Raw genomic sequence first — 72,089 nt, forward strand, 5'->3', positions numbered from 1 at the left:
AGGAAGCTGAAGATGGAGAAACGTGGAAGAAAAGGTCTATTTCCAGGTTCAAACCTAAAATTAAAACCTCATTAGTAGCAGGACCTGCCAAAAGACTAATACTTAACACTAATAGATGGCTGGGGAAAAGTCAGGCGAGGCAAATTATGTATAAATACAGTCATGCATTTACAAGTTATTGCTTAATAAAAGATGATTCGAAATTTTTCGATGTTTGCCTTAGTTAAGTGCAGAGCTACACACAACGAATGATAAGGCATATTAGTAAAGGCATCACTGTGAAGACAAACAGAACTGCTATATATACATAGATATCTTTATTAAATTACTGCTGTACTTTACGAATTATGCTTTCAGAATCTGCAGTTTCCAGGTCTAATGCTGTCCTATCAAATTTAGGTCTAATGAGATATTCTACTTTATGGTTACCCTAGTCAGATTTTTTATTACAAAATCTTTCCTAAACAGAGATAGATTACAGAAAGAACATCAGGGATGAACAAAATGACTCTCCGTCAGACCTACTTATCTTTTTATCAATGTCTTGATGGCCATGAAATGAAAACGGCAAATATTTAATATCACTATCAACAAGAATTTATTCATTACAGTGTTACAATACAAGGGTCTTGCATATAAAAATCACCAACAATCATGCATTACTCACATTGCCCACCTTCAAATTAACAGTTTAAATGAAAACAAAGAAATCAAATGGGGGAGGGACGAAATTAATCAACTATTGGTGTGGACTTCAAAAGAAAAAAAAAAATAATTATAAACACTTATTTGGACTATAATAATATACACCTTTTGTCTGAAGTGACAATATGGTACAACACAGTGAGTACCAGCAACGAACAATCATGTCTTCTTGTTATTTATTATTTACCAAATTCAACTTAATTATACATAATGAGTTCAATAACTATCAACAAGACCACAAATATCTTTTTTTTTATATTTTCTTATATATTTATATATCTATATATAATATTTATTAATCAGTAGTCATAAATATTTATAATACTTCTTCCGAGGTAATGTGATGTACTCACAAGTACTCTTTTTAATTAACACTTTTGTTGAAATAAATGATCACAGTAAAAACTTTGTTATACGAAAGTGGGATATACAGAAAAATAAATCCCTACGATCTTTATTGCTCTGGCAACTTTCTTCCAAGAAACGATAATTTTTAAAAAAAGAAAGAAAATTGCATATTTACATCCAAAAGGAAGTTAACTTTCTATTTTCTTTTCTTTCTTAGAAATCAGCGTTGAGCTCTTTTGAGTTTCTTCCAGTGAAAGATTTATTTATATTATGCATATGCACATATATATATATAATATATACCTATATAAGAGTAGTGTGTGTGTGTGTATGTTCGTAATGTGAAATGTGTGTGTACTGAAAAATACCGGCTGGAACCATCTCTATTCGGAGTGAACTACTCAGATACCCGAATACCTGATTATCCGCAATCTTTCCACTTACTTTGAAAGATAACGCAAGTCGTCGATCAAACTATACATAAAGTGCAGAACCTAACTTTTTTCAAGTAGGCGCCACCAGACAATCCTAGGATCTTTTGCTAATTCTGTTTATCTCAAACTGCGCACCGCCGTGTGCCTACTAGCTGGCTGGGGCATGTAGTTATCTATAGTTTGTTGACAACGGTTTCCAAATCCAAGGTTGCAATACGGTGAGGCCATGAATTGGTTTATTGCGTTTGGAATTATGGTTATTACATACTGAAGTATAAAATAAAACTATATGTAATAAATATATGCTCAAGATTGATCCAGACATTGAGGTAAGTTTTACATACTAAAAAGGAAACACAGGATCAGGAAGTTGTAAGAACTTCAGCGCTGGTTCTTAATGATTCTCATTCCAGTACTTTCAACACTGTTCGGCGCTTTTAAAAGGCATTCAAATTATAGGAAATTTATAAACTTCACTACACACTGTTGTATATGAATTAACTTTACCACTAACAAAACAAAAAAAAAAAAAAAAAAAAAAAAAGATTCAAATAAGTCCCACTTCCCCTATTGGTATCACGTCAACAATTATCCACTGAACCGTGTTGAATCTGGTCAAATTACACAAGAGGGAAAAAGAAAAAGAATGCTACCTGAATTTAGTTTTGTATTGTGCTGAGAGTTTACGGCGTAAGCTAATCATGGAGAATACTACACCATCAACCAACAACAGCAGATTAAATACAGATAATTTAAAATATATTATCAGAAAAGTCTAAGAGCTTCCGTTCAATGACATGTGGTAATCACGAACTGTCGGGTATTCGGATATTCCTCTAATATACACGTTACATAAGATCTAACTACCCAGCCCTAGTGAGAAAAATACTTTTAACTTTAAAAAAAAATGCACGAACAAATGAAAAATCTCGCCATAAATTGATTCCTTGGTTGAAAAATAAGACCGTGAAGATTACAATATCCCACCTGATAATTTATTGTCAATAAATTAGTTAACTAACTTGAGTATAATTTATGTAGATTAAAAATAATTTTCTGACATTCCAATCGATCTATTTGTTAAGAAGAAAAAAAAACTTAGGTTTTTTACTTCGTTAAAAACAATCAGAAACCAGCAATATTTCTTTTTTTTTTCTATTTATTTTTCTTTTTTTAGTTCATTTTAGAAACGAATTTTGGATGACGATTCCAATACATAAAAACTTAGGTTTAAAGTTGTAGGAATGAAAACTTTTTGTTAGGGTTTGAAAACAGCTATAATTTGGTAACAAATTACTCTACTAAGGTGGTTTAAACGCCATATGAGCAATTTTCAAAGTTTTAACATGCTTTTGAGAAAGAAATTTTAAATCAGCTTTCGGAAAATTGAATGCCCAAAATATGAAAAAACTAATTCTGCAAATATGCCCTTAATCGAGTTAATCGTTTTGAAATTACATTCCAAGACACATCAACATCACTTCCCATTATTGTTTCGATCGGTTTCTTCGAGTTGGCTTATTAAAGCTCTTTTGTTCCATTTGAAATTATCCCCGTCGTTCAGTTCCTTCACAGCCTATTGTATGTGGTTCCGTAAAAAAAGTAACACGAAACATTACAAATGAAATCTCGTGTATTCATGTATATTCGACTACTATTGTTTTCAACTACATACTACTCTGTTACCCTAGTTCATAATTTTTGTGCATGCTTGAGATCAGATCTCTTTAATATAAAAAGAAAAATCCTTTGGTTTTCCCAAATTCTAATGATTCTCCATTTGATGAGCAGATATAAACCTCAAAACAATTAAATCTTATCATTATTACTTTGTACCAAAGAACCACTCTATAACGTGATTTACCAAGTTGTTTCTGCAAAGATTTATATTATGGCACAGTACTTGAGGGCACACCAATAAATGCAGTAAATGCATTTATGCTTTTCTTTGTTTTTCATTTTTTAGAAAGAAAAAAAAACGCACAGAATTTTATGCTTAGAAATAAAACCAATACATGTTCGACAGCAGGAACAAATACACTGTGCATAATCTTTTCTTTTCCAGAATTGTACTAAAACATGGCATAACGCCATGTAGTAATGTGAACATCAGCCGCTTGTATAGCCTACACTGTTTTCGATTATTCTCTTTCCCAAGAATCAAAATATATACTTATAAAGGATTCTCAAAGTTCTTTTTTGCACTGCGTGTTTAAGTTCATAATATATATTACTCTCTTTCTTCTATTATATACATATATTTAATATTTACATAAGTCTGATGCGAAATAATCTTTGGCAAATAAATACTAAACCACAAAAGCTGAACATTTTCCACATCATATACAGACTACTCCTATAAATATTTGCCTATACAATGACACATTGCTGAAAATGCTGGTACTATCATTTATTATTATCATTATTATTATTTAATACTTAAAAGTCCCTACCAGCACATTCAAAATTTACATACAACATTAACAAAGACAAAAGGCCCAAAGCTGCTAGTGCTGAGAGCAAACCTCCACTGATTCTCCATTGCAAGGGAACACATCGTGTGCAGCAGTGTTCACACGCTGCAAGACTAGAAAAGCACATCACACAGTATTATTATTATGTTTTTTTTCTGGAAGAGGATCCAGGCGCTGTTGTCGATGTCCTCGCATTCCAGAAGGAAAGGAAATAAATAAAATAAATACAAAGCATTATGAAAGATCAGGTATTTATCAACAATATATATAATCTTTATTTATGTCATGATGCTCAAAGTTAATTTGTTGGGCAATTTATAGCTCTAGTATATTACCTGTCGTATCTGTAATTATTTTCTTCTTTTCTTTAAAAATAATTTTAACTTAAAAAAAAATAGTAGTAGTAGTAGTACCGGTTACACATATTTTCCATTTTTCAACGTAACGATAAAAGGCAAGAACATCAGAATTTTTTATTTCAACCTTCGATATCAATTTTTATTAACGCTAGTAACTTGAAGACCTGTGATTTTAAAATACAGTAATTCGTTAAGAACTCGCATGTAATATACCTGCATTTTTGATAGTTCCTTGCCTTCTTGTTACTTTGAAAACTGTAACGCAGTGAAGTTGTAAAAAGTTTTCGCATTTTTTAAAAAAAAATGTATGTAAGTGTTCATTGCTCAACAAGATCAACATTTTTTACCATAGAAACAATATTGCATTTTGTGTTTCGTGTTATGTCAGTATGAGTATGTATCGGAAATGTTTTTGTTTACAAAAGGTCCCACTGTTTGCTGAGTGATGCTTCAGCAAATGAGCAAAACATATACATATCTTTTTATCTTTGACAAACTAACCTTTCATAATACTTGTTTTATGAACATGTGAACGTTACATTCATACCTAGGTCTATCTCTGAGGTGTGGAACAAGATAACACAACCACAGGCAATAGCAAGATTAATCGTACAGTTATGGCACAATTTCTCCCAAGTATACACATTTGGCCCCATTCACTGAGGCATCTCTGCTGCTTAAGTAATATATCCTATACCTGAAAATTGCATTTATGTGTCACTTTCCTATTGCTAAATATCCACTTATTACGAAAAAAAAATTTAATGCGATGTGTCAAGACTTCATGAATGGAAAAAAATTTAATAATTCGCTATTAAAATATGAATTTTGTTGGATCTTTGGTTTGATAATATTTGAGATCATGGGATGGTTTAGTTAACACTAAATAATCTATGGGTTGCATGCAACTACATCTATATTCACTTGTTGGTAAAGCGAAAAAGATAGTGGAATTAAATAACAACGTTGCACCAGGAACTTCGACCCATTGTGAACTCATCTCCTGCATTTCGTTGTCATTATATTTACTGTCTTATTAAGTTCCGATTACATTTGGCTTTGTTTTATTTCTTTGATAAGGAACTATCAAACTATAACTTTGAACCCTATTCAAAGTGCCTTGTATTTTCAATACCTTTTCAAACTTCAATTATACTTACAGCACATACGAAGTTACATTTTCTTCATTATAGATTGAAGATTTTGGTTTGAAAACAGCATTGCCCATTCGGAAACAATAGCTTTGTAAAGCTGGAGTCAAAACGAATTGACTCATATCAGACAGTGTGTGAATTTACAGGTTTATGGGCTATATAAACTTCAATATGAGTATACACACACACTGTCTATGATATATATGAGATCGTTATCTGATCAAACTGAAGGAACTGTTTGGTATTTAAAAAGAGTATCCATTAACTTTCAATAACGGAAGCATTACTATCATAAAGTCGGTAAGTACATGCGTGCGGCGAACCAGCTTGAGACTTTCTTTCTTGTTATCGCCTCGCTCAATTCCCCTCTACAATATCTGCAGGAGCTGCACAATTTAATTTTACACAATACTTTGCGGTCCGACCGTGTATCACGCCACAATAGCACGAAGCCATTAAGTGCAACGTTATGTACATAATTCTACAAAGTTAAAAGCGAAGTGCTAGTTATGCCTTTGGTTTACAAGGATGTTACAAAATCAGTCCTAGGCTGTGTATGTTGCACTGCAAGAAGAAAAAAAAAGGAATAGTAATTCGTTTGTATATGCCTAAAAAATTAGATATGTGATAAATCAGCCTGCTCTTTTTTATGTCTCAAGGAGTATTTGTCACATTTTTTCCCCTTAATTTAAAACACAAAAATATTTATTTTATTTTTAAGTACAGAGTAAAATTTCATCTACCGAAGTACTAGTCAGCGATAAAAATCGGTTAAACATCTATCTGTTATCATAGACGTTTTGTTATGTATATATATAATCTGCATTTTTTTTTCTCCTTATTTTAGTGTGCATAATTTAGGAAAAGAAGCCTACGCGTCGTAATCGTTCTAACAGTCAAGTCAACATAATTCAGTCTCCGTCAATATTCGCTCACCAATCAATAGGTTAACAACTTCTACCTTCCATAAAGACATTTTGCAAACCACAATGTCAAACCAAACAGAGTCAGGTGTCACTGGAAAAAAGAAAGTAAACATTTCTACACCTAGAGCATATTGGAATAAACCGAAACCTGGAATGCTCTATGTCTTTGCACGTCGCACCATGCCACACTTCATTGTTTGTGTGCACGTGGGTTGGATTGCAGCCACTCAGTTATTTAATATGCTGGAGCCTGAAAATCCGTTCCTACGGGACCTGCAAAAGAGAAACAAATCAACATTAATACAAGCAAAGATAATGTCTTCTTACTACAACGTTTTCACCTTCTAATCTCAAGTTTGGTGATTTACTTGGATTGTTTCAGTGTGCTTTGCCACTTTCTGCAGTAACTTTTTAAAACTGAAACTAGACGCATTGTTTGATTCCTCCTTCCCACGAAACTATTCTAGAAGACTTACAAGGGAAGTAGGTGAAGTGGTACGCTGGGATCTGCATGTGTTATATATCGTTGGAAAGGTCACATAGAGTACACCTCGCATGTGAAATATCTCGCTTGAGTGGGGCCTGTAGGGGGCGTGGCGACCATTTGAAGATCCGGATAAGGCACGCTCCGAAACACCAGAAAACTTGGATGAAATAGGAAGCTACGATGTAATTGTTTTGAGACGTGATATATATATATATATATATATATATATATATATATATATATATATATATATATATATATATATATATATATATATATATATATATATATATTGTAGGTTTAAAAGATAGCTGAATACGAATCTGACATCAAATGTTTAAAAAATTAAAAAAAAAAATACAAAATGGCGAACACAAATTAAAAAAAAAAAACACTATGGATCTGAAATTCGGTATATAGATATATTCAACATCGCTGTGTATGAATCTGGTACTAGAAGTGTAAAATTCAAAATGGCGGATAAAATGGAAAACTCTGCTATGGAACTGAAACATTGCAAAAGCAGTGAAAACGTGCGCGTTTTGGAATGAAAATATGAGCTATGTTTCGACAATTGTCTTTGTGGTATCACACTATGCTATTGACAATTGTAGCTCCTAGGTATGCACTGCTGTGCGTAACATGCGTGCAAAAGGACGAGCGAAAGAGTGTAGAATGACTAATGATAATGGTAGAAGTCAAAGAAACAGGTATAACACAGGCTTTTACGACAAAATACGTAAGAACAAGCAATGCAGGAATTTTTCTGCTTGCAGTTATGGTAAATGAGCTCGTTGAAAGAAAAATTAATGTTCTTGACACCTTGAGCTTTCCAACGACATATACCACATGCCGATCCTCGCGCATCTCTTCGGGAGTGGGAGAGGGAGTTGATAGTAAAATAATTATTGTCTATGATTGCAATCTTTTCATACAACAAAACTGTTGTGCGCGTTACAAAAAACTTCCCTTCATTCCGTGCCTAAATTCTGACATGATTGCATAGCAAAACACGCTCCCCGTTTATTGTAGAACATCACCTGTCCCTACTTGACCCATTATGTATAATACTATATGTATAATAACCACATATGTCCATTCTATACATATTTTTGATCTTTTTCCACGCAATATTGGATCCGTCATATTGAATTTTGCACTTTTAACATTGGATTCATACTCCATGACCACGAAAACCTCTACCAACCCGATTTCAGTTTCATAGCAGGTTTTGCATTTTATCCGCAATTTTGAATTTTACACTTTTAGTATTCGATTCACACACAGCGAATTCAAATATATGTATATACCTAATTATAGATCCATAACTTTTTGGTGGGTGTGTCCGCCATCAGCTACCTTTTCACGTCTCAAAACAATTACTTCATAGCTTCCTATTTTCTCCATGTTTTCTAGTGTTTCGGAGCGTGCCCTGTTTGGATTTTCAAATGGTCTTCACACCTGTGTATAAGGAACACCAGTAAGACCCCAGGACCGAAAGGAATTGCTTTGGTCTTCGCTGCCCATCTATCATGTGCTGCTGTGTTGACCGTAAAACTATTTTTTCTCCCGTACGTGTTCACATGTTTTGAGTTGTACAGCAATTATGTCTATCTATCTATCTATCTATTTATTCAAGGTGAGCGTCACGTTTCAATATTGAGACTATATGAGACATGAACCTACAATTTGAGGTGGAATCAGAACCAGCTAAATGCGTTCAAATTTGAATACTCCCTAACCAGAATTCGAATGCAGATGACTTGACTAGCGACGAGGTTACGCCATTTATGTTGCATAATAGTCAATCTGAGAGTTTTCTGCATAGCCACACTTCCTTGCTCTGAAAGCAAACTTAGATCTCTTAAGAAAAATATACTTTCTCCCGCAGTATACAACCACTGAGTTTGTAATGACAGATATAAGGAAGATCAGAGAGGAGTAACTGAGATCCGTCAATTATGTTGTCATAAACGAGCATAAATTAAGCCGTGATAAACAATACTGCACAAGCAGCAACCACTGTTTCATAGTACTTTCTTCCACCTCATTTTTTTCTTGTTTTCTTAAAAGAAAAAATATCCAGGAACTTTCACTTGATACAACGGTGTCTTACTTTGGAAGGAAAAAAGAAATTATTATTTTCAGACGGATGCATCTACTCTATACTGGAAATCATGTTTACTCTCTAGAGTAAATTACATTTAGCACCCAATCACAGAAACATGAAACTAAAATACAACATTAAACTTATTTATTTATTTAATCTTATTTACACGGCGAAGTTAAGGCTAATCATGTATTGTCTCCCACTTGACCACGCAAACATCAGAATTAATACAATAATAACAAGTAATTATAGAATAATAATTGAAAAAGCACACACTGAAATGGCACAGATTACACTCCAATCATACACACACACACACACATTACATATTTTATATATATATATATATATATATATATATATATATATATATATGTCTGTCACAAAAAAAAAAAAAAAACAGCACCACTTTGAAAAAACTGTTATATTGTTAATTCCAGCCCTATTTTATACACCTCGTTGGTCACACACTATTCAAATGATCTTTTAATAGTTCTCTAATGTTTATGTTGTGTTAATGCATATTTTTTTATCCTCACACTCTTTCTGCAAAGTTTATCGCTAAACGGTAGGTAAATTATTAAAAGTAAATGAAAAAAGAAAATTGTTTACACCACAATTTTTATGACACTTCAGTTTTTTGTTACACTGCCACGGGCATCTCTTAATGCTGCAAACCAACGGGATAAGATGTTCACAAGTGTTTCACTTAATGTAATATCCAGTTCGAGATGTCAGATTCAAACCAGTTCCCCCGTGATTTGTCTCCTGGACTGATATATCTTCCCATGCACTTTTTGTGACATAGTATATAATATGCCACAGATTCTATATAGGATTCATATCCGGAGAATTTGGTGGTTACCACAATCTTTGGAATGCTACACTCCGTGCTCTGTGACACGGCGCATTGTCTGTCGTCTTGGAAAATAAATCAACTCAATTAGGACCTGAGAAATAGTCAACACATGGTCATAGTAATTTTCGCCATTTCAAAATGTCAATGTATAAGGGGCGATCAACTGAAACCCGTTCGTTCCATGCATTATTGGTATAGTGTGTAGAAGGATATTGTTTGTTTAATAGTGTGTAATGGCTAATGTCTCTGTGTGTAGGAATGTTGTTGATACGTGCTTCCGTTTTGCAGGTATAACGAGTGAAAGATGGCGTTCAAGATCCCCAATCCGCCCAAACAGGACCAGCGTGCCGTCATCCAGTTTCTGAGTGCCGCAGGTTGTCAACCAGCTGAAGTGTTCCGGCGTATGGAAAGACGTGTATGGTGATGCATGGTGGACTGGATCAAATGTTTCGGAAGGGGCGTGAACAAACCATTGATTATCCCCGTCCCTTACTTTTCAATACCACATAAAACACGCGTGAAAAGGTGAATGCGGCTATAGCTGCGGATAGACGCATTAGTATTCAACCCATAGCTTGTGACTTTCACATCTTTGGGCCTCTAAAGGCATTGAAAAGTCAAGAGATTTCAGTCTGACGCTGAGGGTCAGGACATTGTGCGTGATTGGTTTGATAGCCAGCCGTCCAAATTTTACATGGACGATATTTGTCAGTTAGTGACACAGTGAGACAAGTGTCCAAACGCTCACAGTGACTTCTTCTAAACAATATTTTTACTGCACGCTAACCATAGACGCCTCTAGATAGTGTACAAGTTTCCGCTCGAAATAAAATTTATTTCATGAATTATGACCACTGAACGGGTCTCAGTTGATCGCCCCTTATAATATGCCGCATTAACTTGTTTATTCGAGATTTTATTTCATCCCACTCCATTTGAAGTAAAACATCCGTACAAAATGACACTTTCATCAAATTTCCTTCTTTGGAAACGTACTTTGGCTTCACATTTCCTCATTTTCTCATTCAAAATTTCATTTCATTGTCATTTCTAACAATCATAAACTTCTCCTCATTCAAGAAAATTATGTGCCACCATCGTTCATCACTCCTTGCACTGTCTACTCACGAACTCTCTTCTAGCGTTTACATGTTTATCAGTTAAAAATGGGTTCTTTTTTAGAGTTTTCTTATGTAATCCTTTTTCATTAAATCGTCTGACAACGATTATCTGGCTTATGTTATAACCTGTATCAGAATAAATAGCTGCTTCATTTCATGCCCCTGGAAACTCTGTCTGATACAGCCAAGCGAAAAACCTCTTGATCCAATCTCGCAACAGTTTTCATTTTCTGCCACATCGTTCTCATTGATAAGACATACCATGCTCTCCTTGCTTCTGTATTATTCTACCAAAGACAGTATGATGCATACCTAGAATTTTGGCAACTCTTCTATTTGTGTAGCTCTCACTTCGCAGTGTCAGGATTCGTCTTTGTATACAAAGGCTTGTGTCACACACTTTTCTCTTATTTCGAGTTTCTAGGAATAATGAGATTCTTCAACGTCTTAAAATGTACTTGAAGCACTTCCGTTTACAACGTAAACAAAACAAACATCCAATAATACATAATTTTCATTAGAATTTACACTTTACATCGCTCCAGAAAAGCAAACAAAACAAGAATTTTAAGTCTCAACCACACTCGAGACAGCAAATAGAGAACATCTGAACTACTGTAATGCAAAATACTACTCTGATCCTCCCCAAACTTAAAGGTTGTTAGAAACACCAAGTAGATATCAGTATGTCACGGAATGGCTTATTTAAATAGTAAATATAATGAAACCGTTGCGGTTGTTCTGAGTGGTGCTATTGTTTTGCGACAGATATATACTATATATATATATACAGTATATTACTAATAAACCCATAATATATTCAGATGCATTTAGTGAAATACGAGAAACAAATAAAAAGTGAGAATAGAAACTAGCAAAACTTGTTATAGCAATACATTAAATAACAATATTTCTTTAAAAATTGCTGTTAATTTCCTTATCAATAACCTATGCTATTTAATCATTACCTTTATCTAGACTACAAGAGAATAAACGTCTACTCTGTAGAAGTAATTATTAGTGATTAATACAACACTTCTTTTAAGTTTCCTAGTTTTACGAGTACTGGTAATTGGAAGACAGCACATAGAAGCTTCCTCTCAAACAAAAATCTTTCAGCTTTACGTCCCAGTGTTACGCCGACTAGGCTAAAGGAGACAGTGATGATGAGAAATGAATGCAATGGTAGAATGATTAAAATAGGAGGAAACGAGAAGACTCCGAAAAAACCCACGCACATGGTATTTGTCCACCACAAAGTTCACCTGGCCGGAACTATGATCGAATTAGAAACCCTATCCACCAGAGGTGAACGCCCTACCACTAAGCTACCGCGACCCCACTCATCCCAAACAATTCAGACTCATAATATATCAATATATTCATAATAACGCACTAATTTATATGATAACTTGACGCATCATACAGGTAATAACATTTGCTCTTATATATGATTCATATTAATATTTGTATCGAATATTCAAGACAAATGATGTGGAATAGTAAACTTTGTTCAGCATAGATATATAACATGTCGGTATTTTTAACTTCAAATTTTGAATACTGGTAATGAGAAAACAGGATAGGTTATAGAACCAGGTACCTTAAAAGCAATTTTAATAATTACTAATAATTATTTCTACAGAGTAGGCGTTTAATTCTTCAAGTCTGGTTTAAAGGTAATGAGAAAATAGCACAGGTTATTGAAAGCAAGTTTAGCAGCAATATTTCAAGAATCATATACATTATTTCTACCGTGAAGATATATAAAAATGAAGTTTTTCAAGCAACGTAAATTTTTAAGGGATACGCACTAAAGATTCGAAAACTTGTAGCTGAAACGTGTGTGTTCGGATTGTTGTTTTGATGCTTAGGTGAGCATTTGTCATGATTATCACCAGGGCTTGAAAAATCTTGCTTACAAGCACTAGTCAGCCAAAAAAATTTACTAGCCAGACCATTTTGTAGTCACAGTGTTGATACAAATAAACAGAAATCACTTTCCGACACAGAAAACATATCAATACATTTTTTGTTTTGATACTTCCTTACTGGCAAAACAAATCACACAGTTTTGCCAGGAATCTCGTTTTCATAAAAGATATTATGTTGCTGTGTAAACGGATACGTAGTTGCAAGCAAGTGTAGAAGTAGCACCCTAAACAAAATCTATTGCGGATCACAATTTTTACGCTTCATGTCGTCTATTTATTTCGTTTCATTCAAACGGGATAGCATAGGCCGTTTTAAAAGGGCAATGGCGTACAGGGGAGTATTTATTTGCCGGTAAGATTTTCATTCCAAATATGAAACATGCGTGCGTGGAACCACGTTTGCGTCAAAACCAAACTGCTGCAGGACTAATACTACTCTTCGGCGGGAAACAATAACAAAATTGACAAAACTACTTATCCATGTACAGAAACTAAGATTAGGAATAGGATTTTAGATTTCTGGGCTTTCGGCATCTAAGCCATTTAGCCCGTTATGTATGAGGGATGACGTCCCTCGGCGAGCACACTATCCGGGGAAAGGGAAAGAAGAAAGCGGCCTGGGGCGTGTAAGTTAGGTTCCACTCCTACATTTGCCTGGTGTGAATGAGGAAAACCCAGGAAAAGCTCATTCAGGGTGGCTGGCCTGAGAAAGCATTTTACAATTTTTTGACCGAGTGGCCCTACTGGGAATCGAACCCGGGACAGCTCGCACCGAAGGCGAGAGTGTTAGCGACTACGCTACGCGGGGCCACTACAGAAACAGAGTCAAATGAAAAAAAAAGTTCACGATGGTTGTTATTATTATTATTATTATTATTATTATTTGTTGTTGTTGTTGTTGTTGTTGTTGTTGTTGTGTGGGATAAAACGCGTTTTTGACTGATCGGACTTTACTCGCCTAATGTAAAAAAGTACTTGCCCTGACGAGCAGGCGAGTGTATTTTTTCAAGCCCTAATTATCATTTTTCTTCTCTCTTTATGCTAATGTGGTCAGCAACTGAATGTGTAAGTCCTGTAATGAGCTTAAACAACGGAAATGTTAAACAATAGCTGTATTTTCTAATATGCGTATTACTAAGTTTTCACGAAAGAAAGATCACGGATTGAGACATCAACATTTCTCGTGGCTCTCTGTCTTCAGAACACTAGACCAACGTTCGTTTCTCGGTATAGGTTTGTGTCTTGAATCCCATATTAATCTGTAAAAAGAACACTAAACTGTTTACACACAACACGAAAGTACACACGAAATTATGACAAGGCACTGTTCACAAAATATTTTTCTGTCTGGACTAAATACCTTTCGTTTGATTTCCCGAGAAAGGCGGTTCTTGGTAACCACCCTCTGGGTCTGGTCCACCTGGGTATGAGGAATAAGGTGTTCCACCTGGAATAGCACCAGGATCTGCTTCATAACTGGGTGCAAAAGCAGCCTCGGCTCCCTGGCGAAAGCGTTGAAAAGCAAACCAGGCACATCCAGCCTTAAAAAAAAAGAAAGAGAAACGTATACAATATAAAGAAATTTTTCTTCCTTCTTTCATTATGCAACTTTATCAACCAGCTACCTTAATCAATACTGCTATTATAAACAAAACCAAAACTCTTTTTTTTTTTTTTTTTTTTTTTTTTCCATTTCTATCAAAATCCTCATTTGGTTATCAGTTTCAATCACTGAAAAACCTAACTCAGTTATAACATACGCAGCATGGAATAAAACATAGTAAGGCAGCAGTAACACGAAGCCAGAAAAAGATGAAAGGATATAAGTTAATGGCCGCTTAACAAAACTGGTACCATGCTGGAACACCGTCGTTTGAAATCTCCATTAAAAGGAACAGTATAAAAACGCAAGTACGCAGAATCTGAAAAAATATTTTTTTTTAAATAACTGAATTCGTTTCAATTAGCTCTAGATGCATGAATACTATTGTAGTTCCTTTATATATATATATATATATTAACAACGAAAGAATTGCCTCTACAAGCAGCGTAATTTCTTAAGAAACGCGGAAGATGACAACTGGTCATTGGAACAATGTGTCAAATTGCCTTCACCACTTGTGAGCATACAAGAGTACAAATAAATTCAGTTGTTAATTAAAAACAAAACATACTGAAACAACTGAGTGCGTTAGTACTTACCCAAGTGAAGATGGAGAAAAAACAGAAAGCAATGGCACCCTGCACATTGTTAACACCCACTCCTAACGGAGGATACTCCGATTTGCTCCACTGGTTCGTCAAGTAGCAGAAACCGACGAAGTAAAGGAATGCCCAAAATCCTATGCGAAGAAATATACAAAAACTGATAAATTCGGAACGCAATAGAATAGAATAGAATAGGATAGGATCTACAGTAAGACAAATATATATCAGCATAGTAAGGAGTACACTTAGCACATATTCCAGTATAGAATGATCGAAAATAAAGACATTCTCGGACAGGTGACCTACAAGCACATGAAACCATGTGTCAAACGCTAAGGAAGTGATAATATTACCGAATTTTTTAAATAAGAAACTAGCAGAATACTAGTTTTTCGCATGGGGAGAATACGTTTCATTTTGGACATAAAAATCGGATTTGGATTTAAATGGCATCGTAAGTGTCACTGTGCATCTCAGTGAACCCAAAATGATAAAAGCCATCCCAGATCCGAACCTTATCTATGCTGAAAATTTAATCGAGATTGGTGATGTGGTCCAAGATGTGATGCTCCAACTTTTTCTTCGTTATGTACTAAGAAGTGGACATCAACTAAATTCTTTCTTCTTCACTTCACTGCTGAAAAAGGTTAGCCCTTGGGTCGCCATCTTAATAGAAACTACACTTGTATAATGCATCTGATTTGCTTTCGAAGAACAGGAGCTAAAGGGAAGCGGATGACCATCGACGGGCGCTTATTGTTTAAAACTTCGTATGTCTATGCTATGAAATTCAGCTAAAGAAATCTTCAATTAATAACGATGTTCAACAATCTCCCATCAGTAATAATACTTTAATATCCACAAATATACAGTTGGGTTATAGATCTAAAGTTCACCTTGCTTTAACTAAAGGTATCTATACGTAGTACAAAGAACATATGGCATCAATAGCACGGTAGTTTCCTAACTATTCCTCTGAAATTCTGAATAACATCACAACGTAGAGAATGACAAGAGTAATTACATTAGTCCATCAACTGGAGGAATACTTTAATATCATACATTAATCTTCTTAATTCATAATCCGTTGTTTCATATTATCTAATATTTTATAACAATAACACATAATTACGTCGCTGATTCATTCATATTGATTAAAATCTCATCTTACTTCTTCATCTTTTCAACTTCCTTCATAACGTTTTATTTAGCAAACTTAGTTATTCTCCTGCCTTTCATCACATTGCAATAGTAATTGAATTAAAGTATATATTTATATTATGGAGGAACAGATTAAACTACATTAAGATTTGTGCTATGATAACTGTTTGACTAACATTTTGCTCACAAGGTATTATCAGCTTCTACTGTACAAAATCTAGATTATTTAGGAACTGCTGCATAATATATTCCGTAACATTTGACTATATAAGCTACTTTCAGATGTAATTTCAATTATTAATGGCAATTAGAAAGTAAAGAATGGTTCGTAGTTTCATAATATACAAGAACTTATTACAAAACCAGGAATCACTAAGGAAAAATGTATATTCAATATTCAATACACCTTTCTTTCCTTCTACTCCCAATTTTCTTTCCTACGCCGTGACATTTCAAGGAAGTGTTATGGCTTATTGCTTTCATAGGTTCTACCATATATAATATTTTAATATAACAATTTTGCATAGTAATGAACATAGAAAATAACTAATCAATAAATTAATATTACGAACAAAAGAGAAAACGAAAGAGTTATTAAGTCATAATCATAATCACAATTCATTTTCGATCAGTTTTAAATACCTCCCCCTCCCCTGCACTGCATCGTCAAAGTGAAGTGATAAAAATCATCTCAGACCCGAACTTCGTCTATGTGGCAAATTTGATCGAGATCAGTCGCGTGGTTCAAGAGTTACCAAGTTTTATTTTTATTTATCTTCCCCCTCCCCTGTCTTGAACCGTCAGTGAAAAAAAAAAAGGCCCGAATTTCATCTATGTTGAGGGAGGAAAAGTATTTTTGACTGCTTATCAGCATAGATGGAATGAATAATAGTATTCAAAGTGAAATGAAACAGCTCAATGATTGGTTGAATTCAAATTTAGAGCCCCTTACGCTCCGAGGCTATAAAAGACATGGATATACATTTTAAGGTGGAAAAACTAGATCAATGAGTGTTATTTTTCTTAAAGGAATCTTGATTTTGAACATAGTCAACATAACATGGGGTACCTAGATATCCCTTCATTTAAGTTTTTAGTTGTATTTTCAGAATATTACAACGTAACTTTCTTAACACAACTCCATGGCATGACAGCCAACGACGGCCACAAGTTTTAGCTGGGTAGTGTTTAAATAGAATTAAACAGAATTTTGATTTTGAATTAGTTCAAGGAGCAAAAACATTAAAAAGACAAGTATCTCTGCCCTGTTCTTAATTCAATGAGATGTTGGGCAACAGTAAAGTAAAAGGCAAACGTTTTCTATTAGTTTCCTTTCTTTTTCACAAAATACAAAGTCTTATTTACATATAATTATAGGAATTAGTTTGAGACAAATAATGTCGCAGAGAGAAAGAATTAGCTAACATAAAACAAAGCTTTCAGCAATTACACAGAAGACCAAACGTTAAGCTTTGGACCCAAAAGTGACAATGTTTAATATATATGAATACGAAAATACAATTTAAATTAAAAAGGAAGGCTGTCTTATGACACCACGAGCTTTGCGATGTTCATCCATGTTCTCGTCTTTTCGAGCCAGGATCCGAATGCCCCTTTAGTCTCTTGCGCACCTTTTTATATTGAACAATTTACGTAAGTTTGAACATTGAGGTTCTCTAGAATTACCTTGTTTTCGTTTTTCTAATGACACAAACGAATACATGATTACATTCAGGCTTTTTCCTGAGACATAATTAACTATCAACACACTTAAATTATTTACCTAAAAATTATTATTATTATTATTGTCATCAAGATATCCATCACCAAATTACTGAAATATATTCTGATTTTGAACAATTCCCACTTCCAAAAACAATATAAAATAATATTGTTCACTTTAATGTCCTTTCTAACACTGGAATAAAATTTATTAATAGGTCTTATAAAATATGATTAATTTAACTCTGCTCTTATAATTTTATTGCAGTCCCCCACTGGTGAGGATCAGTTCCTGAATATCACTGTGCAGTTTTTTTTTTTTTAAATACTCTATCCTTACAATTTCATTGTATTAATGAGTCAGCATAGTAGGTTCTATCGTTCTCATTTCTGGCTCTACTCGAGTTCATCACCTCTTGATTGTTCCCCAATGCTTTACAATGTTACGTCAGTACCGAAACTCCTGTGCCCCCATTTTAATTCAAACAAGTATCAAATCAGCTCTGGGTTCCTAAATAAAAATTGGAAATTAATTCTTTCATTTTACATCCCATACTTTTGACCTGAAGATTCAAAACGAATAATAAGTGCAAGTGAATTATTATGGAAGAACTGGTTGAATGAGAGTAGGGAAGGAAACAGGGAACAGACAACTGACATGTTGCTATCCACCACAAACGCACACGATATGTTATAGAACTATTTGTGTTCATGATCCCGGGTTCGATTCATGTGTACACTCAGCATTATGATCCAACTGAGCACATACCTGAATTAAGAGGCAGCGAACTCAAGTTCTAGACAATCAAAAACTATATCGTCAGAAATCGATGCGCTCACCATGCATCACCTACATGAACGTGAAACATCTGACCGGATATAGCAGCGTTTCCCAACCGGTGTGCCGCGAGGAAATCGAATCAAAATTTTTAATTCTAGAGCAACCAAATTGCAAGACACAGGAAAAAATGTATATTTTTGTATTTCACATTACTATGAATTTCTACCATGGAGAAAATTACTGTTAATTGCAAGACAGTATTTCGGCTCGTACACATTTCCGCGGTTAGCTGCTATGTTACGCTTCAATTGAGTCATACTAACACCGAGAAATGGAAGCACTTGTACGGTACGCGTCAAGTGAACGTTCGTGGACACTCATTCGCACGTGAATGACAGAACAACACTTTGTTCAACAGGAGTGTTTTGACTTCGACGCATCGCAAGCTGTGTGATTGCAATAATATGCATCGGTTTTGGTTAGAACAGCAAAGTTAAAAGTACAAGACATTTGTTTGTTCGTTCGTTTTTAGTGATCTTCTTTCTTAGTGAAAGGTTGGATACAGTTTTCGTAAAGATTTTTTTTTTTTTTTTTTTTTTTTTGAGTCCTATATTTCATTGTAATTGTTTTCTATTTTAAAATTAGAATAAAAAATAAGCATACTGAATTAGCATAGAGGAAAACCAGTGACTGAGCTTCCACCTCTGTGAGAAGATCAGTAATCACAGAAAAAAATTGCCATGGTATTTTATATTTGCAAATAATAATAATAATAATATCTATGAGTGTGCCGCGAGAATTCAAGTTACACTCGTAGTGTGCCGCAAGTTGAAAAAGGTTGGGAAACGCTGGGATATAGTCCTTTGTGCCTACAGCACCATGAGTTACGGTATTAGTTAAAGAAAAAAAAAAAGATTTGGTGCACTTACCTGAAAATCCCAAATCAAGAAGAACATAGTGTTTTCTTGTTTTTACAGATGACATTTGTTCAAACAGAAATTCGCCAACCAGAAACCCTATCGACGCCAGAAAAGCAATCACACCAATTCCTACGCCATAATTACACGCGTTTACATCTTTATTGTACAGACATTCCTCCTTTCCTGTTATTGGATCACGTTGGTATCCTTGTGAAGAAATACAACCAAACACTATAATGGAGAATAACTGAAATAAAAAATAAAAATAATATTTCAGTCTATTTTAAAGACTACCAATTTTATAGATTACTAAGTAACAATAGGAAATAACTCTACACGTCATACCTAAGAAAAAATGAACAATGATTCTAGTCAATTATTATTATTATTATTTCATATAAGTTCACTATTGAAAGCTGTGTTTGAACAAATATGCTGTGCTTCCATGGAACAGAATGCATTATGATTCTTATAGTAACAGATTGTAAGTTTCGATTTTTGTATGCTTAAATCTTTCAAGTTTATTATTGCGCTGAATGAACTGTAAGATCGCATTCGGAATGTTCTAACACTACTTCAGTCCCTGCCCAAGGTTAAGTTATGATATTCCCAGACTATACGGATGCTTACCAAAATAATGAAAATACCTGTAGCTTCCAACATGTAAGATGTGCGAGATAGTAATATTGAGACTAACGCTTGACTGATGTTAGTGGTGTGTTATATAAACGTCTGTAGTACGTCAGACGGAATAGAACGGAGACATGTGTTGAGGAGGTAGAAGGTAGTGATGCAAAATGAGAGACGACTCTGAGATTCAAAGTGGCTAAGTTGTGATGCAAGTGTGCCTAAGGTGGTCAAAGCGTGTTAGCTATGTTGCGACAAATAGTATCCAAAGTGACAGAGACCCACAGGACTCATAGAAAAACATCACGAAAAGTAATGCGGAAGGAACCGCACAGAAATAGGACTATGGAACCCAATCACTGTCTGACGCGAGTTGTATAACCTAAAATCCGTAGTCCAGTTGCAATATTCAAACCGCTGATCACGGGCAACAACGTTTTAGCGAGATAATTGGCAACCCGTAATATGAACTGACTAGCTGAAATGTGTTTCTGTGGTTTTATGAAAAATATTTGAATCCCTTCCCCTTAGGATGTGCATTTCAAAGCAAGTATAATAATCAAACACAGGAGATAAATTTTGAACCCCTGAATCCACCATAGGCCCTTTAATCACCAAATGATAAGATAAAATTCGAGGTGAGTACTGGGTACGTTCCAAAAATTAATTTCAAACGAATCCAGCAGTTTTCCTATGATGCGATTACAAGCACACAGACAACGTCGATTTCAATATGGTAAAAATATTATAGAAACTGCCCCCTTGCCCCTTAAAACTTGACTTTTGGAAAATAGTGGGACAGCTATCCTATCAATTGTAATGAAGAGTTTCTTCCTAGCTTAATGAGCTCGTAAGATATTCTTATTTTTTGCATTAATTTTGAATCTCCTTAGTATAAGCTCTTCAACTAAAGTGATATGATAGAAATCTACCTCGAGGTAGGTACAATGTTCCAAATTAATTTTAAGTGGATCAGCAGTTTTCCCGTTGCAGGATCATAAACAACAATGTCACTTTCAATGTTGCGAAAAAAACATATTCGGATCCAAGAGGAACGGGAATGGGGAATGGCGGAAACTTCATAACGAGGAACTACATAATTTATATGGTTTACCCAACATTGTTAGGGTCGTCAAGTCTAGGAGGCTTAGGTGGGCGGGTCATGTAGCTAGAATGGAAGAAAGTAGAAACGCTTTCAAAGTCTTAACTGGAAAACCAATCGGAAAACGACCATTAGGAATACCTAGGCGCAGATGGGAGGACAATATTAAGATGGATCTCGCAGAAATAAGAATACAAAATATAAACTGGATTCAGTTGACTAAGGATAGAAGTCAGGAGAGCTTTTGTGAACATGGCATTGAACCTTCGGGTTCCATAGGTCATAGAGTGAGTTAGTTGATTTTAGGCTAAATTTATGTACTTTATATGCATTTCGTGCCGCTAGCTAGTTCCAATTGTTTAAAAATATGCCCCTGCCAAATATAAGTAACTTTCGCGAAAACAAAAGTGTCATGTTGATATACATTGCTGTACTTTTTCCTTAATGCTTAAGAAACATTGTTTGGGATTGAAATAGGTTAACGATTGGGAATTAATTCAAAATTAAAACCCAATACTTTAACTTAAATGTCATAATTAACATTTAATACTAATTCCTAATGTTTTTTCTTCAGTTCTCGACTTGTATTATACGAAGAAAAAGATTTGATTTAAATTAAAAAAAACGATTTAAATCAAAAAAATCAACAAAAATGATTTTTTTGAAAAAAATCATGATTTTTTTCCACCCTGGGAAGTACTCCTCAAGCCCTATCTAGAGATACTGTTATTTCGTCCCTAAAGCCTCAGGAAGTTGGTCAAAGAGGGCAGCAAAGATCAAAAGGTCATTTGCGATTTAAGAAACGATAATTCTTCACTAGTGGTTTCATTTTGACTAATTGGGAAGCTTGACCAATTAGGAAGCTGTTTGTTTACATTTGTTTGCATACGTTAATATAGGTTCGAGTTTCTTTAAAAAATCCACTAACCAAGGTTTCGTTTGACAGCTTTCTAATTGGGCAAGCTTCAATTAGTCAAAATGGAACCACCAGTAAAGAATGATCTCTCAGTGGTTTCACCCTGTTCCTGCTTGAAACAAACTGCATGCCATATGCAAGCTCTTGAAAGGTTCTATACTAAACACACTTTTTCTTTCGTCTAACTTTGTTTTCTTTTGAGATATCTAGTTTTTTTTTTTTTTTTAAAAAAAAAAACTCATCAGCTATACCAATATCTCAGCTTAGCGCTATCCTCTATGGATGCTTCTCACTATGCTAAATGCGGTATTATACTGATCTGATCTTATTCCTACCGAATTTCTACTTCACACCGCCAACTCACGTTTTTCCGCCATGACTCGCTACTCGCTGTCAGTCATATTCTTTAGACTCATTTTAAGAATGTTTCGTCGAAGTTTTACGGTCAGCTTTGCGCATGAGTGGATAAAGTTAAAATGACAGAGGGAGCTCAGGACAATTGCATTCACCCAAGGAGAAGCTAAGTTCGAAAAAGTTAAGAATCACTCCTTAAAGCATCCTACATGTATTTGATCAAGTTAGGTTGGGAGACCAGGCTGGCCATTCCACCCTAATAATATTCTCATTGATAAGGAAATTCAAACAAGTCACCCAAACTGCCGCACATGTTGCTCCAGATCTAATTTCTATTATCTCTGAGCGATGAGAGAACCAATCGCAATGATGTGGAAGTCGGTGTGGGCATCGATCATAATGCTGACTCTCACTAGCGAATCACCACCCCCATATCGTGGTCCTTTTCTCCAGTTACACTCTTCTAGGATTTGTACCTTTCGCAAAAAGGATTGTGTCTTTAATATTGCAGATGCACACGTATGTTTTATATATGCATTAAAAAAACTGATCAAATATTACTTCCTGGGTAAACTTTTCAATACACGCTCCGGTTGCGCATTGATAAGTAGGCCAACTTTAAAAGAGTATAGTAAAGTAGGGTTGAGAGCGAACGGGTTTACTTCGGGTTAGGAAAGTTTCAACCCATTTTGTTAAAATTAATCGAGTATAATATCTCGTGTCTGCGTAAGGATATCAATTGGAGCAGACACTGTAAAATTCACCCAAGTTCCCTTCTTGGGATACCTATATATAGCCACAACCTTCACAGTTCAGAATTTGGGAAAAGCTGTCGCAAAACAGAGCAGAGCTCCAGGGTGAGTCCGTAGCTCAAGGCTCCGTAACTCCGAAGAAATGAAGTACGGAATCTAGTTTCTTATAGACAATCAGAAGAATCTTTTAATTTTCTAGAAACTAGTAAATAATATGGCGAATATTATTGTAAGAAAACAAAATCGAAGATTGAGAATACACAGTTGTAAAAATAATTTTACGTTTACAAGTGCAAATGAAAGAAGGTTGTCCGAAGATATTAATTTCCACAGGCGAAACACTCCTATACAATGCAGGAAACCAGTATTTTATATTTACACGTGTAAGGTTAGAAGTGCTATTCTACGGTTAAAATGAGTGACTCCAGTTGAAGGAGGACTATGTAACATTAATTACCACCAGCATTGTTTCTGCACAATGTAGGGAACATGTATTTTATGTTTACACGTATTGAGTTACTAGTGTGAATCCATGAAAAGTGCTCTAACCTGTGAGGGAGCTGTTTTATGCAACGAAGTATTTCTACGAGTATTCTTGCCTGTGTGCATACCCTCCGTCGCTGACGCGCCTGCTCTCTACAAGCACCAGGTCCCTGACGTACTTCTATCTTTACTCGGTTAGATGGTACTCGTGCCTTTTTGTGGCCACCTACCATAGGTCGGCTGTTTTGTGCATTGGTTAGTGCTTGTCGAATACTTTAAATCAGTGGTTCTCAAAGTTCCCGATAACGCGGACTCCCTGTTCATTCGGAAAGTGATCTGCGGACCCCCTTGCAATGCTATTTGAAATATTAAACAATAGACTGATGAGAATTACCACTGACAAGAAAAAGGTCAAAAAAAATAATGCAATACGTAATTTATTCTCAAGATACGTGATTGTTTTCTAGTAAACGGAATTTCAACTGAAAATACAGTAACTTTCAAGACTGAAAATCAGTTTTAAGGAAATCTACTTAGTAAACATTATCAAATGTGGGGTCACTAATGCGAGGAGTGAAACTCATGTGTTTTTCCATAATTGCATTGGGAGGGGTTCTCATCTTTTATTATTATTATTATTATTATTATTATTATTATTATTATTAAGAAATTCCAGAACTGGGGGGAAAGCTTGATGTTTATAAGAATAGGAATGACTAACTTTTACTTATTTTTTTTTTTTTTCTTTAAAAAAAATCTGGAATTGATGGTGCAAGCTTTCCGTCACTTAAAGATGAAATCCATGAAATTCCGAGGCGTCGTGCAATTTATGTACAACTGCTTTCGGAAAAGTGTCCAAACAAACAAGGAATTTCTCTCACTTGAAGTAGTCCTATATAACGGTTGACCGGCTTCAGGGCAGTAATTTAGCAACTGAAGAGAAAATAAAATCCACAATAGCTGTGAGTTGCACTTTATAACAACACACTTCAATTTTAAGGCGTCGCGGAACCTTGCCCAGGTCGCGTGGACCCCACTTTGAGAACTACTGGTTTAAATTATGGCATTTGTTCAGACGCGTAATTATACCCAGGAGGGGTCTCATCAGTTTACACGCATTTTATCAATCTATACGCAACTATACGGACAAGCGCTAAGGAAATGTGGGTTAAGAATTGATTTGAAGGAAAGAAAAATGCATTTTTAATTTGACAGTGTATTGTCACCCTGCACTACTAGATCTAACCTTATCACTCACTCTGCATTTAATTGTTAAAGAAAGAAAAGAATTCTTGTTGGATCTCTCTTCATCGGAGAATTGTATATACTTCCTCTACTTTTGTGCGAATGATGATTTTATCACCAGTGGGTTGCCTATGGTACTTAAACTGAGCAAAGGCTGGACTTCTTAGAAACTAAATTATTCTTGATTCCTACAAGTATCATATTGTGCAAGTATTTTAAATTATTAGAAGCCGCATGATGTTAGTACTATTTTGAATGGAGGCATACTAATGTCTGCCATGTCAGTAATGAGTAAATTAATTTCCAGCATTCAAAGATATAGTTGCATGTGACCGATGTGACATTTCGATTCTGTCTTATAACAGGGTGTCTACTAAAATTCCAAAACGAAATTTCGTGACTTTTTCGTGACCTTTTCTTTACCAAATCACACTTTCTTTTAACATTCTCAAGAACGAATTTAGGTGCAAATTAGACCGAATTTTCATCCATGCGATAGAAACGTACTTTACTAGCGATTTGGTAGCGTCTAAAGCCGACCATAGACATTTTTAGTGGTGACACTTTGACGTTTTATAAAACAAAATTTTCCAATATGTACTTACATTTGTAGCAGGGTTGGCTGGTTTAAACCAAGGTGGTTTAAACCAGCTGGTTTTTTCAAAAAAACCAACTGGTTTAAACCAAAAAACAAAAAAATGTTCGTAAAAGTGTAAGTGTTTGTAAAATCTTGATACACACACATTTGTGGGTTATCACGTTTCACTCCCGTATATTATTCGTATTATATTCAGACCTAAATTCCCCATTCATTACTCAAAACGATTATACTACAAAAGCAATCTTTTTATATAAGTTTATAAATGTTTATTTTGTGATTTTTTGTAGTTTTTATTATTGTTATGTAATTGCAATCGAAGAAAAATTCTAAATATTTTTTCGTTTCAATGTTTACTATTGATAAAATACATCGAAAATGCCGTACTTTGTGTGTGTGTGTGTGTGTGGTTGGGGGGGGGGGGTAATACAGACCCCACGAGAAGCATTTAGTGAAATAAGTATCTCTGGTATCTATTTATGTATAAATGAGTCTGAGCCAAAGTGGACTCAAATAATTCGTATCTTTATTCAGTTTTCTTATTGATATGCAGATTAAGTCGGTGTATTTCTTTAATTTGGACCAACAAAAGTCGTTGGTAACTAACGTGAACTAAATTAGTTCTTCTGTACTCCGTAGTACTTTGAAATTGTTTATATGTAATTCTGTATAATGGTTTCACTTGTGCAACTGTTTATCTTTTTGTCCTTCTGAAATGACTCTTGACAGTTATATTAAGAAGCATGTAAAGATCAGTACAACGTATTTTTTTTTTTAATTTTTTTTATCAGGGTTCTTTCGTGAGTGAGTCGGCAGACGTATCGCATTTGTGGCCAATTAGTCCTGGTTCCGAGTTCAAATGGAGGACAATTTCTCTCGGATGTAACTCGAGAAGCGGTTTTTATTCCGCTTTAAGCTTATGTGACCCTTTCCAGCATAACCCGGTTGTTGCATAATAACATCAAGGCGAACCAAACTTATTTCTGTCCATATATGATATGAATATATAAAGCAAATTATTTAAACCATAAAAACCTGGTTTAAACAAAAAAAGAAAACGGTTTTCTTGGTTTTTTAAATAAAAACCATGGTTTTTGCCAACCCTGATTTGTAGTTAAAAAAAGAAAGTCGTGACTCAAAAGCTGAATTTCGTGACCGTTTTCTGAAATCGTGACCGATAGACATCCTTTATAACAATGTCCGTGAAGAAATAGTTATTTCGTAATGTGAGGCAGCATGGATTATTGAAATTGAGCGAAAAGTGTGGCAAATGTAGGAAGACAGTGAGAGTACAGAAATGGAGGAACATTTACATTTGACGTGAACACAGTGTTGATGCACGGAATTTCATTAGCAAAAGTCGGCAGGTAAGGTACTTTTTTTCGAGGACACAAAGCTATCGACAGAGAATGTACCAAATTTCACATAAGTAAATCCCCACGTTAAGCGGGTTTGCATATCCAGGCTCCTAACTATGAAAATATTTACGATCACTCCAACAACAATCATTTCACAGATTCAACCTTTTGTATATAAGTTATTAGGACGTAAAATTGAATGTAATTTATACGAAAAACCCTTTTATGCATTGCAAGACCTGTAACGTCCAAATATTCACCACAAACTTATAGTTGTATCGACATAAACAAACAAACAAAAAAAAGTGTGGAGCAGGAAACCACTTTACACAAAAGTCAAAAGAGGTCATTGAAGACATACGAACTGGTCGAGCGGTTTGTGTCACTAGTCTATCAATCAGAAGTTTCTGTGTTCAAACCCTGTAGAAAATATTCGTTTTTTTTTCTGAAACGTGTGTTCCTATTTTCATCAGAGGACTGAGAACATTTCTTTGAATAAATCTTTGGAAACTACTTTTCTCTCAAATTCGATTAGAAGCGAACATTATATGAATTGAAAATCTAACATCCACAGCTGAGAACAAAATATTAAGTATGTTCAATATGTCATTATTATCCTTTGATTTGTAGTGAAAAACTAATTATAAGCATTGACAATTTCAGAAGATTCTCCCCCGGTAATGGTCAATATATGAATGAGAAAAAACTGATAAAACATTATTAGTCCATTTGAGCATGATCGAAGATAACTTATGGCCATGAAGGGGAAATTTATGTCGACAGGGTCTCAAATTCTCCGACAGGTCATGCCCTAAAATCTTAACTGTTTGAAAGGTTTCCTTAACAAATAGAATATTACATTTATTTCTCCTTCTACGTTTTGAAATGGAAAAATCATAATTTTAAATAGAATTATAATACGATAAGCATAAAGATTTATACAACTAATGAAGTAAATATTTTTGTGTAAGCTATCGATTTCTATTCGGATTAAAACTCGAATACTCGTTTGCATCACACTTTAAAGTAATTCCTCTCTCTATATATATATTTCCTACTGGAAAGCATGTTTAACTCCAATTACTTAATCAATATTTTTAATAATATATTTTTATTGTAATACTCTTACTATTCAATGTTGTATGCACTTAATTTCTCAAAGCAAAACCTCACAAATGTATAATTGACTAGTAAATATTATCAAATAAATTATCATTTAGTTTACGTAAACATTGCATCGCCTGATTTGAAACTTCGTATTTTAAATAATAATAATAATAATAATAATAATAATAATAATAATAATAATAATAATAATAATAATAATAATAATAATAGTAGTAGTAGTAGTAGTAGTAGTAATAAAATCATAGTCATATCTTTATCAGAATTTCAGGCTTAGTCAATAAATGAATTCAACATAGTCTCTATTCGAAGCTCTATTTAATCGAATCAGATAGAAATACGAAGAGGAACTTCGAGAACAGGTAAAAGAAAAATGTTACTTTGGTGGGTTTGGAAGTAACTTTTAAGAGTTTTTTTTCTTTTTTACAAATTACAGACAAATGCCTTGGACACTTTTTTCTTTTCTTTAAGTTAACTGATTCACTGAACGTATCTGACATATGAGTAACTTTTCTCTATTTTCTACTCGGTTATACACGTTTTACACTCTTTTCTATTAACCTTGAACGACAAGAACACGAACACAAAAACATCCACATAGGTATGACAGTTAAAATTCCTAACTTTCCCCACGGGGAATCGAACCCGGGACCACATACACCTGAGGCGCACGTGCTAGCCACTAGACCAGCGGGAAGAGCAAATGAAATGTATTTTGTAGTGTCTGAAGTTGATAGCTATTTCACCCTGTTGTAGTATGTCTATTGATTTTTTAATGTTTACCGTGTTCGTTACTTTGAGGAATGATATATATTATTGATATAGGTTTTATTACATATTCGGCCATAAATATTATATAAATTATCAGAATTATTCATGATCTTCCATGGAAATTCACTGGTGCATGCGCAGTAAAAACAGAAGAACACAACTTTCTGATGTTGGTCAGAACACAAATTTCTAACAGGATGTCTGAATTCCTTGGTGGAAAGCAGTAGTTCCCAACCTAGGGACCCGCAGCTTCCTCCAGAGTAAGCATGAAGAGCGAGTAAGGTGGCGAAAGCTACTGGCATAAAAGAATTGTGCAATAAATAAATAAAGCACTACTTATTATGACTTTCAAATTCAGCTTGACAATTTTATAATTGCCGTTTTACAAAAACATCATATTGCACTAGGAGGGTATGCAAAAGTCTTGCTGGAAATAAATATAAATTCCTGGGATTATTATTATTATTATTATTATTATTATTATTATTATTATTATTATTATTATTATTGGTCTCCTACTTCTTGGCCAAGATGTGAAATATTCACTACCTTCTTCATACCGCTAAATCAATTTCTTCACTGTTTTCTCGTCACAGCTCATACCCCTAGCTATCTGAATGGCAATTTGTCTAATTGTTGCTCGACCTATGATTTTCCCTCGCATAGTAACAGATAGTTTTCTACAGCTTTTAGAGCGAGGTATTTTGACAACCTGTAGAAATTAGCATTGTGATTCGTATTAGCAATGACAGTAAAGTTGATATTTCTGTTCCTACTGTGCATAATCAGTAGCATTATATCAGAAGTATTCCGCCATTACCAGCGGGTCACTTACCGCAGCTGAGAAGCTGCCATGCTCCACGATCTTCTGTTAACCTCTCCATCTTCACATACAATTTTTCTGTTTTGATATCGCCAATAGCCTAATTCTGTTTCTATATAGTCTAATTCGTCCTCTCCCTCTCTTCCCTGCCACCATACCCTCTAGCACATCCGTCATGATACAGTTCCTTCTTAACAGTTTCTACAGTTTCGTCCATGTTTATGTCCTATAAATACAGTAAAATACAGTAAACGAAGCATTTTATGAGTCTTTTTCTTTACAACTCTATTCGTGGTCCCCTCAAAATACTATTTCCTCCATCCTAAAGGCTCTTTTCGCCATTTCTATCCTTGCTTTTATTTCACGTTCGCATGTCATATCATCACTAGTAATAGTACTCAGATATCGAAAACTAATCACTTGTTGTTTTTTCCCGCTCCTACTTCTATATTTCACACCGATCGCTTCGTTTCAATCACCATGGATTTTGTCTTTCTAACATTTATTTTCAGCCCATATTCTTCACAAGCCTTTCTCAAGTTTTCTACATCTTATTAATTTTCTTTTTAGATTCTGCAACAACAACCATATCAACCCCAAACCGTATACACCTCAAGATTCTATCTTCTACGGAAATTCCATCTTCATTATGTAGACTCGTTTTCGTTATCTCTTCTAAATAGTTATTAAATAAAATATAATCGGCGGAATATATAACCTCTGTTGAACTCATCTTCCAATTACACTGTCTGTCTACTGTGCATGCACCAGTGAATTTCCATGGAAGATCATGAATAATTCTGATAATTTATATAATATTTATGGCCGAATATGTAATAAAGCCTATATCAATAATATATATCATTCCTCAAAGTAACGAATACGGTAAACATTAAAAAATCAATAGACATACTACAATAGGGTGAAATAGCTATAAACTTCAGACACTACAAAATACATTTCATTTGCTCTTCCCGCTGGTCTAGTGGCTAGCACGTGCGCCTCAGGTGTATGTGGTCCCGGGTTCGATTCCCCGTGGGGAAAGTTAGGAATTTTAACTGTCATACCTATGTGGATGTTTTTGTGTTCGTGTTCTTGTCGTTCAAGGTTAATGGAAAAGAGTGTAAAACGTGTATAACCGAGTAGAAAATAGAGAAAAGTTACTCATATGTCAGATACGTTCGGTGAATCAGTTAACTTAAAGAAAAGAAAAAAGTGTCCAAGGCATTTGTCTGTAATTTGTAAAAAAGAAAAAAAACTCTTAAAAGTTACTTCCAAACCCACCAAAGTAAAATTTTTCTTTTACCTGTTCTCGAAGTTCCTCTTCGTATTTCTATCTGATTCGATTAAATAGAGCTTCGAATAGAGACTATGTTGAATTCATTTATTGACTAAGCCTGAAATTCTGATAAAGATATGACTATGATTTTATTACTACTACTACTATTATTATTATTATTATTATTATTATTATTATTATTATTATTATTATTATTATTATTATTATTTAAAATACGAAGTTTCAAATCAGGCGATGCAATGTTTACGTAAACTAAATGATAATTTATTTGATAATATTTACTAGTCAATTATACATTTGTGAGGTTTTGCTTTGAGAAATTAAGTGCATACAACATTGAATAGTAAGAGTATTACAATAAAAATATATTATTAAAAATATTGATTAAGTAATTGGAGTTAAACATGCTTTCCAGTAGGAAATATATATATAGTGAGGAATTACTTTAAAGTGTGATGCAAACGAGTATTCGAGTTTTAATCCGAATAGAAATCGATAGCTTACACAAGAATATTTACTTCATTAGTTGTATAAATCTTTATGCTTATCGTATTATAATTCTATTTAAAATTATGATTTTTCCATTTCAAAACGTAGAAGGAGAAATAAATGTAATATTCTATTTGTTAAGGAAACCTTTCAAACAATGATAATTTTAGGTCATGACCCGTCGGAGAATTTGAGACCCTGTCGACATAAATTTCCCCTTCGTGGCCATAAGTTATTTTCGATCATACTCAAAGTAGACTAATAATGTTTTATCAGTTTTTTCTCATTCATATCTTGACCATTACCGGGGAGAATCTTCTGAAATCGTCAATGCTTATAATTAGTTTTTAATTACAAATCAAATGATAATAATGACATATTGAACATACTTAATATTTTGTTCTCAGCTGTGGATGTTAGATTAGCAATTCATATAATGTTCGCTTCTAATCGAATTTGAGAGAAAAGTAGTTTCCAAAGATTTATTCAAAGAAATGTTCTCAGTCCTCTGATGAAAATAGGAACACACTTTTCAGAAAAAAAAAACGAATATTTTCTACAGGGTTTGAACACAGAAACTTCTGATTGATAGACTAGTGACACAAACCGCTCGACCAGTTCGTATGTCTTCAATGACCTCTTTTGACTTTTGTGTAAAGTGGTTTCCTGCTCCATACTTTTTTTTTGTTTGTTTGTTTATGTCGATACAACTATAAGTTTGTGGTGAATATTTGGACGTTACAGGTCTTGCAATGCATAAAAGGGTTTTTCGTATAAATTACATTCAATTTTACGTCCTAATAACTTATATACAACAGGTTGAATCTGTGAAATGATTGGGGTTGGAGTGATCGTAAATATTTTCATAGTTAGGATGCAAACCCGCTTAACGTGGGGATTTACTTATGTGAAATTTGGTACCTATCCTTGTGTTTTTAGCGACATTCTCCTTTACACGCATACCCACCATTGCTCACGCGTCTGACCCCTACGGATGCAAACCCTGTCGGTCCCTCTGCTGCGCTCCTGCCCTAACTTAGATAACATTCGCGTGTTTTTGTGGCCACCTAGAACATATTTTGTTTCTTTACTGTAGTTTTAAGGCATAATCTGGACGCAGTATTTACACGTAAAAAGGCATCTCGAAGTGAATGTGCGCCGAAGAATTCTTAAACACTTTCGTAAGGTAATGACCTTGAATTTCCTCATAAATGACTAAAAAGAAATCATGTTCTTCAGACTTAAAATGCTGACTTACTCAGCGGTATACAGGTCCATAACTTCTATCAGATATGGTATTTAGTAAAATTTATTCGAAATTCTTCATTGTAATTCGGTATCGTACATGAATAAAAATAACATGGAATACGCTATTATCAGACTTTGGAAACAAAAAATTACAGTATAAAAAGACTAACACAGCTGAGGATTCCATTAAGTGCTACAAACTTAAGAATTAAAGGAATGATTACGAAAAGTAAATAAATTTCAGACTAGAAAGAAAAAAAATCTTAGAATGGAAATGCACAATTAAAAATCAGAGAATAGCCAATTCAACTATACCAACAATTTCATGCATATTATTCAGGTAAAAGCTAATTTTGTTTTAAAAATACTACTTTATTATTTATTATATTTAAGCAACAAATAACGAAAAATCAATATTAACTTCAATCGACGTTCTACCCCCTACTCAGCAAAATCATGGCGACCCTTTCATCAAATCAATGAGCGAATTTCATTAATGTATAAGCGTAAATACCCAAAGACTAGAACACAAATTATACTTTCACAGAAATGACAATGATACAATACCCAGCATAATGCCCTCAAAATCACTTGTGGACGTTGGATAAATTGCAAAGGATCAAAAGGCGTTCCAGCTTTCCCACCTCCGTACGCCCCACCTCCGTCCATTTTCTTGTTATATGACTTCGGATCCAAACATCAAGATATTGCGTGGTGAACTAACAAATAGAAACATCAAGCAAAATTTTACAATGTAATAAAGAATAGTTATTAATCAAATAGAAGAACTTTACATCGTATAGGTAAAAGGAAACTTCTTTTTTAAGTCATGTATTGACTAACCTAGTATACTTTGAAATCAGCTGTATTGAATTACGTCATATAATTTTGTCTCAAGTTGCGAAAGTAAAAAAAGCAGAAGAAACTTGGAAATCGCTCACACTGTTCACGTTTATTAATTGTATGCTATGTTATAAATAAACTTGTTATTTGTGCTTAATCAACTTGTTAATAGCATAATAGCGTGAATGACACTTAAAATGCCTTTAAATAAACCCCTTTAATAATTTTTAATCTTAGTGGAAGCTATATGGTAATTTTATTTCGTACGAGTGACGGTCGCTTGATTTGTGGTTACCTCTTTTCGGGATAATCCCGGAAGGACAAGGACGTACCATGTTATGAAGTAAGTCATGCTATTACCAACATGCACGCAGAGAGCTGCACGGGCCGCTCTTGGGCGGCCCGACACTGATTTCTCTTCAGGTCGGGCCGGGCTGGGGCCGATTAATTGCAATTCTTTAATAATTATTGACTTTCGTTAAACGATAATTGGAATAAAGCCAAACGTTGAAGAAGTGTGCCCGTGAAATTTGTTACAAAGAATGCAATAGCTATTTACAGTTTGTGTTGCTTAGCGGCTCCATAGAGGATTGCAGGTATTGCGCGGTAAATTGAGCTCTGACCTTGACCTTCACTGAACACAAAATATGACAAGAAGGGGTGGGAAAGTTTTGTCTGTCTCTAAATAATATTGTCATCTTCACTTTATGCTAAAAATCAATTAAGTTGGATTTTTGTTACAGGAAATGGAGTTTTTGTTCTCTCGATGACAGGCAAAGTTCTAGGAAGGAATGGTCAGGTTGTGAACCAGAGTTTAGAAAATGTTTCTGAGTGTTAGGTCAAGTTTAATACTAAATTTTGAGAAAGATTGGGGCTCGAACTAAATTTTTTTTAAATTTACCGGGCCGGGGTCGGGACAAAAACTTTTAAAATTTATCGGGCCCGGGTCGGGTTTGGGCCAAGAATTAAAAAAAACTTATCGGGCTGGGCCGGGCCGGACTCGGGCTGAAAATCTCCAAAACTTTTCGGGCCCGGGCCGGGCCTAGGTACATTCGGGCTGGATTGGGCTCGGGCCGAAAAATTCGGCCCGTACAGGTCTCTACATGCACGTGATCACGCATAAAAGTAACAAGTAACCTCTTGCTAAAAAATAAAGTGATAACTCCAGCGAAAAAAACAAACGAAAATCTGCTGTAGTCTCATTTCATTATTTGTAACAAGGTTTATTGAAGTGAAGCTCCTGTCTATTCGACTTACGAGTTCGTTTATCCGGATACTCCTCCGAAATGCCTGAATCATTCTTAAGCAAATTTGACATGGGATTCGAGAGCGCGCACTGACTGTTATAAGGGATCACATGTCTTCTGTCCGGATCGAATATACCATTGAGGAATAATGACTGAAAAACAGGATGATCATAGACTTAACATTGAAAAAGCATTTGGCGCACAAATTCTCATTGTAAAATATGGAAAATAGAATTTTCAGCGTTACATATAGAGCGAAGCTCTTTTTGCTTTGTTCTCCGAACACATTTTTTAAAAAGCAAAATTCCTGTTTATTCGACCTACAAGGCATTCGTTTATCCAGATACTCCTGCGAGATACCTAAACCGTTGTTAGCTAAATTTGACATGGAGATTCGAGAGGGCGCGCTGAGTAAGTTTTAAGGAATTATATGAAACGTGCTTTCATCTTTGCCGCGTGATGCCACAGGCCGGTGGCCAGTCCAAATATGTAGGAGAGGGGACGATAGAAGTTAGAGGAGGTCCGATCCAACCATATTATAGTTCAATTGCAAGCCTATCGTAAAAATTTTCAGGGGGGTGGTCCTCCTAGCCCCCCTTGATACAGGCCTGTGATGGCATGAACATTATTTTCTACGTTACAATTTTAACACTCTGATGTGTACCAGTTCATAGTAAAAGCAAACGAAATGTGTGTTATCGTTTGGTAGCTGTTGTTATTGTTGCGTGACGTAACAGCTGATTATCTCTCTTCACAACTAGAAAAACGAATTTTTTTTTCAGTTTTACGTCCGACGATTGCGTCGTCTAGGCTAGAGGAGATGGTGATGATGAGAATGAATGAAATGCTGGAATAAAGCAAAAGTACGAGAAAACGAGAGAACTGCGAGAAAACACGCATGCATACGGTGTTTGTCTACCACAAGCTCATTTGGCGCAAACTTGGTATCGAATCAAGAACTAAGCCCACTAGAGATTAACGCCACTAGACAATAATTCGCTCAAAAGTTAGAATTGTGGTCTAATTGTCAACGTTTAACATGTTCACAGTTATTAGTTAGTAACAGGTTATTAGTTTCTATCTTAAATCATTGCAGTCGTACTATGCTTGTTCTTGTAGTTTTAGTAGTGTAAGATAGGGGTTATTCCAAGAGAATAGTTAAAATGCCAGTAGATCGTAAATCAACACATCTGTAAATTTAAAATCCTATGTAACTGATTTTGATTTTATTTGATTTTTAGATTAGCGACTCTTTCAACAGCGAGGCTATAGAGACATGCACCTACAGCTTAACGTGGAATCTGAACCACATGAGCTCCCACCTGGGATCAAACTCGGGTCTCCCACCCAAAAGTAACTGATTTTCCGATCGAACAACTATCAACAGATGGAAAAATATTTTCTGTAATGCTTGTCAGATAACAGTATCAAATTACCGTTATCTTGTGCATCTAGGGTTACCAGATCGTGAAAGTGAAAAAATAGTACACTTAGCAATGACTCTTGAAAAAAAAAACAATATAAATGAATAAAGTGTAACGGAAATTTCACTGTGATAATAATAATAATAATAATATTTTAATAATAATAATAATAATAATAATAATAATAATAATAATAATAATAATAATAATAATAATAATAATAATAATAATAGATAAATATTATACGTTTCCCATAATTTATATTTAAAAATAATTGTAATAATGAGTTTGATAACCAACAAATGTTCAACATTCTTTCCACTAAAATACAGTAAAGCCACGATTATCCGCGGAATTGGGTCGCAAAGGATTACCCAAAAAGACAGACTAAAAATAAGATGTAAACACGAAAAAAAAATTATTTCAGCATAAAATCTATTTTCTATTGTACAAAAAAACATAATAAAACTTTTAATATACTGTACACTACAACAGAAACCTTTGCTCTACGTCTAAATCACTAAAATAAAGAACAATAAATAAAGGACAATACTATTCTGTAAAAACAAAAAAAAAAGTGTTCAGTTACGCCTTTAAAAATAAAAAAACAGTCACTCATCTTTGCTTCTTGCTTTCGGAATACATTTTCGCAGCACTCGAGGATAATCGCTGCTTTACTGTAATATTTTTTAAATATTGTAACTTTGAATTGACTGTGATAATTACTATATCAAGATTAAAAGGAAAGAAATGAAATCCTAATTAAAATAACTACGATTGTCTACAATATTTTAACCACATGCTTAAAACAAAGTTTTACCTTACAAATTAGTTGTACTTCGATGAATTTCTGACTTTCTGAAGTAGGTCTCTGTCCTTCAAGCAAAGTTCATAGAATTGGACGCAACTAAAGTCTTTGAAGTTGTACTGAGTCAACAACAGGTTTTTAACTGAATCCACTGACAGTCTATTTCTTTCTTGTGTCCAAGGGCGCCCATTATGGGGGAAAGGTGGGGCGTTCGCCCCCTCCTAGTGGAAATTGTACTTGGGAATATCGAAACCCCAATAGAATTTTTAGGCTACATTAGTTACAGCAAAATTTGAAACTATATTTGAAACGTCGCTAATACTTGCCCCCCCCCCCTTGGAAACCACAACATGGGCGTCCTTGCTTGTGTCCACTGTGATTTCATTAAACTGAAAATCCTTTCCACGTTGGCATTGTGAGCAGGTATTGCATAGAAAAACTGACATATCTTCAAAAGTTCAGAATAAACCGATACTTTATTAACACTGAAATAGTTCACCCACTTCTTAAGAGACAATGCTTCATTGAACTCTTTATCATTTTCCTTTTCCGCAGAAAAAAATTGAAATTCGAAAGTTGATCAAACAAAAGGGACTCCTCAATACTAATGCCTTTATCCATCATAAATTCTACACTTTTCTCTATATCTGTCCATTGTGGAATTTTATGGAGCTCCATCCATTGAAAATTGTGAAACTGATCAAAATTTTCAGTCCATTTCTTCAGATACTCCAAACAGCTGTCATATACATACAATAATGTCTTTCTTATAACTAAACACTGATGCTCTTTTTAATCACTTCCTTAACTTTTAGTTGCAAGAATTCTGCTTCTTTTCTTTCTGTTATTGTCCTTTCCACGGAAGTGAGAATGGATATGATTTCCACAAGTGAGTTATTCTCATTTTCCATTGCCTGAATGTTATTATGAAACACAAACATCAATGAATGAAGAAACCAGAGGTAACATTCACTTAAAAGATTTTCAAAAAACTGTTTTAGGACAACAGGAGGATGTTCTAGGGAGAGGAAATATGATTTCAGGGCTGGGAACATCTCGAGTATTCTGTTGATAGCAGGGAACAAGGAAAGCCATCTGTAGTTTTGGAGTGATAAAGAAGTAGTTTGTATTCAATGTCGACAAAAGATGAAAATTACTTTAATCCTTCAAATCGGACGGTGTAAATTGAGAAATAGTTAAATATCTTCAACACAAGGCTTTCAATGTCAATTGCCTAACCATCCACACCATGCTGTACACAGTTATTTAAGATATGAGCAGGGCAACCTATTCCTAAAATAGTTTTATCAAGAGAAGTTTGGAGATAAAAAAACATTATTAGTCCCCTTCCTATTTAGACCACCAAAATTGCTATTGCAATTGTCCTCACTGAAAGCTATGCATTTATGAGACATTATTGTGTTTTTTAATGCATTAACCACAATTTTCGAAACGGTGTCAGACTTTTCATCTGGAATTGATGTAACATCTAACAGTTTATGTGACATACCTGTATTCGCATCAAAGTACTGATCAAAATAAGACACATCTTGATTGCTCCGTGATTGGAAGTGTCACTTGAAATACCAATATATTTTATATTCTGAATGTTGGACTCATTTGCTATTATGTTCAAGGAATGATGAGCCAAAACATTATTTACTATAGCTTCTGCTTTCGTTCTTACTAAGGAAATGTGGGTGGCAACTGAGGAGTCACTGAAAATCGGCTTAAATAATTTCGTTGAACAATCACATGATTTGTAGCTTTGGTGATGAGCCACAGTGTGAAACGCCAATGGAGCCTCTGCTGCCAATACTTTATTTTCTTCTGTAGTGTCTTGTTTTAAGAAGAATTTGTCCACTGTTTTAGATGAATGAGCACTACGTATGCATTTTTTGTGTTTTTCTGAAGATAAATGTCGATTCAAGTCTGCGCTACCTTTATTCGCTATCGATACGACGGAATTGCACACTTCATAGTCACTCTTTGTCTTTTTAAACACGAGAAACTCCTTCTGTAAATCGTCATTAAATTTGCACTTTCGTCGTGACATTTTATCCACCACTTTGATTCAAAGCAATTGACACGAAAAAATCCAAATAATAATGCTCTTGCTGTTTAGTTTATCACAACACCAAGTCGTCAACACACGGTCAGCAACTAATTGGCGAATTAAAAACGATTGTTCAACTGCTGCCCAGCGTTGCTACCCAAACAGCAGATCGTTACATCACTACGCTAACAAAATTATGATCTTTCATATATAATTATGCCAAAATTAGACTCGCTTTCTTCCTTATTATATTTTACTTAATAATAACTTTATTTACCCGGATCTATTGAATTCAGAAAAATTCGAAGTTTTATTTCCTGTACACGACGTGTAGGAAGTATCAGTATGCGTGTTTCATAAGGATTTCATTTCCGTGCAAAACTGGTGACAATCTTGAAACCGGGAAAATATAAGTGAAAATCAATTTTATTTTTTTTGAGGACGCGATGCGGCTCAAAATCAGACTTCTACCAAAAGGAATTTGTTTAAACTCTAACTCGTTGCTTATACAGCTTTAACTAAATAAATATGTATTTACATGATTTCAGATTTCCTCTTCAGCGATTATGTGCGTTTCTGACATTGAAATAAGGTTATGAAATTCGAAATCAGACTCAACAATCGAGGAAGTTTAAAGATGCTATTTGTGTAGATGATATGAAATCGAACGATAGGCCTATATGCTCATTCATAGACATCTGCGTCCTTTAAGGAAGGCCAAGAACCCGGCAGTTTTTTTTTTTTTTTTTTTTTTTTTTTTTTTTTGCTTACTGAACGCTCCTTTTGATTTCTTACACTCCGCTACAAAAACTGCATTTCTTACTCTCCGTGTGGGTGAGAGAGAGAGAAGGAGAGAAATAACATTTTGGTCTCAACTAAGGTAAAGTATTATGCAGGACTACGCTATGCCAGATGCTAAGACAGTTCAAGTTATGCTATGTTTCGCATAACTATGCTAGGATTGGCAACGCTGCTAATGTGACCAGGTGCATTATCTTTCTTATCAAGCACTCTCTCTTTCTTATCAAGCACTTTTTTAAGAATGGATCACTGCTTGACGTAACAGTGATTTTATCATATGAGTAATTTTTCGTTCATTTATGCTATGCTAGGATTATTATTTTTGTCACTACGAATCGTTTCTTGACTTTAAAATTATATCTAAAAATGAACTGCAATATAACAAAATCCCTGAACACATAATTTGTACATATAGTAGGGCTATTTGTTTGTTAGCATGTTGAGATTCACATCAATTATTAGCCCACGTAAAAAGAGTACAAAAGAGTACTTCACTGAAAAAAGAGAGTACAAAAGTACATGCTTTGAAAAAGAGTACATGTACTCTTAAAAGAGTACGTCTGGTAACCCTAAGTGCATCCGACGGTAATAGGCTAGTCAAATTAGGGTTGAACATAGACATTTAAAAAGAAAAAAAAGACGAAACTTGCTGGAATATGTTCTACTACTTTCTCTGTGTTTCTCACAAAAAGTCCCAAAAAATCCCGCGTCAGGTTTAGGAGTAATGTCATCAATATGGCCGCTGTCAGAAAATTATAGTCTTTGTTGCGAAAGGGTATAACTTCCCGCAGGATAGAGATAAAACCGTAGTGTTTGTTCCAAACTCGAGCGAATTCATTACTAAATGAACATAATGCAGCATATTGCCTGTATCTGAAACTACTTTTAAGATATTGTAACGGAAACATGAAAGACAGTAGGTTTTTACTAGCTGATTTGAACTATATGTGTAAATAACTCTGTAAATATAAAATATTTCGAAAACTATCTTGAACCAAACGTTGTAGAGCATTCCAAGACATTTCCAACGGTACCAGTAGTTTATCTGTATCTTTACAAATAAGGAAGATATGCCATTTTATTTAATTCAAAGTGTACATATTTTCTCACAATATTTACTACAGAACGATCGTTTCACCGCATAGGTCAATCAATTTAGGGTTAAACATAGGCATTCAAAACAACGAAATGAAACTTGCTGGAAGATGTAGTGCTATTTGTTCTGTATTTCTCATAAAGAACCCACAAATTCTCGAGTCCCAGGTACGATTCTCATGGGGACACAAGTGGTTTGGATCCCATGTTAAACTGTAAGTCTCATTCTTAGGACGCTGCCATATTCCTATGGGAGGAAATGGCAAATCACCTTGCCCAGAGGCACTCGTGTCGAAGACCTGCCTTCGGGCTGAAAATTACATCATCATTATCATCATCCTAAAATTTAAGTAAAACTTTAGGTATGTTTCAAGTAATTCGAAACGCTTTGACAAATTTATAGGCCATTTCAAGAGCTTTAAAATGACATCAGTAAAATGTTTACATCTCGATATGTAAGGAAGTTACATTATTTTATGCACGGTACTGAAAATTACTCTTTACCATTCCAATTGAATTAGATATTGTTTTTTCTGGGTTTTAAGGTATTATTGATTTCTATATTAATTAAAGTGTAGTAAAATTAGGACGGAAGGTCCTCCTACTATATTATTATTTTGCTTCTATGGTGAACATAAATAAATTTACCTTCTTTCCTCTTTTTCAGGTTTGCATACTAACTTCTAATACAGTTTATCAGTGGAAAAAAACACGGTGAAGATGGAATGTTGTTTGAAACCGTGTAAGGATCCTGGAGGAGACACAGTTACTTTAACACAGAAAGGACTTCAGAAGATTATAGAGTGAACTTAGAAGTGATGGAGTAGCATCGAAAGTCAAAGACAGAACACCGGTTGTTGTCCATATTCAGTGTCGGAAGGATTACACAAGACGTCAGGTTCCATCTACAGAAGTGCTATACAAACCACGAACTCCTAGTGTGCCCTTCAACTTTAGAACTGACTGTCTGTTTTGCGGCAGGAAATGTAGAGATCCAAAGATTTTTCGGAATCCTGCGCAGGAAAAGTGGTCTTTGATTGCAACCTTGGAAATTGTCGATTCAATTCGCAAATATATAGATAATAGGGGAGTTTGTGAGTGGGCGCAAGAAGTGAACTTAATATTACTGGAGTGTTAGATCTAGTTGCTGCTGAGGGACGCTATCATCATTACTCTTACTCTAGATTCCAAGTTCCAGGGTCAGATAAACCGGGAGATGGACAATGTAAATGGGGAGGGAGTCGTGTTGATGAAGAAAGGTCGACATGGTGAAATTTTGGAAACCAATGATGAATGTCAGCATTCGGTAAGTGCATTAGTTTCAAAAATGGAAGAAATTGAACCCTCAGTTCCTCCATATACAGAAAAGTATCTAAAACGTAAACTTCTAGAACATTACGGGGAAAATATCACTATAACTGAGACAAGAGGAAAACCTAGTGTTGTTTGCTTCTCAGGATTTACTGATAAAGTTCTAAGTGAAAATTGGGACAGTGACAGAAGAGAAAACATAGAAGAGGAAAGGCAACGTATTGTGCTTAGTGCAGCAAAAATATTACGTCAAGATATTCAAAAGCAGGCGTATGACTGCAGCATATTTCCAACAGCGCGTGAGATAGTATCTGGTAATAAAGATTTGGTTCCTCGCAACCTGAAACTGTGAATCGAGAATATAATTCAGCCAAAGGAAAGTCAAAGGGATGATAAAGTCAACAGAAACTCTCAATCAATACAGCATTGTGTTGTTTCTGCTGTACGACCACGTTCATTTATATCTCCACTACAAATTGAGCTTAGTGTCAGTCTTCACAGACAATATGGATCAAAGCATTCGATATATATTTTAAACCGTCTTGGTTTTTGTGCATCATACAATGAAACTGTTAAATATGAAACATCTGCCTCAGTACATTCCCTACCAATAGTAGATAAAACTGACTACATTCAACTCGTTTTTGATAATGCTGATCATAACATCAATACAATTGATGGACATCGTACGTTTCATGCCATGGGTGGAATTCAATGTGTGACTCCCTCGTAAATTTGGAGCCAAGTAATCCATCCGCAATCTACACATGCCTTCTTCATGCAGCTGATGTCTGTGAAAATCATGGCCAGCACCATATCATGGTTACCTTTGATCAACTCCTTTTCGCAAAGGCGGCAGAAATAATTCTCTCCGCTGAAGAGAACAGTCCGTTATCCCGAGTTGTGGTGCGTCTTGGAGGCTTTCATTTACTTATTTCATTTATGGTTGCAATTGATTATATCATGAGTGGAAGTGGACTGGAAGAGTTATGGGAGACTGTATATGCTAAAAACAGCCTACCACAAATGATGAACGGTCACATGTACTCAAGAGCTTTGCGTGCTCACATTCTAACGCAACAAGCACTTGCAACACTACTTCTGCAAGATGTAACTTTTGAACCAGCTTCACTTATTGAGGAATTAAAGATTTGTTACTCGTCTGTAATCGATGCTAGCTCTAAATGCACAGATGGTATTACCTTCTCAGATCATGTTTCAATGATAACGTCTCTTTTTGAGAATATACAAGACGACACACGAAACAAGGGACGCACAGAAAAACTGTGGATACAGTATATGCATATGGTGAACATAATATTTATGTTTATACAAGCTGAAAGGTGTGGAGATTGGCAGTTACATCTGTATTCAGTACAGCAAATGCTTTTTTACCTCCACAGTGCTGGCCATATTAATTATGCAAAATCCGCTCATCTCTATTTACAACTTATGTACAGACTTCAAAACAAGATGGATCCTGACGAGTATAAATTATTTTCCGATCAAGGATACTTTACCATTAGAAGAAGACATAAATTTTGGTCTGGTCTGGTGTATAGAACAAGTGCTTATGCGTTCCATGAAATCTATGGGAGGACTTACTCATGGACGCGGTATGTTCTTCTACTATCGCTCTCTGGATTCATGCAATGCCTGCTACTTCTAAAGTAGTAGAAGCTATGGAGAAATATTTGGGAGTATACAATATTACCTCAGAATAACACATGGATCTGCGATCATCCAGGCAAAATCGCGACATTGCCGACGTTCTCCTCTTTCTGCAATGGCTACAAGAGCATCATCCTTTTCAGAGAAACTGTTCTGAGCTAACATCTTTGAACAGTGGGGATACTGGAGATGAAAATATAAATTGCGAATGTGCTCAAGAAGTGGGAATGTTATCTATGAAGAAAATGACAGGAAAGCCTTTCTCTGATGTAAGCTTACGAAGAAGAGACAACGTCAAGCCTTTGGACAGTGTTTCAAAGTCTGTAAAAATTCTTGGTACACTGATTCCTGTCAATCCAAATCAGTTATTTCATCGAATAGTTTGCGTAGGGAAAAATACAAACGAACTGCAGGAATACTTGAAATACGAATTGGCATCTATGCCTCCACCGTTTTTCCATAACGGGATGATGCGTAAAGGAAGTAAGTCATCACTCATTTTTTTTGAGTGATTTAACGAAGTCTAGCTTGAAGGTTCCTGAAAATGCATTATTTGTCATGGATGGCGGGTATCTACTTCATCATGTGGTTTGGATGCGCCCAGCAACATAGGAACAGATATGTGATCAATACGTAAAGTATTTGAAAACTCGATATGGTATATGTACAGTTGTGTTTGGTGGTTACGATGAACCCACTATCAAAGATGCAGAACACTTGAGAAGACAGAGAATAACGTCAGCCAGTGTAGTTGTTGAAGAAAATGCACATTGTTCAATGTCTCAATCAAACTTTCTTAGAAGTTCTACGAACAAAAAATGCCTTACGGAACTGTTGAAACAAAAACTTGAAGTTGAAGGCTTTCAAGTTCATCAGAGCTCAGGAGATGCAGACCCTTATTGTATTTACAGCTATACAACTTGCTTTGACAAAACCAACTGTGATTGTGGGGAATGACACTGATCTTTTGGTGTTAATGATACACCATGCAACTGCAGAGACATTCATGCTATGTCTAGGAACGAAAGAGAAACCAGAACATGTATACAGTAGTAAACCTCTCCAAACCACTTTCGGTGCTATGTCGCAGCATATTCTCTTCATACACGCATTTATAGAGTGCGACACAACATCCTTCCCCTACCGTAGAGGTAAGATCTCACCTTTTAAATTATTACAATAGGATGAAGGTCTGCAAGGAAAAGTTGCCGTCTTCAATGATCGATACACATCACCCGGCATTATAACCGAAGCTGGGGAAACATTCTTTTTGGCTATGTATGGAATTCAATGAATGACACGTCTCAGCGATGCACGATATCACGTTTACACCGAAACCATTGGTAAACAGCCACTTACAGCCAACTTCAATCTAGCTGTTCTCCCACCAACCGAAGCAGCAGCACGTCAGCTTTCTTTACGTGCATTTCACCAAATACAGTAATGGCAAGGAGTTGATTTGTCACCTACAGAGTGGGGTTGGAAGAAAGCAAATGGTCAACTTTTTCCAATACATTCTTTTCAGGAACCCGCGCCAAGAGCTCTGATGAAGTTAATAGCTTGTAACTGCAAATCAGGATGTGAAAGAGGATGCAAATGTCGGAAAATTGGCTTGGAGTATTCAAGGATGTGTGGTCTGTGTGCTGGTTATGGATGTAATAATGCAAGATTGGTAATAGAAGATGAAATAAGTTGCGACGTTGATGAACAAATTATTGGAGGTGAAAGAAAAGAAGAAAGTGATTATCATTGTAATGACATAGATGACACTTATGGTGAAGATGACGTGCCGCCAACCCATCGCCGCCGTATTGAATAAGTGAGTGAGTTTGTGAAAGAGAACAAACTTAATTTGTGATAAATTCACAATTCGTGCATTATTTTCATCACTTGCTTGTCAGTACAAACATGTAAATAAAAAATGTCAGTATAAAGTAATTATGTAGATAATCTCTTCCACTTTGAATCAAATAAAATGGCATATCTTCCTTATTTGTGAAGATACAGATAAACTACTGGTACCGTTGGAAAGGTCTTGAAATGCTCTACAACGTTTGTTTCAAGATAGTTTGCGAAATATTTTATATTTACAGAGTTATTTACACATATAGTTAAAATCAGCTAGTGAAAACCTACTGTTTTCATTTTTATGTTACTATATCTTAAAAGTAGTTTCAGATACAGGCAATATGCTGCATCATATTCATTTAGTAATCAATTCGCTCGAGTTTGGAACGAACACGGTGGTTTGCGGAACGTTATACCCTTTCGAAGCAAAGGCTATAATTTTCTGACAGAGGCCATATTGATGACGTCATTACTCCTAAACCTGACGCGGGATTTTTTGGGACTTTTTGTGAGAAACACAGGGAAAATAGTAGAACATATTCCAGCAAGTTTCGTTTTTTTAATGTCCATGTTCACCCTAAAAATGACCTAATTTGACTACACTATAAAACACCAAGCTAGAAATAAAACAAGAAAGGAGCTGTGTTCGTAGTTTGAGGGAAATTTCCCTAATCTAGAGAAATTTCATAGGTAAATTTAGTAAAAAGAGAAAATGGGCATTTTTCGATGAAACGTGAAAAATCCTGGGAAATTCTAGCATTAACTGATTGATCAATATAAATGCCTAATTTTTGTCTTTGTGCTTCAGAAATAAAGCAATACATAAGTAATTTGTGTGCGTGTGTGTGTGTGTGTGTGTAAGAAGCAGAGAGTCTGTTCAAAGTAGCATAACCTGCACCCGTTGTTGGTTGGCAGAGGCGGATCTCGAAGGTAAAAACTGGGGAGCAGCCAGAACCCAGACTATGGTAAGTATATCATGAGTTTACTATAAACTTTCAAAAATATATAAATAATAGCTTAAGCAGAGGAGGATCTAGAAGGTAGAAACTGAGAGACATCTAGAATCCAGACTATGATAGGTATATCATGAGTTTACTATAAACTTTCAAAAATATATAAATAATAGCTTAAGCAGTGGAGGATCTAGAAGGTAAAAACTGAGAGACAGCCAGAACCCACACTATGATATCATAAGTTTACTATAAACTTTCAAAAATATATAAATAATAGCTTAAGCAGTGGAGGATCTAGAAGGTAAAAACTGAGAGACAGCCAGAACCCAGACTATGATAGGTATATCATGAGTTTACTATAAACTTTCAAAAATATATAAATAATAGCTTAAGCAGTGGAGGATCTAGAAGGTAAAAACTGAGAGACAGCCAGAACCCAGACTATGATAGGTATATCATGAGTTTACTATAAACTTTCAAAAATATATAAATAATAGCTTAAGCAGAGGAGGATCTAGAAGGTAGAAACTGAGAGACATCTAGAATCCAGACTATGATAGGTATATCATGAGTTTACTATAAACTTTCAAAAATATATAAATAATAGCTTAAGCAGTGGAGGATCTAGAAGGTAAAAACTGAGAGACAGCCAGAACCCACACTATGATATCATAAGTTTACTATAAACTTTCAAAAATATATAAATAATAGCTTAAGCAGTGGAGGATCTAGAAGGTAAAAACTGAGAGACAGCCAGAACCCAGACTATGATATCATAAGTTTACTATAAACTTTCAAAAATATATAAATAATAGCTTAAGCAGTGGAGGATGTAGAAGGTAAAAACTGAGAGACAGCCAGAACCCAGACTATGATAGGTATATCATGAGTTTACTATAAACTTTCAAAAATATATAAATAATAGCTTAAGCAGTGGAGGATCTAGAAGGTAAAAACTGAGAGACAGCCAGAACCCAGACTATGATAGGTATATCATGAGTTTACTATAAACTTTCAAAAATATATAAATAATAGCTTAAGCAGAGGAGGATCTAGAAGGTAGAAACTGAGAGACATCTAGAATCCAGACTATGATAGGTATATCATGAGTTTACTATAAACTTTCAAAAATATATAAATAATAGCTTAAGCAGTGGAGGATCTAGAAGGTAAAAACTGAGAGACAGCCAGAACCCAGACTATGATAGGTATATCATGAGTTTACTATAAACTTTCAAAAATATATAAATAATAGCTTAAGCAGTGGAGGATCTAGAAGGTAAAAACTGAGAGACAGCCAGAACCCACACTATGATATCATAAGTTTACTATAAACTTTCAAAAATATATAAATAATAGCTTAAGCAGTGGAGGATCTAGAAGGTAAAAACTGAGAGACAGCCAGAACCCAGACTATGATATCATAAGTTTACTATAAACTTTCAAAAATATATAAATAATAGCTTAAGCAGTGGAGGATCTAGAAGGTAAAAACTGAGAGACAGCCAGAACCCAGACTATGATAGGTATATCATGAGTTTACTATAAACTTTCAAAAATATATAAATAATAGCTTAAGCAGTGGAGGATCTAGAAGGTAAAAACTGAGAGACAGCCAGAACCCAGACTATGATAGGTATATCATGAGTTTACTATAAACTTTCAAAAATATATAAATAATAGCTTAAGCAGTGGAGGATCTAGAAGGTAAAAACTGAGAGACAGCCAGAACCCAGACTATGATAGGTATATCATGAGTTTACTATAAACTTTCAAAAATATATAAATAATAGCTTAAGCAGAGGAGGATCTAGAAGGTAGAAGCTGAGAGACAGCCAGAACCCAGACTATGGTAAGTATATCATGAGTTTACTATTAACTTTCAAAAATATATAAATAATAGCTTAAGCAGTGGAGGATCTAGAAGGTAAAAACTGAGAGACAGCCAGAACCCAGACTATGATAGGTATATCATGAGTTTACTATAAACTTTCAAAAATATATAAATAATAGCTTAAGCAGAGGAGGATCTAGAAGGTAGAAGCTGAGAGACAGCCAGAACCCAGACTATGGTAAGTATATCATGAGTTTACTATAAACTTTCAAAAATATATAAATAATAGCTTAAGCAGTGGAGGATCTAGAAGGTAAAAACTGAGAGACAGCCAGAACCCAGACTATGATAGGTATATCATGAGTTTACTATAAACTTTCAAAAATATATAAATAATAGCTTAAGCAGAGGAGGATCTAGAAGGTAGAAGCTGAGAGACAGCCAGAACCCAGACTATGGTAAGTATATCATGAGTTTACTATAAACTTTCAAAAATATATAAATAATAGCTTAAGCAGTGGAGGATCTAGAAGGTAAAAACTGAGAGACAGCCAGAACCCAGACTATGATAGGTATATCATGAGTTTACTATAAACTTTCAAAAATATATAAATAATAGCTTAAGCAGAGGAGGATCTAGAAGGTAGAAGCTGAGAGACAGCCAGAACCCAGACTATGATAGGTATATCATGAGTTTACTATAAACTTTCAAAAATATATAAATAATAGCTTAAGCAGTGGAGGATCTAGAAGGTAAAAACTGAGAGACAGCCAGAACCCATACTATGATATCATAAGTTTACTATAAACTTTCAAAAATATATAAATAATAGCTTAAGCAGTGGAGGATCTAGAAGGTAAAAACTGAGAGACAGCCAGAACCCAGACTATGATATCATAAGTTTACTATAAACTTTCAAAAATATATAAATAATAGCTTAAGCAGTGGAGGATCTAGAAGGTAAAAACTGAGAGACAGCCAGAACCCAGACTATGATATCATAAGTTTACTATAAACTTTCAAAAATATATAAATAATAGCTTAAGCAGTGGAGGATCTAGAAGGTAAAAACTGAGAGACAGCCAGAACCCAGACTATGATAGGTATATCATGAGTTTACTATAAACTTTCAAAAATATATAAATAATAGCTTAAGCAGTGGAGGATCTAGAAGGTAAAAACTGAGAGACAGCCAGAACCCAGACTATGATAGGTATATCATGAGTTTACTATAAACTTTCAAAAATATATAAATAATAGCTTAAGCAGAGGAGGATCTAGAAGGTAGAAGCTGAGAGACAGCCAGAACCCAGACTATGGTAAGTATATCATGAGTTTACTATAAACTTTCAAAAATATATAAATAATAGCTTAAGCAGTGGAGGATCTAGAAGGTAAAAACTGAGAGACAGCCAGAACCCAGACTATGATAGGTATATCATGAGTTTACTATAAACTTTCAAAAATATATAAATAATAGCTTAAGCAGTGGAGGATCTAGAAGGTAAAAACTGAGAGACAGCCAGAACCCAGACTATGATAGGTATATCATGAGTTTACTATAAACTTTCAAAAATATATAAATAATAGCTTAAGCAGAGGAGGATCTAGAAGGTAGAAGCTGAGAGACAGCCAGAACCCAGACTATGGTAAGTATATCATGAGTTTACTATAAACTTTCAAAAATATATAAATAATAGCTTAAGCAGTGGAGGATCTAGAAGGTAAAAACTGAGAGACAGCCAGAACCCAGACTATGATAGGTATATCATGAGTTTACTATAAACTTTCAAAAATATATAAATAATAGCTTAAGCAGAAGAGGATCTAGAAGGTAGAAACTGAAAGACAGCCAGAACCCAGACTATGGTAAGTATATCATGAGTTTACTATTAACTTTCAAAAATATATAAATAATAGCTTAACAAATTTTGTCGCTCAAGAAACTGGGGGGACATTTTCGCCAATCCCAAGAGGTTCATCCAATACATGGCTCTTATTGGCCACGTACCGATGACGTCACAAACTTTCAAGTTCAAGCTGCTACTATGCTTATTGCTTTAGTTTCTATGTTTTGTGAATGAGCATGTTTAAAAAGAGAGAGAGGAGATTGTCAATATCATTAATTGTGAAATACATTGCATTATGATTCTTAATGTGTGTTCATTTTTATATGGTACAAATATATTATCCTTAAATAAGTCTTCGTCCAAATAAAAGCTTTAATAAACGCACTACGCATGAACGTTTTTACTGTCTACAATTTTAACATTTTTATTAGATCACATATTAGCTGATGGTGCTCAGTTTCAAACGGAGACGCCAGGTAAACATAGTTGGGAACCACTGCTTTAAACATTATCACTTAAGCTTTATAACTTCCCGCTTGTGCTTCCATCTTCGCCCTGCCCTTGTGCGGATTTAATGCAACACTAGCTTGTGCAGACCACCCAGCACCTATTTGTGTGTATTTTGCGCACTTGATGACATAATTGCATCGAGAAACCCTTATCAATAAAGAGACGACAATAATATATGTTATAAAATACTTCTATACGTAGAATGCACGTACGAACTGCAGGGCTTTAATTAAAAAATATCTTTATACGAAACTCGTAATGTTTAAATACGTCCCTTTCAGTAGGATCCTATATAAGACGTAGAGATACAGCTTAATATGAGACCCGAACTGTATGAGCTTCTACCGGGAATGGAATCCGGGCCTCCTGCGCCAAAGGTGTGTACACTATCCACATATACATGAGCAGGCTGTGTGTAGTAATTTAGAAACGAAGAGCATTTTTAAGGAACTAGCTTACACTGCATCATGTAAGTAGTGTTATTGTTTGTAAATTCGTTAAGATTTTACGTTATGCTGTAGCTTCACGTCTCATAGAGCTTTGCTGCTGAACGGGACTCGAAACCTGAAACCACTCACCATGTTTTCATCTGTTTATATATATCTATATATCTATATATCTATATCTATCTATCTATATATATATATATATCTATATCTATATCTATCTATCTATCTATATATATATATCTATCTATCTATCTATCTATCTATCTATCTATCTATCTATCTATCTATCTATCTATCTATATATATATATATATATATATATATATATATATATATATATATATATATATATATTACGTGTTTAGTGTTTAATTACTTAAAAATCTCGAATGGGAGTCTAGGAAAAAATATCAAACACGAAACATCTATTAAGTTTATTGATAATTTTATAGTTTATTTTTGTCGTTAGCTTGTGATCCCTCGCTTGTTTTTCCTCCAACGAAATGCAATGTAATTTACATTGTATACTCCAGTTGGTATCCTTATGTGATTCATAAACAATGCCAACTAATAATGACCATGTAGCTCAAGTTGGTGAGCATTTCTCGCGCAATTGAACCGAGCATGGCTTATATACAACGATACTACAATGCTATTTACCGCAAAATACTTCTAAACCAGACCTACTATTGGATGCAAATGAGGACGAACTGACGCGTGTAATGTAAAGTTCATTTCAGAAACATTGTTTTACATGGTAAAAGTAACAAGGCGTTTTTAATTTTACATCATCAAGTGAGTGGAACCCGAGTTCTGAAAAAAATAAATGAAATCTGAGTTTTACGTCCGACGATTATGCTGGCAGGCTAAAGGAGACGGTGATGATGAGAAATGATTGAAATTGAATGAAGAAAGGGGAAGGAAACTAAACAACCGAGAGGAAACTCACGCAGACGGTGTTTGTCCACCGTAACATTCACTTGGCGCGAGCTGGGATCCAACCAGGGACCCCATGCACCAGAGGTGAACGCTCTATCACTGAGCCACCGCTGCCCCGACCCAAGTTCTGTATGTAAATTTGAAGTCAAAAAAGCTGTTGCATTACAAAGTGCACGATTTCTGCAAAAGCCAGTATATTCATTGTGAGCACCATCAGCTAATATGTGATCTAATAAAAATGTTAAAATTGTAGACAGTAATAACATTCACGTGTAGTGCGCTTATTAAATCTTTTATTTGGACGAATACTTATTTAAGGATAATACATTTGTACCGTATAAAAATGAACATAAATCAAGAATCATAATGCAATGTACTTCACATTGTTAATCTCCTTCCCCCCCCTTTAAAAAAAGCATTCAGGAAACATAGAAATGAAAGCAACAAGCATAGTAGCAGGTTGAACTTGAAACCTTGTGACGTCATCGGTACGTGGCCAATAAGAGTGCTACCACAGCCGTGTATGGGATGAACCTCTTGGGATCGGCGAAAAAAAAAATCTGCTCCGGGCTAGATCCGCCACTGTTGGCTGGGTGTATGTTTTGTTTTAAACAATGAAGGAACAAGTAAAGAAAGAAGAAGAAGCAAAAAGAAACAAACAAATAAAACAAATGTGGTTGGCACTTCTTTAATATAGCTAAATTAATCTTATAACTTCTGGCATAGAAATTGAACCCTGAACAAACTAGGGAAAATTTGATTAGAAAAGGGGACAATTCTAGGTCAGTCGAGGGAAATTTTTGTTAAGGAAACCGACGGACACTGGAAAGGAGAGGCAGTTTTGTTTTCAGTTGGATATACAGCCAGGTTTAAGAGATGAATTTCGTAAGGATCTATGCCGAGCTCTCATAGACGCAGATATACGACTCTACAAGTTTTCGTGTTTGAAACAGTTTCTGGAACAGCAGGGAGTATACCAGACCTGTCAACATGAAAAAAAAAAAAAACTGCGTATCACATCTGTACCCAGAAATGCTAGCCAATATAAACAAGAAGATCGAAGAAAAATCAATATTGGTATCAGTTGATAAGATAGGGATATGAGGATTATAACAGTAGTATTGGATTCTCTTTGTGCAACTAAGTCAGCAAATAAAAGTTCGGTGGCTTGGTCCAGAATCAATAACCTAGAGGCTCATAGGAATATCCGATTTAAATTTTGGAATTGTACCCTGACCCGACCCAAATTTTGAGAGGGGAGCTCCACCGTGGCTAAGCGGTTAGCGTACGCGCCTTTAGCGTGGGAGACCCGGGTTCGATTCCCGGCGGGAACTCATGTTGTTCGGATTCCACGTTAGTCAATAGGTCCACGTATCATATAGCCTCGCTGCTGAACGGGACGTTAAACTCAAAACCAACCAACCAACCACATTTTGAGAGGGGTGTATGACAGTGTTAGATCAGGGTATGTTCTGTAAATTTCGTTGGTCCTTCTCGTTCCCTTTCATAGGAAAAAGTAGTCAAAAAATCAAAATTTCGGAAGATTTTGGCCCATTTTATCCTGTTCCATGAGGTTTTATTATCTCATGTAGTTATATGGTTGAATATGTAACCATATATTCTTTTTCCATTCTTTTTCATAGGACATGGGTTGGGCACATTGATGCTTCCATCTGAAATTTTGGGGAAGTACATAGAACGACCTCTTAAATCTCGGAATAGGAAGAAAACAAATTTTGATAAATGTCCCCTAGAATGCATATAAATACCTCTATAAATTTGGTTTGTTCTGCTTTTTTCACTTTTATGGGTAAAAGTTGATAAAAATATACAAATTGGTATATGTTTAATACATGGTTAGTTATTGATCTAATTTATTTTCTTTGATAAGGCTCTATTGCATTATATGCTTATGAAGTTATTAACAGTCTTAGATACCTTTTAAGGGACAAGGGTACACTGATGCATACTTGAAAATTTGGGAGTGGTATATAGGACCAACACTTAAATTTGGAAATTTTAGAAAACATAATTTGGTAAATGTACTTCAAAACATAATACCTACTTCTGTAAATTTGGTTGGTTAACCTTCTTTCATGATTTTAAAAAAATATGTAAATTATACGTAACACGGTGAAAATTTTGAATTTTAACGGAAAATTTGAATTTGCATAAGACAGTATCTTAAACGTATTGTCCCAAGGTCTATTAACATAAGAGTTTATCATATTATGTAAACTATATCTAGACTGCGCGAGAGAAACAGTATAAGTCAGAATTGGCCAAAATGAGATAAGTGAGAATTAAAGATTTATGTGTCATGTTCCACCTCCGGTTAACTTGGTACAAATCAATTCTAAACGTGAGTTGAATAATCGCGTGTTGGTGCTGTTAGTATAAGTGATTCATATTTATGCTTGATAAAATAAAAACTCGCCTCCTGAAAAGTTTGTTTTTTGACTTAGATTGTTTCTCCCGCGCAGTCTAAATAGAATCTAATATAGGACTCTATGCCATTTCATACGACATGGGACATTGATTATCTTATCTCAAATTCTGAGAGGAGTACATTGGTCTACCACCTAAATTTGGAACAAAAAGCATTCTCCTTTTGTGACAAATGTGTATTCTTCAGCTGAAAGTAACATAGAAAGTGTGCACATGATTCTTCAGTATTTCGCACAAAGAGAATCATTATGTAAAAGAATAAAAATAAACGTTCACTAAATTATATCAATAGTTTCAACCGCAACCAACGGGAATAATTTGGTTTTACTGTAGAAAATACATACTATGATTCAAATACAAGAACAGACTTATCTGATAAAGAATTTTCCAAATCGAATAGTTTATAAAGTAATATAACCAATATATCATCTTGAAATATTTAAAGTATAAACACCAAAGAATATCATAGTGAATTAGAGAAATTAATCATCAAATAACCAGGTAAGGAAGAGAAAGTAATATGAATTATGAATACTACTTTGAGACATAATCAAGAGTTTAGCGTACCGAATTCCATGCTGTATATGGCGGTTGGAATCTTCCACCCTCTGCTATTTGTATACGTTTGGTTCAGCCTTTGGAGTAAAACATTGCTGGAGAACAGTTGAAAACTTCACACGCATGCGAGATATTGTCAACTATTAACATCAAACAAAGAGTGTCGAGTTAAAATAATACCAAGGAAAAGGCAAAGTATGAAGAAAAAATAAGAATATGAAAATCGAAAGTCCAAAATATGAAAAATAAATGAAAATAGTCCTGGATCCACAGTACATGCCCGTAAAAATTTGTGGGTGCACGGAGTTTTATTGTTGCATCGAGTTCTTCGACCTATCGTTGTCTACTTTTTCTTGGGTAGACATCTCAATTATGGTCGCTTATCTCCACAAACGCCATTTTCCAATATGGCCGCCAAATAAGTAATCAATATGCATAACTAAGGAACTAAGTCACCTAGGAAAGTGATTTTGGTGTCGAATCATAATTTTTCGAGGTCAAGGAAGTGAAACATTACCATAAAATTGCTATATATTGAAGAATTTTATATATTAAAGGCAAAAGAGACACTATGTATATACAGGGTGGACCATTTTAATTCATCCACGGGGATATCTCGAAAACCACAAACCGAATCAAAAGAAGTTTTCAATTATATTTGTTCACCACAAAGAGAGACACATTTTGGCGTACTCTTCAATACCAACATATTAACAGTGTTGCCAGTCCATCACAAAGTTGTATTTTTTAAAAAATCAGGTTATTACAAATTTCAAATCTACATTTAAAAAGAAAACAAAAGAATACCACACTTATTGTTCAGTGTTGTAAACTAACGACGCTACAATATCACAAGCAATAAAAACAACCAAACATTGAAGGCTTCTGAAAAAATAATTGCGCAAATGAGACGTACCGGACAAGACATATCGAATGCACCTTAGTGTCTAATACTATAATCATGATTTGACTATTTCGAATAGATTTGAACAAAATTATAAGAAATTAAAAATTTGTCTTTTTGAAAAGGTTTATTTCGGAAACAAAGTTAATATACAAAATGAATTTACGTTTACAATATATGTAAAAGCAGTAAATCAAATATTGTGCTATTAGTACCATTATGAATTAATATTTGTTAATGGTCCAAAATATCATTAATATAAACAAATTGAACCATTAGAAAAGGTGCTGATGTGGCTAAACAACTGAGTATTCTTACAATATTTCCCACACATAAACAACATTATACACAACATTTTAACAACCACAATATTTAGTCTCTAATATTATTTTGCCATGTTTAATATATGCTATTTGTTGTGTCAAAATATAAAATATCAATATCAACACATAAAACGAAGTGGTTTCATAAAGAGCACTGCGTTACCCTTTTAAATTTAAGTCTTTCCCGCACATATCTTATACCTCACATTTGAGCAACCTTATTATTTAAACCACTAAAAGTAGTTTATTTTTTCAAATAAAGATTAAAGATTACCTAATATGCGTCCAAATTTGTAAGTCTGAAACAAAATGCATGTGACTTACAGCTGAGAATTTTCACAGCGCTTGTTACAAAGACAGTACATTGTACACAACAGTTGAAATTTCTTACATATATATTGTTTACAATTGTTTGTTTTGCAAGAACACACTCGCAATACACCATCTGGTAAACATCGGAAACACTTTTGCGGTCTCAGGAAACCGTCTACTTCCTCCCATCCAAATTTCACAGATCTTTCAGTAATATGTCCCTTTTCTAATGACAACAGAGATTCTTCGATGACCAAATACGCACTTTTAATGGTACCTCGAATAGTAGATGAAGTGAGTTGCAGCTCTGATGAGTTTAGGGCTCAGTCGATAAAGCTCATAGCATAAACCATAAAAAAGTTTCTACTTTAGTCGATTTTGCCCACACTTTCGTAAAATATGTTTCTGCATCCCTCATGTCTTCAGCTGAGAGACTGCTTCTTTCAGCAAAATGAAGAAGATAATTTGTAGATTGTGCATTCAGTGCTGCATTGTTTGTACCCACTTTATTTAAAATGCCATTGCCAGTGAGAATGTGAGCCTTGAGGACGACGCTACTCATTTTGTCTCTATGTGTATCATATAAGTGGTGAATAGGAATGAAACGATTCTTTTCACCCACCCCAAACGTTACCTACAATTGCTTCAGCCCTTTGCTACTCATGGTTGCAAAATATCTTACTAACAAAATTGCCACATCAGTATCATTGGACAACTGGCTGCGCGCCGCGTTCAAGTGCCCAGTATGTGTGAGGTACAATTCTTTGGTCGGCTTCTTCAATCTTTGATGTGAGCATTTCAATATTAGTTACGTTTCCTTTTATGCGTACGGTAGCAGGAAGGACACTGTCATTTATTACCATTCCGCTTGTAACAAGAATTAAGTCTGTTGAAGGTTTTTCAAGTATCTTTTTTTTGCTAATGGTTGCAGCATTATTTTATTTTGAACGGCATTCCAGAATTTTAGTTTGGATTGGTATATGAGTCTGAGACTGAATGCAAACGAAATTAATAGATCCGGTAGTGCCTGATTGACGTACTCTCTTTCTTTGAGTGAATTGTCACAATAACTGTCAAAAATAAAGTGCATTTCTTTGGCTGGGCATACTTTAGTGGTTCGTTCAATAACAGCGTTTTTTGCTTCTCCAAAGTTATTAAATACTAACATTTACAACATTCTTATCTGCGACATGAAATCAACAACTACAGAAGTCTGTGCTTGAAATTTTGGATGAAATGTGGTACTCTTGTCGATTTTTTCTCCAAATGCGATACTTGCTCATACTATGTTGGTCTCGAAGGTGCATCACCTTCAAACAACTAACTTATATTTACGAGATCATGAGAGAGTATTTCCTGCATTATCAAACCTCTTTCATTTGCAATGTGATTTTCTTCTGAATCTGTGCAAAATCCCTTGATTTGATTATGGCAGGTGTCACAGTTACGTTGTTTGTGGTAAGAGTTTCGAAGGTGGGGACATAATTTTTCAATTCTGTCCGTCAGTTTCCTTTCTTTGACAAAGCGCTCTTTCCGAAATTTCTCATTGTTACTCCTTGTGTCTCTTAATACACCTAAAATTTTTGCCCTTACATCCTCAGAAACAATTTGCTTTGTCACAATGTTGTGTAAAATAAAAGAACCATCAAATTTGAAAGGATTATCTTCTGCTATTATGAACTGAAGCAAATGATTGGCTTTGCTTCTCTGTTAATTCATGATGAACTGTTTCTGTGTGACTCACTACCTGTGCATTTATAAGATTGTTCCACACATTGGCAATGGCGAGAACATCATGATAGGCCAGTTGCCATTCAGTGACGTACTGAGTTTTACTCGTTTTTCCAATTGTTCCTCTCGTACTTTTTAGTGCTCGTTGAATTGTTTCATATCTGGGCCCACTCCGTGTAATGGTGCCGGCTTTCCAGAAACTACAAACTGACCATTCAAGAACTTTTCATGCAAGTAAAGACAATGTATTCCAAGGCGCTTCATTTTAATTCCAAGTATCATGATTCATAACGTAAATAATTCAGGTAATTGAAGTGCTGAAATATAGAGATTAATGTGTCAATGGTCTCAACATGTAAATTCCAGTCTCTTCGCGATCAGACGTTACAAAGATTTTGATGAGTCCTTCAATGTTAAGGAAATTTTTCAGGTAACTGCAAAGTTCTGATTTCTCGTTACATTCATTCACAAATCTTAAATAACAGTCTCTTAGTTGTTGATTTGAAACTAACAGTAGATTATGGAGGAATTTACATTTTTCTTCTGTATTTTGCAAGGTCAATTGAATTTGATTTACTTCTTTAAGCAAATTGTTGTATGCTTCCTTTTTCTTACTACTCCAGAGAGCATCCCAAATCATTTTCTCGAGTACTTCAGAGACAATTAACATTCCTTGAAATGCCCAAATATATTTTCCATTTAGTACACTCTTAACTGAATTCACTCTGAAGATCTCTGTTTCAACCAGAGCATCATCGAAACCGCTACCAAGGAGGTACTTCCTAACACTACGTAGAGCCACTTTTGTGGAATGAAACATTCTAAGCATTGGCAATATGTCATAAAATTCCTTTGGGTTACTTAGAACTATGTACACAACTGTACAGAATATTCCTTCGTCTGAGAAGACCGGAAGGTTGAGTTGTCTCAATAGTTGTCTCACAGATTCAAAGATTTTAATGGCAGTACACACAGTAGCGTAATCGGTAACTGGGGAAGGAATAACTAGCAGAAACCCAACTTGTTTAATTGGTACAAATTTGGATGAAATTAAAGAGAGTCTGATTCTCCACGTTGGTGATACGAGCTGAGCGTCGGCTGAAAACGCACCACATCGAGTAAGAGAAATAACAAACTCAGTTTTTAGAGCACATGTGGATGCTTTATCAGATGAATGAATGCCAACATCCTTAGCTACTTTAAAATTGTTCGGAAGAGCATTGTTGGTTGTACTCTTCCTTCGATTTAGGTTTTTTTTTTTTTTTTTTTTTGACACGGTAGCTCAAACAAAAGTTTACAAGTTCTGTTCATCGGTGCAGTTTGTGAAATCTCTTTTTCTGTGGATCTCTTCTGATGTTTTATGTTAAAAAGAACCACGGCAGTACGATGGCTCTCAAATGTACCTAAGAGCGGTGAATATCCTCAAAGTCGAACTCTTCAAGAGCTTCTATTGTAAAGTCTCTTAAGTTGAAATGATTTCATATCGGTGTGTCAGCTTTGGACCTCCTCCGAAATAAATTCCTGCGTACACCCCTGGCTATATACAAGACTTCAATGTATCGCAAATGTAAGGTAATATTTGAATTCTTTGGCCCCGAAAACCTATAATTCGACACCAAGATCACTTTCCTAGATGACTTAGTTCCTTAGTTATGTATGGTTATTGCTTATTTGGCGGCCATACTGGAAAATGGCGTCTGTGGAGGTAAGCGACCATAATTGAGATGTCTACCCAAGAAAAAATAGAAAGCTATAGGTCGAAGAACACGATGCAAAAATAAAACCCCGTGCACCCACAAATTTTTACGGGCATATATTGTGGATCCCGGACTATAGTACATTAGTAGATAATCGATAAAGTATATGTATTCCTCAAACTCTTGGGGGGCAATTGCCCCCTCCTGCCCCCCTAAATTACGCCCCTAACGATGTATAGTATGTAAGGTAAATATGGATTGAACACTGTCAAAAAGCAAGTTGTTTGAGTAAAATCAATAATAATGATGAAGTATAAGCATCTTCTTCGAATTACCCAGGGTGCCCCATGCGAAGGTTACGTGCTTGAAATATCTCACGTCTTGATTTGGAAACTCCAGACTCGATTTAGTACGCAACGTGACTTTTAGTCTGATCATATGACACAGTCTGGTGCTTATGGAAAACCAGATAGCCCCTTACCGTACGATAGTATTATTCTCTGTTACTTGGCCCTAACGTGTTTCGGAAAGTCGAGGCTCGGCTGTTGGGGTATAATTCGTTGCTATCTTTCTTCACTAATATGTTTTTAAGTACGGAAGTTAGTATCACATTCTAGTCAAACTCCCGATAAGATGCTAAAAACGACTCTGAATAAAGCCGTGTTTGTTTAATTTGTAGATTTATGGATGTTTGCTTCTGCTCTTCAAACAAGATAAAGAAAAGTATATTTTCTTTCTTTCCTTATAATATAAGAATACTGTATAATATTATACATTCCTTTTGTATGTTCTTGTTTTTAAGGGTCCACATCTCAAATATTTAGTTACATGTTACTCCCCCGAGTATGTGTTAACACATACATCTACAACGACACATTACCCTTCCACTAACATTGTAACGTGCAATAGGCCAAAATGTGCAAAATTATAGTATTAAAAAAACAAGTGTTTAGTTTTATGAAAACAACTACATTTCATGGGAGATTAAAAAAAAAAGGAAAATAAGATCCAATGAATCTGGTTATTTTGAAACAAAAGAATTATGAAATATTTTATAGCGTGACTAAAGTGATCGTTAAAATGCAACCTACAAGTTTCTCTAATCTGTGGTCTCCGTCCCACCATATGTAAGTAAGCAATCTTATTTATGTTCACCCTTAATTGAGTAAAGGAAAAGAAATTTCAGGTTCTTTAACATTTCCATACACATAAGACTAGTTTTAGACAGAAGCATTCCTCGTAGCAGATGTGTTGCCAAAAATCTCGTATAATATTCTATGGCATCAAAAGTACGTCGTGCTTTACACGGTAGCATTTTGATAAGCGTCTTGTCGTAACGCAGCAAACAAATCACTGGAGAAGAGTGCAATTAAGGCTCCGAAACTAAAAACAGATATTTCAATCGCTATTTCTTCTAAAGCCCTTTGTTGCATATGCTTATTGTGATACAAAGGACTTTAACTTTGTACAAACAAGGATGCTCCTCATATTTTTCAATCAGCATAATAATAGCAACACTACTCCAACTCATTTTTCTTTACTACAATTTAATTTCCCACAAAACAAAGAGCATGGATATTTGGCACAAAATCTTTCGCTTCTTTTTAACACACCACGGCGCTGCAATCGGACCAGAAATGTTGGGGAAAATGCTACGAAATAGAGCAGGTTCTATCGACAAGAAATGCCATAGGATATGCTATGGCATGGTAAATGCCATATTTGCATCTGCAGCTTTACACGGTAGGATATTGATGATACGATTTTTGCTACGAGAAATGCTACTAGTGATGAGCGCAAGAGTCTTGGTCTTGCAGTTTTTGCAAGAGTCTTGCATGCAAGACCAAGACCAAGACTCTTGCGCAAGAGTTTTGCTTAAGTACAGGTCAGTGGTAGAGCGTTTACCTCAGGTGCTGGAGTCCTTGGTTCGATCCCAGTTGGCACCATATGAGTTTTTTGGTGGATAGAGACCGTGTGTGTAGGTTTTCTCGGGATTTTCCAGTTTTCTCCTACTTTCTTTATTCCACCATTTCATCCATTTCTCATCATCACCATCTCCCTTAGCCTCGGTGTATAATTGTGGCACGTAAAACTAGATATTACATTATTTCAAAATATATTAGTGGTGTTCTTCCAAAACTAAAGAGAAATGTAGTATTGAACATGGGTAATACTGTACACCATAGGTGTCGACTACATGGGTATGGCCTTGGCTCCGAGACTCAAGCATCCGTTGGAAAATTTTAATGTGTGCTCATAAAATTAATATTGAAATAACATTTTTATGACATTGACAAAAACGTAACCGCAAGTTTGATTTTCAATGACGAGTGCTTATACGTTGAATAATTGTTTATCAATATAGCTTTTAGCCTTCTCAGATATATGACACACGAGGATTGAGCAACATAACATTATACAACAATAAATAATCCATATTCACATGTGAGAGTGATTTTGTACCGTTATTTCAAATAACTTGGAGTTTGATGCTGTGTTTTTGTATTTCTAATATAGGTCAAAAGTATTTGTATAAATTGAGTTTACACAAAAGACATGGATAGTTCAGTCGTTTTACTCAAATTATTCTAAAATATTAAGAAGTTTGATTATAATCATTATTATTTTATTTTCTCTCTCTTTTTTTGGCCAATATTGCTAACATACAGTATCACCATCATCATAGCTATTCTGTCATTATTAGCAGGTCACTTGCAACTCAGAAGCTTCGATGTACGGTAGTCCTCAGCTAGTTTCTTCGTCAGCAATTTCCTGTTTTAATACTTTCCTTCAACTACAGTCTCCTTTGTCCCCCCTCTCTTTCCTTCCACCATACCCTCTAACATGTCCCTCATAATAAAGTTCCTCCTCAGCCAATGTCCCAACCAGTTCCTTTTCCTCCTCTTAATTACATCTAAAATTCTTCTTCTCCCCTACTGCTACTATTTCTAACACCTTCCCATTCGTTTTCCGTTCAACCCAGCTAATTCTCTCTTTTTTTCGAAAGCCTCCAATATATTTTTCATCGCTTTTGCGTAATATCCATATTTCTGTTCCATAGAATACATACATATTGGAGTCAGTAAAACTAAATCTCAATATTTAATTGGAAGTTTGTTCAATACAAAGATTAGCTAATCTCGGTTGAAAATAAAAATTATCTGATGCCTTTAGAGTGTAAAAATAATTTAGCAATTCCTGCTATTTCAATAATATGTGCCGTCTTGATTTTCTTTCATGCGTCTTAGGGGTGGCCTCTCCAATTTTTGGGAACTAGTTGAGTATTGAATATGTTAAAAAATATAAAAAGATTACGAAACGTTGTAAGTTATCTTATAAGTAGTGAAGCGTGGGGAGCCATTGAAAAAAATAAAGGTTACCGCCTATGTTGTACACTATCATCATACTTGCACGAAGGTAAAGTATATTACATTTAGAAACATACATTGTATTTCCGTTACTATTGGCATATTGTAGAATTTATCCAGAGTAAAATTTACCTATGAAAAGCATAAGATTTCTTAAAAGCAAGACTTGCAAGACTCTTGCAGCAAGACCAAGACCAAGACCAAGACTGGGTGTGCAAGACCAAGACCAGGGATTCCAGTGCAAGACCAAGACCAAGACTGGATGTGCAAGATCAAGACCAAGAGCAGCCGGGTCTTGGTCTTGGTCTTGCATTTGCTCATCAATAAATGCTACAATAAATGCTTCCGTCTAAAACTAGCCTAAGCCTTGTATTGGTATGATGTTTCTACTAAATTTCATTATACTCTTCTTCTTCTTCTTCTTCTTCTTCTTCTTGCTCACTCCAACCATAGATTGGTGGACAACATGGAAATTTTTAAAACTTTTCTCTCCCTTGGAAGAACTGTTTTATACTTTAATAAGACCTCTTCTTCGTAACCGCATGTAAACATTCTATCATTGGTCTTCCTCTTCCCGGTTTTCCTTATCCCTCTATCAGCATAGTGATCCAAACGGAGTGCCGAATAAGATGGCCAAGCGTACTGTTTTTTTCTTTTTCCTATTATCTTCATGATCTGTCATCCATCATTAGCTTCCTTTAGTACGTCTTCATTCCTTTTTCTTTCGGTCCATGATAGGCGAAGTATTCTGCGCCAACACCACTTTTTAAATGCTTCCAGCTTGGATATTTCAGCTTTTTTCAATGTCCACGTCTCTGATCTATAAAGCGCCACGCTCCATACCAGGGTCTTAATAAATCGTTTACGAACGTCCAACGACACATTTCTTGATGTTAGTAGTCCTCTTTTCCTATTAAATGTTTGTTTAGTCTGCGATAGAACTTAACGCCTTTTTCCCTTCTTCCTTCCGAGGATATTAAACTTCCTAAATAGGGGTACATCTTAACGCAGGGTTGCAAATAAGAAACAAATTTTACCAGCCCAAGAAAAAAGCTGCTAGCCCACATCCCACAATGGAACTCGTTTACTTACCTTCGGTACGATATTAAATACTCGCCAGCATCGACGAACCACTCGCCGGCGGCGAGTGGTTATTTACATCCCTGTCTTAACGTCTTCGATTTTCTCTCCATCTAGCTATACGTTTACCTCTTCCTGTTCTGCTCTTGTGCACTTGATCACTTTGGTTTTCTTCTTATTTATTTTCATTTTGCATGTTTTTTTTCCGTCGTTCAAGTTTGAAAGTGCTTCCTGAAAGTCCTTATCGTTGCTGTGTCCGCTATCAAGGCTAGGCCCTATGTCATCAGCAAACCTTATTGCGCTGAACACCTAACCATTTATTTTTACACCTTTCTCGTTTTTATCAAATAATTCTTTCATAGCCTCTTCTATATAGACGTTGAACAGGAGAGGCGAAAGTCCACATCCTTGTCTCATTCTTTTACTTATTCTTGCTTCCTTCTGATCTCTTCCTATAACAGCTGTTTGGTTCCTATACTGTTGGTATATTATTCTTCTGTCTCTGTTATTCACTTTCAGATTTTTCAACGCTCTGAACATGATATTCCATCCTGACTTAATTTGTTAGTTCCTAAAAGTAACTTAGGAATTCCGTTGCAAATGAAAGCAGGCAACTTGCAAGAGCGTTAGGACACCGAAGGTATTGACGGCAGCGTTACTTAAATAATGTGGCACAAAACCATTTTGGGAAATTAATAATGTATTAGATCTTAGAGAGTTCACATTGTGTATAATTGCTTCCTGTTCGGTAGATTACATAGCAATGACACTGTAATCAGGGCACCTTCCGAAATAAGCACTACAAAATTTTCTTATAAGGACATTAATATCAGCAAGCGCTTGTGGTCCATGAATTATGCCAAGTACCCAGATTGTGTATTCATGCAAATCATGTGCACATATAGGCCTACAGGATGGTCGTAATGGTTGCGACGAAATAAAAGATCAGGAAAAAATATCAATAGTAAATCTTAATATTGCTACCAGAAATTGGTGTATTGAATTTTCATTTCGATTTACGTAATTTTATTCCAAATTTATGTGCTGTCGCGCGTAAATAGACCTTCCTGGCCGACTGGTAGGATTTTCAGTGTTTTGAAATTGTAAGAACACCGCTTCTATTACTTGCATTTAAAGAATAGCGAATAGTTTGTTCACGCTTCCAAGCAAGCTTTGCTAGAATCCAAAATTATCGATTTAAACATACACGAGAGCTTAACTAATTTATGGGCGTATTAACAGGGTGTTAAAACACCGACAATAGCCAATAACAACAAAGTATTTACAGTTTAAATTTTACCGCGGATCACAATTATCACATTATAAGCACAATTATTTATTTATTTATTGTCAACACAACAGGCTATAGCCCAATTACAGTGTTGTAAATTGCGCAATTACATGTTCATAACTCTTGTTAACATAACTTGAACACATTCTATTATACAAAGCTGTTGTCCTGCAGATTGGTGATTTCATCACTATATTAATTCTTGATTTTTTGCAGTAATAAAGACCAGCGTTTCTACGTACTTTTGATGTAGGGACATGAAAATTCAATAAAGAAACTAAATCAGGACAATCCAAAATACTTTGCGTTACTTTTTGAATGAATAATAAATCGATCATATGTCGCCTTTGTTCTAGTGTAGGAAGATTAAAGTTAGCAATGATGATTTTACAGCTGTCATAAGCAGGATAAATGTGAGTTTCTTTATATGTTAGAAATTTAAAAAAAAATGTCTGTATTCTTTCTAATTGCTTACGATGTTTTATGTGAGTCGGATTCCAAATAGTAGAAACATACCTTAACTTTGAGCGAACATATGCATTGTACAACTTCTGTAATGTTGAACAGTTCTTAAATTCTTTCCCCGTTCTAATTATGAATCCTAATAGCTTGAATGCTTCACTTGTTATATTTACAATGTGACTGTCAAACGTTAACTTAGCATCAAACGTAACACCAAGATCTTTAACTGAATCATGTCTATTTACTATATATTTATTAATTTCATAATTAAAGTGATGAGGTGATTTGTTCCTAGTGAATGGTAATACTTTGCACTTGCTTGCATTGACCCCACGTTTATTCGAAGAGCACCAGTTACCAATATGATCTAGACCTTGCTGCAGCTTTATGGTGTCGTCCACAGAATTGATTTTAGCATATATTTTTAGATAATCGGCATTTAGTAATTTTTCATGGCCAGGAATACAGTCAGGTAAATCATTAATAAACAGGCGAAATAACAATGGTCCTAAATTTGAACCCTGAGGGACTCCTGAGGATGCAATATATTCTTTAGATTTGTATGCATTAAAAAGAATGGATTGTTTACGATTAGATAGGTATGATGAGAAGAATTTAATCAGGGACGGAGAGAAGTGGAAAAGCTTTAATTTTTCTAGTAATATTTTATGATTAACTTTATCAAAAGCTTTTTCGAAGTCAATATAAATCACATCTACTTGGCTGCCTACATCTAATAAATTCGCTATAAAATCTGTAATAATTGCAAGATTCGTTATTGTGGATCTTTGTGAAATAAAGCCATGTTGTTTAACTGAGATAACCGGTTTGACATGATTAAGGATTCGTCGATACAAGATATGCTCAAATGCCTTGGCAAAAGCAGGTAATATTGCTATGGGTCGAAAGTTGGTAATATCTTGACTATTGTTGGACTTCGGAATTGGACAAATTAAATCTGTTTTCCATTTGTCTGGGAATTCACAACAATCTACCACATTGGGGAGTCATACTCATATCGGTCGGTCTTCGTGGCCGAGTGGATTAGCGCTCTTTGCTAGTAACGAAAATCTCTTTTGGCGTGAGTTCGAACCCGGTCCGAGGAAAGTTTTTTTTACATTTTTATAACACTTTTTAAATTAAAATAATATGAAAATAATACTCAAAAAAGTGATTTGCTTACTTTTGCGCAGATAAGTAGTAGTAGTAGGAGGAATGGGTTAGAAGCCCCGCAGGGCTCGTTATGTTCCCCTTGTAATCCATGATATAAATTTTGTGACGAACTTAAAACAACTGATTAGGATAGCCGCGTAAAACAGCTGGCTAGAGTAGCGCGCGAAAAAACGTACTTCCGGGAGCATCACTCTCCCAAGCGGGTCGAAGTATAAGAGGTTTCAGCTGCTCTTCCCGCTGAAACTGTGCAGACTGCGGCGCCGCCACTCAAGGAAGTTGGGTACTACTAACTACTAAATGCAAGAACGAATCAAATTCAGAGCGCATGAGTCTGATAGAATTAGCCAATGATACACTTACTTACTGCCAGTAGCAGGCGATGCAGTTAGTTACAACTCTAGCGGTGCTATCGCCGAGTCACTTTTGTTGCATTGTGGGAACGATTTGAATTTCCATTAGGAACATAGGGAGTGGTTCATCAAGACAGTCAGTGATGAACCCGCTTAAATGCAGTTCTCTACATTGTATGCACAGCAATACTTTGATACACTTCATTACGGTTTCAGAGCCTTACATCCCTCTTGATGTACACCCGTTCTCTCCTACATGCTTCCAACTGCGAAAGTGGTTATTCAGTTACGAAGCAGATCCTTTCGTCCAAGTATAACCATAATAAAACTACTAATAAAATAGGAATGTTACGAAAGTTAAGAGACGGTTTTATGAAAAATACAGTATGAACGTTGTGTAATGACTGCTATTGTTCAATTACACGAAAGGAGTTACGTGTTCATAATCGTTTCATAGTAGGTATAGTAATGGAATTACATGATTTAAGATGAATTTGTGAAATTTTTGATAAATGTGTAGAAAGAAAATTTGGATCTTTATTTCACTTTTGGTCAGCTGTCAGAAATGGAAAATGTACAGTAATTGGCATTTTATTACTGCCCATCACACAGACCAGGTGCGAGTATAACTGCTAGCTTTGTAAGAAATTTGTTCGTTTAGAATCAAAACTAGATAATTAGGCCTATCTACATAAGATTTAACCTTTGCAACTGTAGCTGTAGCCATAGAGTATTGAACAATCTAGATATTCATTATTCTATGCTAAAGATTATTATTTTAATTCATATGCCATTCAAGTTTATAACTTATGTGCAAATACCGCATTAGTGTAATTATCATAATTCAGCTACATAAATAATGTACTATTTTAAGCACAAATGTCTTAATTGCATTATTAAAGCAATTATTTATTTGCTTTCCTTACATAATTTTAAATTCTATCCTATACTCAGAGAACATAAATATGTTCGGTTTTTTTTTTTTTGTAACGCTTTGACATTCCACTTATGAAATCACTAATTTGCATATTTATCAAGTAAATTATTATAAGTTCAGCTCACAAAAATATTTAAAATATGCCTTTTAAAATTTCATTAAGCCACGTTGACAGTATCGTTATTCCTACAACGAGAAACTGCCATCTTAAGTACATAAAAGTAGTAACCTAGTGTATATTCTCCTACATTACGCTCTATGAACTCGCAGACTTGTCAACTTGGACTTTTGACAAACGCACTAGGTGATGTCAATACCGGAAATAAGACGTGGCACTTGGAGTGCGCACTTGTATATTTTGGACACAGCCAAAGTTTTGCTCAAAACACGATTTTCTCAATTCAAGATGTTGAGTGGACATCATGTATGACTGCAGCCCGAAGAAATCAATTTGAAAGGAGCACTGTTTTGTATTCATACTTCACACAACCAAACAATTGAAAGTTTCAGTGAACTGAAATTGTTAGCTGAAAAACTGAGCATCTCTTGTCTACTTCGAGCTGAGCAATCCCTAGGGCCTCATTCTATTATAATTTAGATCAACTAAATGCAAATTTTTTGTTATATTTTCTGATAATCGGCTTAGTTGTTATAATTATTTTTATTTTTTTGCAAAATGGTGTGCCGCAAATTTTGCGAAGAACGGTATCTTTGTATGCATTCAATTACAACCACGAAAAAATGTGAAGCAACAAACAATAATAATATAAGTGATAGAATATTATGAAATGTAGTATAATTTAAGTGATAATTCATACATTCATGAACATAATATCATAATCAATTTATTTTCTGGATAATTACTAAATAATCAAATCAAGTACATACCGGTACCTTTGATATTTTTATAACATTTCTAATTTTCACTAATTTCTATATTTTTATATGTTTAAAATTGATGTAGTTTTACTTAACGTTGTGCTCAATAATATAGCATATCACAGAATACTATTCCTTAACTTCTTTTTACTTGTTTCAACTTGTTTTGTAAATTTTATTCTAGTACAAATCTTGAGTGTATTTATACTGTACATTACATAGCTAGGCATCCAGGGGATTTGTGGCAGAAGTTGGAGAGCAGTTGCTTAGGGGAAATAGAAGTTTGCATATTGAATCATGTCGTCTACAAGTTTTACAGATAATCCGGAAAATACATGCGTTGTTTGTTTCAAAAATGTTGAAATATTTTCGATAGGAGAGTGTGATCATCCCGTTTGCTATGAATGTTCGACAAGGATGAGGGTCCTCTGTCGCCAGAATGAATGTCCTATCTGCAGGCAAGAGATGCCAAAGGTAAAGTATCTTATTACAGTTAGAAGTAAGTTTTCTTGACATTAATTAAATATCTTATATGCCACTGTTATTTGTTTAATGCGTTAAGTAAATATAACAGCGTAGATCTCTGAGTAAGTATGTTGGGTAGATACGTGCTTTCATGTGTGAAAGGTCGAAGAGGAAGTTGAGCAATTAATCTCGTTTTGTGCAAATAACCTTTCTTGATATATCATTAAAAAAGAAAAAAAAAGTGTGATTTCACAAGTAGCGTATATATTTTGGGTGCAGGTTAAATATAGGTACACCACTCAAAAGAATCGTTGAAAAATAACAATTCTTTCACTTATTTTCTTATTGTCCAAAATATTTATGCTGGACAATATGATATACCCCACTTAGCATAGGCGACCAGTAATGATTATATACTTCACTATACCAGCTTTGCTATAAGCTAATCACTGAGCGAAGCAAACCAATTTTGAGGTTCACTTTACAATGCCCGCTCCAGTTGATATACTCAGAAACGAAAAATTACGCTATTAATTTTATGAAAATGGGTCCAAATTTCTCTAACCTTAAGCGAACCCGTTCCTACCCCCTACCCTACTTATCCATATTTTATTCTGCTATGTCCTGTTTAAGCAGTCCTACTTATCGATGCGCAGCTGGAGTGTGTGTTGTAAAGTTTACCCAAATTTTATTATAGAGTTTGGTAAGAGTGCATTTTATGTCGAACATTCATTGGAATCGATTCCTCGGAACAGTTCAGAGATCAATTCCCGAAAATAATCCCATCAATCGAAGCAATCAAAAAATAATTTCAGGACAAGTTTTGCAGACTACCTAATAAGCAATCGTAATTTAACTTCGCACCAGCAAACTGAGATATATCATAACAACGATAATAGATTACGATTGCTAACCAAATGATCTACCACACTCACCAAGAATTTACTCTTCAATTGCTACGAATAATGGAAATATCCTTAAGAACTGACACTAAACTCGTTCGAGAAATCAATTCAGGTGAAACGGTTGACTATCAATTTTGAGATCTAAATGGGGGACTAGCCCCCAAACACCCCGCCCGCTCAGGTACCAGTAAAAACATCCAAAACCAAAATAATCAAACCACTACTATAATATAAGAAGGGAAATAAAATTAAAAAAAAAAAAAATACGACTAATTATAAATCAATCCAACATGACGAAGAAAAATGAAATACACTTGACCAATGGAACAACCATCTACAATCCTTCTCTTCCATAAGTAATGAGCAAAATGAACCATTAAATTATCAGAACGATACGTTAAATTTAAATTCCTCTTTAAATTCAACTACATAATCTCGATAGACTGTGTACCACCGACTATCCACTTCTGACTGCGGCACATTCGACCGACATTAAATTTGTGTCTGCCGAACAAACTCGCGTCCACCTAAACTTACTACAGTTTTCAACAGTGTTGGCTGGTTTAAACAAAAAAAAGGACGAAAAATGTTTAAATCGTGTGAACTTCATGGTGACGTTTCCACATATCAAACCATCGGCATTACGTTTATCTACTTTTCACCTTTTAATCA

The 72,089-nt window shown here is 35.0% G+C and overlaps 2 protein-coding genes across 2 annotated transcripts in view; one reads left to right on the forward strand and one right to left on the reverse strand.

Annotated features, from left to right (window-relative positions):
• Positions 1-574: 574 nt before the first annotated feature.
• Positions 575-33,618, reverse strand: Syngr (synaptogyrin). The gene is made up of 5 exons (XM_081731961.1): positions 33,462-33,618; positions 19,713-19,950; positions 15,114-15,253; positions 14,272-14,452; positions 575-6,673 (listed from the first exon to the last, which is right to left on the reverse strand). The coding sequence occupies exons 1-5, from the start codon at positions 33,561-33,563 to the stop codon at positions 6,636-6,638; spliced, it is 699 nt and encodes a 232-aa protein (XP_081588087.1). The 5' UTR covers positions 33,564-33,618; the 3' UTR covers positions 575-6,635.
• Positions 33,619-70,257: 36,639 nt separating this feature from the next.
• Positions 70,258-72,089, forward strand: part of LOC145664896 (E3 ubiquitin-protein ligase ZNF598) — a 64,929-nt gene continuing 63,097 nt past the window's right edge. Inside the window, exon 1 of the mRNA XM_081731962.1 lies at positions 70,258-70,521. Within this exon, the coding sequence (XP_081588088.1) occupies positions 70,345-70,521 (177 nt within the window). The 5' untranslated portion in view covers positions 70,258-70,344. The remainder of the gene's footprint in view (positions 70,522-72,089) is intronic.

Source organism: Thermobia domestica, chromosome 11 (assembly GCF_964235325.1).
Source record: "Thermobia domestica chromosome 11, izTheDome1.hap1.1, whole genome shotgun sequence".
NCBI lineage: Eukaryota > Metazoa > Arthropoda > Insecta > Zygentoma > Lepismatidae > Thermobia > Thermobia domestica.

Excerpts from the sequence above, each read along its gene's own strand:
- Syngr (XM_081731961.1), bottom strand. The coding sequence starts at position 33,563 with ATGGACGGAGGTGGGGCGTACGGAGGTGGGAAAGCTGGAACGCCTTTT. Across the intron at positions 15,254-19,712 it reads TCTTGATTTGGGATTTTCAG|GATTTTGGGCATTCCTTTAC; the intron begins GTAAGTGCACCA and ends TTCTTCGCATAG. Across the intron at positions 6,674-14,271 it reads CTCGGGAAATCAAACGAAAG|GTCCCGTAGGAACGGATTTT; the intron begins GTATTTAGTCCA and ends TCTCTTTTGCAG.